This window comes from Dipodomys merriami, unplaced genomic scaffold (genome assembly GCF_024711535.1).
Source record: "Dipodomys merriami isolate MVZ:Mamm:240054 unplaced genomic scaffold, mDipMer1.0.p SCAF_40, whole genome shotgun sequence".
Classification (NCBI taxonomy): Eukaryota; Metazoa; Chordata; class Mammalia; order Rodentia; family Heteromyidae; genus Dipodomys; species Dipodomys merriami.
Window position 1 is genome coordinate 1,469,055 of NW_027205604.1, and position 71,750 is coordinate 1,540,804.

The following is a 71,750-nucleotide window of genomic DNA, read 5'->3' on the forward strand; positions in this document are numbered from 1 at the left end:
ATCCAGTCCGCTGGCCGTGTCTTCCGTGGACAAGACTATCTGGCTGCCACGCCTGAATGTTTGCAACCGCGGCAGAGCTAGGCAGGCGCAATTGTGCAGCAATGCAAACTGCATAACCTGGCCAAATTTCACGGGTGTACAAGAAACCTCGGGGGATTTACAAGGAGATGTTCTCCCGGAACCGCCGGAGGCCTGTCGGCAGCAAGATTCCGGAATTTTTCCTAAGAAGCCTTGAAAGCAATGAAACGCTCCCATGTTGCAATAACTCAGAACCTCTTTCTGAGTGTTCCCGGCAGAGGTCATTCAGCTGAACACAACTGTGTACTAATTAGAGGGAGATGTAGGCAGTGCCGTCCATAGTACTGGATGGACAGTGGTGGCGTGCCCAACAACTGAGCTCTAGTTCTCAACACTTTCACAAAGTGCCATAAGTTGAGGTTCAGCTTACTGCTCCGGTTGAGTAGAGTGTAGCTGTCAAAGCTGGAATCAGTAGCACTCAGGTGAGAAGAACGAGAAGCAGATATACCCAGTCCGCTGTCCGTGTCTTCAGGGACCAGTCTATCTGGCTGCCACGCCTGAATGTTTGCAACCGCGGCAGAGCTAGGCAGGCGGAATTGTGCAGCAATGCAAACTGCATAACCTGGCCAAATTTCACGGGTGTACAAGAAACCTCGGGGGATTTACAAGGAGATGTTCACCCGGAACCGCCGGAGGCCTGTCGGCAGCAAGATTCCGGAATTCTTCCTAAGAAGCCTTGAAAGCAATGAAACGCTCCCATGTTGCAATAACTCAGAACCTCTTTCTGAGTGTTCCCGGCAGAGGTCATTCGGCTGAACACAACCGTGGACTAATTAGAGCCAGATGTAGGCAGTGCCGTCCATAGTACTGGATGGACAGTGGTGGCTTGCCCAACAACTGAGCTCTAGTTCTCAACACTTTCACAAAGTGCCATAAGTTGAGGTTCAGCTTACTGCTCCGGTTGAGTAGAGTGTAGCTGTCAAACCTGGAATCAGTAGCACTCAGGTGAGAAGAACGAGAAGCAGATATACCCAGTCCGCTGGCCGTGTCTTCAGGGACCAGCCTATCTGGCTGCCACGCCTGAATGTTTGCAACCGCGGCATAGCTAGGTAGGAGCAATTGTGCAGCAATGCAAACTGCATAACCTGGCCAAATTTCACGGGTGTAAAAAAAAGCACGGGGGATTTACAAGCAGATGTTCACCCGGAACCGCCGGAGGCCTGCCGGCAGCAAGATTCCGGAATTCTTCCTAAGAAGCCTTGAAAGCAGTGAAACGCTCCTATGTTGCAATAACTCAGAACCTCATTCTGACTGTTCCCGGCAGGGGTCATTCAGCTGAACACAACCGTGGACTAATTAGAGCCAGATGTAGGCAGTGCCGTCCATAGTGCTGGATGGACAGTGGTGGCGTGCCCAACAACTCAGCTCTAGTTCTCAACACTTTCACAAAGTGCCATAAGTTGAGGTTCAGCTTACTGCTCCGGTTGAGTAGAGTGTAGCTGTCAAAGCTGGAATCAGTAGCACTCAGGTGAGAAGAACGAGACGCAGATATACCCAGTCCGCTGGCCGTGTCTTCAGGGACCAGCCTATCTGGCTGCCACGCCTGAATGTTTGCAACCGCGGCAGAGCTAGGTAGGAGCAATTGTGCAGCAATGCAAACTGCATAACCTGGCCAAATTTCACGGGTGTACAAGAAACCACGGGGGATTTACAAGCTGATGTTCTCCCGGAACAGCCGGAGGTTTTTCCGCAACAAGATTCCGGAATTCTTCCTAAGAAGCCTTGAAAGCAGTGAAACGCTCCTATGTTGCAATAACTCAGAAAGTCATTCTGACTGTTCCCGGCATAGGTCATTCGGCTGAACACAACCGTGGACTAATTAGAGTCAGATGTAGGCAGTGCCGTCCATAGTGCTGGATGGACAGTGGTGGCGTGCCCAACAACTGAGCTCTAGTTCTCAACACTTTCACAAAGTGCGATAAGTTGAGGTTCAGCTTACTGCTCCGGTTGAGTAGAGTGTAGCTGTCAAAGCTGGAATCAGTAGCACTCAGGTGAGAAGAACGAGAAGCAGATATATCCAGTCCGCTGGCCGTGTCTTCCGTGGACCAGCCTATCTGGCTGCCACGCCTGAATGTTTGCAACCGCGGCAGAGCTAGGCAGGCGCAATTGTGCAGCAATGCAAACTGCATAACCTGGCCAAATTTCACGGGTGTACAAGAAACCTCGGGGGATTTACAAGGAGATGTTCACCCGGAAAAGGCGGAGGCCTGCCGGCAGCAAGATTCCGGAATTCTTCCTAAGAAGCCTTGAAAGCAGTGAAACCCTCCTATGTTGCAATAACTCAGAACCTCATTCTGAGTGTTCCTGGCAGAGGTCATTCAGCTGAACACAATCGTGGACTAATTAGAGCCAGATGTAGGCATTGCCGTCCATAGTGCTGGATGGACAGTGGTGGCGTGCCCAACAACTGAGCTCTAGTTCTCAACACTTTCACAAAGTGCCATAAGTTGAGGTTCAGCTTACTGCTCCGGTTGAGTAGAGTGTAGCTGTCAAAGCTGGAATCAGTAGCACTCAGGTGAGAAGAACGAGAAGCAGATATACCCAGTCCGCTGGCCGTGTCTTCCGGGGACCAGCCTATCTGGCTGCCACGCCTGAATGTTTCCAACCGCGGAAGAGCTAGGCAGGCGCAATTGTGCAGCAATGCAAACTGCATAACCTGTCCAAATTTCACGGGTGTACAAGAAACCTCGGGGGATTTACAAGGAGATGTTCACCCGGAAGCGCCGGATGCCTGTCGGCAGCAAGATTCCGGAATTCTTCCTAAGCCTTGAAAGCAATGAAACGCTCCCATGTTGCAATAACTCAGAACCTCTTTCTGAGTTTTCCGGGCAGAAGTCATTCAGCTGAACACAATCGTGGACTACTTAGATCAAGATATAGGCAGTATCGTCCATAGTGCTGGATGTACAGTGGTGTCGTGCGCAACAACTGAGCTCTAGTTCTCAACACTTTCACAAAGTGTCATAAGTTGAGGTTCAGCTTACTGCTCCGGTTGAGTAGAGTGTAGCTGTCAAAGCTGGAATCAGTAGCACTCAGGTGAGAAGAACGAGAAGCAGATATACCCAGTCCGCTGGCCGTGTCTTCCGTGGACCAGCCTATCTGGCTGCCACGCCTGAATGTTTGCAACCGCGGTAGAGCTAGGCAGGCGCAATTGTGCAGCAATGCAAACTGCATAACCTGGCCAAATTTCACGGGTGTACAAGAAACCACGGGGGATTTACAAGGAGATGTTCACCCGGAAACGCCGGAGGCCGGTCGGCAGCAAATTTCCGGAATTCTTCCTAAGAAGCCTAGAAAGCAGTGAAACGCTCCCATGTTGCAATAACTCAGAACCTCTTTCTGAGTTTTCCCGGCAGAGGTCATTTGGCTGAACACAACCGTGGACTAATTAGATCTAGATATAGGCAGTGTCGTCCATATTGCTTGATGGACATGTTGGCGTGCCCAACAACTGAGCTCTAGTTCTCAACACTTTCACAAAGTGCCATAAGTTGAGGTTCAGCTTACTGCTCCGGTTGAGTAGAGTGTAGCTGTCAAAGCTGGAATCAGTAGCACTCAGGTGAGAAGAACGAGAAGCAGATATACCCAGTCCGCTGGCCGGGTCTACGGGGACCAGCCTATCTGGCTGCCACGCCTGAATGTTTGCAACCGCGGCAGAGCTAGGCAGGCGCAATTGTGCAGCAATGCAAACTGCATAACCTGGCCAAATTTCACGGGTGTACATGAAAACACGGGGGATTTACATGGAGATGTTCACCCGGAACAGCCGGAGGCCTGTCGAAAGCAAGATTCCGGAATTCTTCCTAAGAAGCCTGGAAAGCAGTGAAACGCTCCTATGTTGCAATAACTCAGAACCTCATTCTGACTTTTCCCCGCAGAGGTCATTCAGCTGAACACAACCGTGGACTAATTAGAGCCAGATGTAGGCAGTGCCGTCCATAGTGCTGGATGGACAGTGGTGGCTTGCCCAACAACTGAGCTCTAGTTCTCAACACTTTAACAAATTGCCATGAGTTGAGGTTCAGCTTAGTGCTCCGGTTGAGTAGAGTGTAGCTGTCAAAGCTGGAATCAATAGCACTCAGGTGAGAAGAACGAGAATCAGATATACCCAGTCCGCTGGCCGTGTCCTACCGGGACCAGCCTATCTGGCTGCCACGCCTGAATGTTTGCAATCGCGGCAGAGCTAGGCAGGCGAAATTGTGCAGCAATGCAAACTGCATAACCTGGCCAAATTTCACGGGTGTACAAGAAACCTCAGGGGATTTACAAGGAGATGTTCTCCCGGAACCGCCGGAGGCCTGTCGGCAGCAAGATTCCGGAATTTTTCCTAAGAAGCCTTGAAAGCAATGAAACGCTCCCATGTTGCAATAACTCAGAACCTCTTTCTGAGTGTTCCCGGCAGAGGTCATTCAGCTGAACACAACTGTGTACTAATTAGAGGGAGATGTAGGCAGTGCCGTGCATAGTACTGGATGGACAGTGGTGGCGTGCCCAACAACTGAGCTCTAGTTCTCAACACTTTCACAAAGTGCCATAAGTTGATGTTCAGCTTACTGCTCCGGTTGAGTAGAGTGTAGCTGTCAAAGCTGGAATCAGTAGCACTCAGGTGAGAAGAACGAGAAGCAGATATACCCAGTCCGCTGGCCGTGTCTTCCGTGGACCAGCCAATCTGGCTGCCACGCCTGAATGTTTGCAAAGGCGGTAGAGCTAGGCAGGCGCAATTGTGCAGCAATGCAAACTGCATAACCTGGCCAAATTTCACGGGTGTACAAGAAACCACGGGGGATTTACAAGGAGATGTTCACCTGGAACAGCCGGAGGCCTGCCGGCAGCAAGATTCCGGAATTCTTCCTAAGAAGCCTTGAAAGCAGTGAAACGCTCCTATGTTGCAATAACTCAGAAAGTCATTCTGACTGTTCCCGGCAGAGGTCATTCGGATGAACACAACTGTGGACTAATTAGAGCCAGATGTAGGCAGTGCCGTCCATAGTGCTGGATGGACAGTTGTGGCGTGCCCAACAACTGAGCTCTAGTTCTCAACACTTTCACAAAGTGCCATAAGTTGAGGTTCAGCTTACTGCTCCGGTTGAGTAGAGTGTAGCTGTCAAAGCTGGAATCAGTAGCACTCAGGTGAGATGAACGAAAGGAGATATATCCAGTCCGCTGGCCGTGTCTTCCGTGGACCAGCCTATCTGGCTGCCACGCCTGAATGTTTGCAACCGCGGCAGAGCTAGGCAGGCGCAATTGTGCAGCAATGCAAACTGCATAAGCTGGCCAAATTTCACGGGTGTACAAGAAACCACGGGGGATTTAAAAGGAGATGTTCACCCCCAACCGCCGGAGGCCTGCCGGCAGCAAGATTCCGGAATTCTTCCTAAGAAGCCTTGAAAGCAGTGAAACGCTCCTATGTTGCAGTAACTAAGAACCTCATTCTGAATGTTCCCGGTAGAGGTCATTCAGCTGAACACAACCGTGGACTAATTAGAGCCAGATGTAGGCAGTGCCGTCCATAGTGCTGGATGGACAGTGGTGGCGTGCCGAACAACTGAGCTCTAGTTCTCAACACTTTCACAAAGTGCCATAAGTTGAGGTTCAGCTTACTGCTCCGGTTGAGTAGAGTGTAGCTGTCAAAGCTGGAATCAGTAGCACTCAGGTGAGAAGAACGAGAAGCAGATATACCCAGGCTGCTGGCCGTGTCTTCCGTGCACCAGGCTATCTGGCTGCCACGCCTGAATGTTTGCAACCGCGGCAGAGCTAGGCAGGCGCAATTGTGCAGCAATGCAAACTGCATAACCTGGCCAAATTTCACGGGTGTACAAGAAACGATGGGGGATTTACAAGCAGATGTTCACCCGGAACAGTCGGAGGCTTGCCGGAAGCAAGATTCCAGTATTCTTCCTAAGAAGCCTTGAAAGCAGTGAAATGCTCCTATGTTGCAATACCAAAGAAACTCATTCTTACTGTTCCCAGCAGAGGTCATTCGGCTGAAGACAACCGTGGACTAATTAGAGCTAGATGTAGGCAGTGCCATCCATAGTGCTGGATGGACAGTGGTGGCATGCCCAACAACTGAGCTCTATTTCTCAACACTTTCACAAAGTGCCATAAGTTGAGGTTCAGCTTACTGCTCCGGTTGAGTAGAGGGTAGCTGTCAAAGCTGGAATCAGTAGCACTCAGGTGAGAAGAACGAGAAGCAGATATACCCAGTCCGCTGGCCGTGTCTTCCGGGGACCAGCCTATCTGGCTGCCACGCCTGAATGTTTGCAACCGCGGCATAGCTATGCAGGCACAATTGTGCAGCAATGCAAACTGCATAACCTGGCCAAATTTCACGGGTGTACAAGAAACCTCGGGGGATTTACAAGGAGATGTTCACCCGGAAGCGCCGGATGCCTGTCGGCAGCAAGATTCCGGAATTCTTCCTAAGCCTTGAAAGCAATGAAACGCTCCCATGTTGCAATAACTCAGAACCTCTTTCTGAGTGTTCCCGGCAGAAGTCATTCAGGTGAACACAATCGTGGACTAATTAGATCAAGATATAGGCAGTATCGTCCATAGTGCTGGATGTACAGTGGTGTCGTGCGCAACAACTGAGCTCTAGTTCTCAACACTTTCACAAAGTGTCATAAGTTGAGGTTCAGCTTACTGCTCCGGTTGAGTAGAGTGTAGCTGTCAAAGCTGGAATCAGTAGCACTCAGGTGAGAAGAACGAGAAGCAGATATACCCAGTCCGCTGGCCGTGTCTTCCGGGGACCAGGCTATCTGGCTGCCACGCCTGAATGTTTGCAACCGCGGTAGAGCTAGGCAGGCGCAATTGTGCAGCAATGCAAACTGCATAACCTGGCCAAATTTCACGGGTGTACAAGAAACCACAGGGGATTTACAAGCAGATGTTCACCCGGAACCGCCGGAGGCCTGTCGTCAGCAAGATTCCGGAATTCTTCCTAAGAAGCCTTGAAAGCAGTGAAACGCTCCTATGTTGCAATAACTCAGAAAGTCATTCTGACTGTTCCCGGCAGAGGTCATTCGGATGAACACAACTGTGGACTAATTAGAGCCAGATGTAGGCAGTGCCGTCCATAGTGCTGGATGGACAGTTGTGGCGTGCCCAACAACTGAGCTCGAGTTTTCAACACTTTCACAAAGTGCCATAAGTTGAGGTTCAGCTTACTGCTCCGGTTGAGTAGAGTGTAGCTGTCAAAGCTGGAATCAGTAGCACTCAGGTGAGAAGAACGAGAAGCAGATATACCCAGTCCGCTGGCCGTGTCTTCCGGGGACCAGCCTATCTGGCTGCCATGCCTGAATGTTTGCAACCGCGGTAGAGCTAGGCAGGCGCAATTGTGCAGCAATGCAAACTGCATAAGCTGGCCAAATTTCACGGGTGTACAAGAAACCACGGGGGATTTAAAAGGAGATGTTCACCCCCAACCGCCGGAGGCCTGCCGGCAGCAAGATTCCGGAATTCTTCCTAAGAAGCCTTGAAAGCAGTGAAACGCTCCTATGTTGCAGTAACTAAGAACCTCATTCTGAATGTTCCCGGTAGAGGTCATTCAGCTGAACACAACCGTGGACTAATGAGAGCCAGATGTAGGCAGTGCCGTCCATAGTGCTGGATGGACAGTGGTGGCGTGCCGAACAACTGAGCTCTAGTTCTCAACACTTTCACAAAGTGCCATAAGTTGAGGTTCAGCTTACTGCTCCGGTTGAGTAGAGTGTAGCTGTCAAAGCTGGAATCAGTAGCACTCAGGTGAGAAGAACGAGAAGCAGATATACCCAGGCTGCTGGCCGTGTCTTCCGTGCACCAGGCTATCTGGCTGCCACGCCTGAATGTTTGCAACCGCGGCACAGCTAGGCAGGCGCAATTGTGCAGCAATGCAAACTGCATAACCTGGCCAAATTTCACGGGTGTACAAGAAACGATGGGGGATTTACAAGGAGATGTTCACCCGGAACCGCCGTAGGCCTGCCGGCAGCAAGATTCCGAAATTTTTCCTGAAAAGCCTTGAAAGCAGTGAAACGCTCCTATGTTGCAATACCTCAGAACCTCATTCTGAGTGTTCCCGGCAGAGGTCATTCAGCTGAACACAACCGAGGAGTAATTAGAGCCAGATGTAGGCAGTGCTGTCCATAGTTCTGGATGGGCAGTGGTGGCGTGCCCAACAACTGAGCTCTAATTCTCAACACTTTCACAAAGTGCCATAAGTTGAGGTTCAGCTTACTGCTCCGGTTGAGTAGAGTGTAGCTGTCAAAGTTGGAATCAGTAGCATTCAGGTGAGAATAACGAGAAGCAGATATACCCAGTCCACTGGCCGTGTCCTACGGGGACCAGCCTATCTGGCTGCCAAGCCTGAATGTTTGCAACCGCGGCAGAGCTAGGCAGGCGCAATCGTGGAGCAATGCAAACTGCATAACCTGGCCAAATTTCACGGGTGTACAAGAAACTACGGGGGATTTACAAGCAGATGTTCACCCGGAACAGTCGGAGGCTTGCCGGCAGCAAGATTCCAGTATTCTTCCTAAGAAGCCTTGAAAGCAGTGAAACGCTCCTATGTTGCAATACCAAAGAAACTCATTCTTACTGTTCCCAGCAGAGGTCATTCGGCTGAAGACAACCGTGGACTAATTAGAGCTAGATGTAGGCAGTGCCATCCATAGTGCTGGATGGACAGTGGTGGCATGCCCAACAACTGAGCTCTATTTCTCAACACTTTCACAAAGTGCCATAAGTTGAGGTTCAGCTTACTGCTCCGGTTGAGTAGAGTGTAGCTGTCAAAGCTGGAATCAGTAGCACTCAGGTGAGAAGAACGAGAAGCAGATATACCCAGTCCGCTGGCCGTGTCTTCCGGGGACCAGCCTATCTGGCTGCCACGCCTGAATGTTTGCAATCGCGGCATAGCTATGCAGGCACAATTGTGCAGCAATGCAAACTGCATAACCTGGCCAAATTTCACGGGTGTACAAGAAACCTCGGGGGATTTACAAGGAGATGTTCACCCGGAAGCGCCGGATGCCTGTCGGCAGCAAGATTCCGGAATTCTTCCTAAGCCTTGAAAGCAATGAAACGCTCCCATGTTGCAATAACTCAGAACCTCTTTCTGAGTGTTCCCGGCAGAAGTCATTCAGGTGAACACAATCGTGGACTAATTAGATCAAGATATAGGCAGTATCGTCCATAGTGCTGGATGTACAGTGGTGTCGTGCGCAACAACTGAGCTCTAGTTCTCAACACTTTCACAAAGTTTCATAAGTTGAGGTTCAGCTTACTGCTCCGGTTGAGTAGAGTGTAGCTGTCAAAGCTGGAATCAGTAGCACTCAGGTGAGAAGAACGAGAAGCAGATATACCCAGTCCGCTGGCCGTGTCTTCCGGGGACCAGCCTATCTGGCTGCCACGCCTGAATGTTTGCAACCGCGGTAGAGCTAGGCAGGCGCAATTGTGCAGCAATGCAAACTGCATAACCTGGCCAAATTTCACGGGTGTACAAGAAACCACAGGGGATTTACAAGCAGATGTTCACACGGAACCGCCGGAGGCCTGTCGTCAGCAAGATTCCGGAATTCTTCCTAAGAAGCCTTGAAAGCAGTGAAACGCTCCTTTGTTGCAGTAACTCAGAACCTCATTCTGAATGTTCCCGGTAGAGGTCATTCAGCTGAACACAACCGTGGACTAATTAGAGCCAGATGTAGGCAGTGCCGTCCATAGTGCTGGATGGACAGTGGTGGCGTGCCCAACAACTGAGCTCTAGTTCTCAACACTTTCACAAAGTGCCATAAGTTGAGGTTCAGCTTACTGCTCCGGTTGAGTAGAGTGTAGCTGTCAAAGCTGGAATCAGTAGCACTCAGGTGAGAAGAACGAGAAGCAGATATACCCAGTCCGCTGGCCGTGTCTTCCGGGGACCAGCCTATCTGGCTGCCACGCCTGAATGTTTGCAACCGCGGCAGATCTAGGCAGGCGCAATTGTGCAGCAATGCAAACTGCATAACCTGGCCAAATTTCACGGGTGTACAAGAAACCACGGGGGATTTACAAGGAGATGTTCACCCGGAACAGCCGGAGGCCTGCCGGCAGCAAGATTCCGGAATTCTTCCTAAGAAGCCTTGAAAGCAGTGAAACGCTCCTATGTTGCAATAACTCAGAAAGTCATTCTGACTGTTCCCGGCAGAGGTCATTCGGATGAACACAACCGTGGACTAATTAGAGCCAGATGTAGGCAGTGCCGTCCATAGTGCTGGATGGACAGTTGTGGCGTGCCCAACAACTGAGCTCGAGTTTTCAACACTTTCACAAAGTGCCATAAGTTGAGGTTCAGCTTACTGCTCCGGTTGAGTAGAGTGTAGCTGTCAAAGCTAGAATCAGTAGCACTCAGGTGAGAAGAACGAGAAGCAGATATACCCAGTCCGCTGGCCGTGTCTTCCGTGCACCTGGCTATCTGGCTGCCACGCCTGAATGTTTGCAACCGCGGCAGAGCTAGGCAGGCGCAATTGTGCAGCAATGCAAACTGCATAACCTGGCCAAATTTCACGGGTGTACAAGAAACGATGTGGGATTTACAAGGAGATGTTCACCCGGAACCGCCGTAGGCCTGCCGGCAGCAAGATTCCGAAATTTTTCCTGAAAAGCCTTGAAAGCAGTGAAACGCTCCTATGTTGCAATACCTCAGAACCTCATTCTGAGTGTTCCCGGCAGAGGTCATTCAGCTGAACACAACCGAGGAGTAATTAGAGCCAGATGTAGGCAGTGCCGTCCATAGTTCTGGATGGGCAGTGGTGGCGTGCCCAACAACTGAGCTCTAATTCTCAACACTTTCACAAAGTGCCATAAGTTGAGGTTCAGCTGACTCCTCCGGTTGAGTAGAGTGTAGCTGTCAAAGTTGGAATCAGTAGCATTCAGGTGAGAAGAACGAGAAGCAGATATACCCAGTCCACTGGCCGTGTCCTACGGGGACCAGCCTATCTGGCTGCCAAGCCTGAATGTTTGCAACCGCGGCAGAGCTAGGCAGGCGCAATCGTGCAGCAATGCAAACTGCATAACCTGGCCAAATTTCACGGGTGTACAAGAAACTACGGGGGATTTACAAGCAGATGTTCACCCGGAACAGTCGGAGGCTTGCCGGCAGCAAGATTCCAGTATTCTTCCTAAGAAGCCTTGAAAGCAGTGAAACGCTCCTATGTTGCAATAACAAAGAAACTCATTCTTACTGTTCCCAGCAGAGGTCATTCGGCTGAAGACAACCGTGGACTAATTAGAGCTAGATGTAGGCAGTGCCGTCCATAGTGCTGGATGGACAGTGGTGGCATGCCCAACAACTGAGCTCTATTTCTCAACACTTTCACAAAGTGCCATAAGTTGAGGTTCAGCTTACTGCTCCGGTTGAGTAGAGTGTAGCTGTCAAAGCTGGAATCAGTAGCACTCAGGTGAGAAGAACGAGAAGCAGATATACCCAGTCCGCTGTCCGTGTCCTTCGGGGACCAGCCTATCTGGCTGCCACGCCTGAATGTTTGCAACCGCGGCAGAGCTAGGCAGAGACAATTGTGCAGCAATGCAAACTGCATAAACTGGCCAAATTTCACGGGTGTACAAGTAACCTCGGGGGATTTACAAGGAGATGTTTACCTGGAACCGCCGGAGGCCTGTCAGCAGCAAGATTCCGGAATTCTTCCTAAGAAGCCTTGAAAGCAATGAAACGCTCCCATGTTGCAATAACTCAGAACCTCATTCTGAGTTTTCCGGGGAAAGGTCTTTCAGCTGAACACAACCGTGGACTAATTAGAGCCAGATGTAAGCAATGCCGTCCATAGTGCTGGATGGACAATTGTGGCGTGTCCAACAACTGAGCTCTAGTTCTCAACACTTTCACAAAGTGCCATAAGTTGAGGTTCAGCTTACTGCTCCAGTTGAGTAGAGTGTAGCTGTCAAAGCTGGAATCAGTAGCACTCAGGTGAGAAGAACGAGAAGCAGATATACCCAGTCCGCTGGCAGAGTCCTACGGGGACCAGCCTATCTGGCTGCCCCGCCTGAATGTTGGCAACCGCGGCAGAGCTAGGCAGGGGCAATTGTGCAGCAATGCAAACTGCATAACCTGGCCAAATTTCACGGGTGTGCAAGAAACCACGGGGGATTTACAAGGAGATGTTCACCAGGAACAGCCGGAGGCCTGCCGGCAGCAAGATTCCGGAATTCTTCCAAAGAAGCCTTGAAAGCAGTGAAAAGCTCCTTTGTTGCAATAACTCAGAACCTTATTCTGAGTGTTCCCGGCAGAGGTCATTCAGCTGAACACAACCGTGGACTAATTAGAGCCAGGTGTAGGCAGTGCCATCCATAGTGCTGGATTTACAGGGGTGGGGTGCCCAACAACTGAGCTCTAGTTCTCAACACTTTCACACAGTGCCATAAGTTGAGGTTCAGCTTACTGCTCCGGTTGAGTAGAGTGTAGCTGTCAAAGCTGGAATCAGTAGCACTCAGGTGAGAAGAACGAGAAGCAGATATACCCAGTCCGCTGGCAGAGACCTACGGGGACCAGCCTATCTGGCTGCCACGCCTGAATGTTTGCAACCACGGCAGAGCTAGGCAGGCGCAATTGTGCAGCAATGCAAACTGCATAACCTGGCCAAATTTCACGGGTATACAAGAAACCACGGGGGATTTACAAGCAGATGTTCACCCGGAACCGCCGGAGGCCTGCCGGCAGCAAGATTCCGGAATTCTTACTAAGAAGCCTTGAAAGCAGTGAAACGCTCCTATGTTGCAATAACTCAGAACCTCATTCTGAGTGTTCCCGGCAGAGGTCATTTGGCTGAACACAACCGTGGACTAATTAGAGCCAGATGTATGCAGTGCCGTCCATAGTGCTGGATGGACAGTCTTGGCGTGCCCAACAACTGAGCTCTAGTTCTCAACACTTTCACAAAGTGCCATAAGTTGAGGTTCAGCTTACTGCTCCAGTTGAGTAGAGTGAAGCTGTCAAAGCTGGAATAAGTAGCACTCAGGTGAGAAGAACGAGAAGGAGATATACCCAGTCCGCTGGCAGTGTCCTACGGGGACCAGCCTATCTGGCTCCTCCGCCTGAATGTTTGCAATCGCGGCAGAGCTAGGCTGGCGCAATTGTGCAGCAATGCAAACTGCATAACCTGGCCAAATTTCACGGGTGTACAAGAAAGCACGGGGGATTTACAAAGAGACGTTCACCCGGAACAGCTGGAGGCCTGCCGGCAGCAAATTCCGGAATTCTTCCTAAGAAGCCTTGAAAGCAGTGAAACGATCCTATGTTGCAATAACTCAGAACATCTTTCTGAGTGTTCCCGGCAGAGGTCATTCAGCTGAACACAACCGTGGACTAATTAGAGCCAGATGTAGGCAGTGCCATCCATAGTGCTGGATGGACAGTGGTGGGGTGCCCAACAACTGAGCTCTAGTTCTCAACACTTTCACACAGTGCCATAAGTTGAGGTTCAGCTTACTGCTCCGGTTGAGTAGAGTGTAGCTGTCAAAGCTGGAATCAGTAGCACTCAGGTGAGAAGAACGAGAAGCAGATATACCCAGTCTGCTGGCCGTGTCTTCAGGGGACCAGCCTATCTGGCTGCCACGCCTGAATGTTTGCAACCGCGGCAGAGCTAGGCAGGCGCAATTGTGCAGCAATGCAAACTGCATAACCTGGCCAAATTTCACGGGTGTACAAGAAACCACGGGGGATTTACAAGGAGATGTTCACCCGGAACCGCCGGAGGCCGGTCGGCAGCAAGATTCCGGAATTCTTCCTAAGAAGCCTTGAAAGCAATGAAACGCTCCCATGTTGCAATAACTCAGAACCTCTTTCTGAGTGTTCCCGGCAGAGGTCATTCAGCTGAACACAACCGTGGACTAATTAGATCAAGATGTATGCAGTTCGGTCCATAGTGCTGGATATACAGTTGTGGAGTGCCCAACAACTGAGCTCTAGTTCTCAACACTTTCACAAAGTGTCATAAGTTGAGGTTCAGCTTATTGCTCCGGTTGAGTAGAGTTTAGCTGTCAAAGTTGGAATCAGTAGCACTTAGGTGAGAAGAACGAGAAGCAGATATACCCAGTCCACTGGCCGTGTCCTACGAAGACCAGCCTATCTGGCTGTCATGCCTGAATGTTTGCAACCGCGGCAGAGCTAGGCAGGCGCAATTGTGCAGCAATGCAAACTGCATAACCTGGCCAAATTTCACGGGTGTACAAGAAACCACGGGGGATTTACAAGCAGATGTTCACCCGGAAAAGCCGGAGGACTGCCGGCAGCATGATTCCGGGAATTCTTCCTAAGAAGTCTTGAAAGCAGTGAAACCCTCCTATGTTGCAATAACTCAGAACCTCATTCTGAGTGTTCCCGGCAGAGGTCATTCAGCTGAACACAACCGGGGACTAATTAGAGCCAGATGTAGGCAGTATCGTCCATAGTGCTGGATGGACAGTGGTGGCGTGCCCAACAACTGAGCTCTAGTTCTCAACACTTTCACAATGTGCCATAAGTTGAAGTTCAGTTTACTGCTCCGGTTGAGTAGAGTGTAGCTGTCAAAGCTGGAATCAGTAGCACTCAGGTGAGAAGAACGAGAAGCAGATATACCCAGTCCGCTGGCCGTGTCCTACGGGGACCAGCCTATCTGGCTGCCATGCCTGAATGTTTGCAACCGCGGCAGAGCTAGGCAGGCGCCATTGTGCAGCAATGCAAACTGCATAACCTGGCCAAATTTCACGGGTGTACAAGAAACCACCGGGGATTTACAAGCAGATGTTCACCCGGAAAAGCGGGAGGACTGCCGGCAGCAAGATTCCGGAATTCTTCCTAAGAAGCCTTGAAAGCAGTGAAACCCTCCTATGTTGCAATAACTCAGAACCTCATTCTGAGTGTTCCCGGCAGAGGTCATTCAGCTGAACACAACCGTGGACTAATTAGAGCCAGATGTAGGCAGTGCCATCCATAGTGCTGGATGGACAGTGGTGGCATGCCCCACAACTGAGCTCTAGTTCTCAACACTTTCACAAAGTGCCATAAGTTGAGGTTCCGCTTACTGCTCCAGTTGAGTAGATTGTAGCTGTCAAAGCTGGAATCAGTAGCACTCAGGTCAGAAGAAAGAGAAGCAGATATACCCAGTCCACTGGCCGTGTCTTCCGGGGACCAGCCTATCTGGCTGCCACGCTTGAATGTTTGCAATCGCGGCAGAGCAGGGCAGGCGCAATTGTGCAACAATGCAAACTGCATAACCTGGCCAAATTTCACGGGTGTACAAGAAACCACGGGGGATTTACAAGGAGATGTTCACCCGCAACCGCCGGAGGGGGGTCGGCAGCAAGATTCCGGAATTCTTCCTAAGAAGCCTTGAAAGCAATGAAACGCTCCGATGTTGCAATAACTCAGAACCTCTTTCTGAGTGTTCCCGGCAGAGGTCATTCAGCTGAACACAACCGTGGACTAATTAGAGCTAGATGTAGGCAGTGCTGTCTATAGTGCTGGATGGACAGTGGTGGCATGCCCAACAACTGAGCTCTAGTTCTCAACACTTAAACAAAGTGCCATAAGTTGAGGTTCAGCTTACTGCTCCGGTTGAGTAGAGTGTAGCTGTCAAAGCTGGAATCAGTAGCACTCAGGTGAGAAGAAAGGGAAGCAGATATACCCAGTCCGCTGGCCGTGTCTTCCGTGGACCAGCCTATCTGGCTGCCACGCCTGAATGTTTGCAACCGCCGCAGAGCTAGCCAGGCGCAATTGTGCAGCAATGCAAACTGCATAACCTGGCCAAATTTCACGGGTGTATAAGAAACCACGGGGGATTTACAAGCAGATGTTCACCCTGAACCGCCTGAGGCGTGTCAGCAGCAAGATTCCGGAATTCTTCCTAAGAAGCCTTGAAAGCAATGAAACGCTCCCATGTTGCAATAACTCAGAACCTCATTCTGAGTGTTCCCGGCAGAGGTCATTCGGCTGAACACAACCATGGATTAATTAGAGCCAGATGTAGGCAATGCCGTCCATAGTGCTGGATGGACACTGGTGGCGTGCAGAGCAACGGAGCTCTAGTTCTCAACACTTACACAAAGTGTCATAAGTTGAGGTTCAGCTTACTGCCCCGATTGAGTAGAATGTAGCTGTCAAAGCTGGAATCAGTAGCACTCAGGTGAGAAGAACGAGAAGCAGATATACCCAGTCCGCTGGCCGTGTCTTCCGTGGACCAGCCTATCTGGCTGCCACGAATGAATGTTTGCAACCGCGGCAGAGCTAGCCAGGCGCAATTGTGCAGCAATGCAAACTGCATAACCTGGCCAAATTTCACGGGTGTATAAGAAACCACGGGGGATTTACAAGCAGATGTTCACCCTGAACCGCCTGAGGCCTGCCGGCAGCAAGATTCCGGGAATTCTTCCTAAGAAGCCTTGAAAGTAGTGAAACCCTCCTATGTTGCAATACCTCAGAACCTCATATTGATTGTTCCCGGCAGAGGTCATTCAGCTGAACACAACCGTGGACTAATTAGAGCCAGATGTAGGCAGTGCCGTCCATAGTGCTGGATGGACAGTGGTGGCGTGCCCAACAACTGTGCTATAGTTCTCAACACTTTCACAAAGTGCCATAAGTTGAGGTTCAGTTTACTGCTCCGGTTGAGTAGAGTGTAGCCCTCAGAGCTGGAATCAGTAGCACTCAGGTGAGAAGAAGGGGAAGGAGATATACTCAGTCAGCTGGCCCTGTCCTAAGGGGACCAGCCTATCTGGCTGCCACGCCTGAATGTTTGCAACCGCGGCAGATCTAGGCAGGCGCAATTGTGCAGCAATGCAAACTGCATAAACTGGCCAAATTTCACGGGTGTACAAGAAACCACGGGGGATTTACAAGCAGATGTTCACCCGGAACCGCCGGAGGCCTGTCAGCAGCAAGATTCCGGAATTCTTCCTAAGAAGCATTGAAAGCAATGAAACGCTCCCATGTTGCAATTACTCAGAACCTCCTTCTGAGTGTTCCCGGCAGAGGTCATTCAGCTGAACACAACCGTGGACTAATTAGATCAAGATATAGGCAGTATCGTCCATAGTGCTGGATGGACAGTGGTGGCGTGCCCAACAACTGAGCTCTAGTTCTCAACACTTTCACAAAGTGCCATAAGTTGAGGTTCAGCTTACTGCTCCGGTTGAGTAGAGTGTAGCTGTCAAAGCTGGAATCAGTAGCACTCAGGTGAGAAGAACGAGAAGCAGATATACCCAGTCCGCTGGCCGTGTCCTACGGGGACCAGCCTATCTGGATGCCATGCCTGAATATTTGCAACCGCGGCAGAGCTAGGCAGGCGCAATTGTGCAGCAATGCAAACTGCATAACCTGGCCAAATTTCACGGGTGTAGAAGAAACCAAGGGGGATTTACAAGCAGATGTTCACCCGGAACCGCCGGAGGCCTGCCGGCAGCAAGATTCCGGAATTCTTCCTAAGAAGCCTTGAAAGCAGTGAAACGCTCCTATGTTGCAATAACTCAGAACCTCTTTCTGAGTGTTCCCGGCAGAGGTCATTCAGCTGAACACAAACGTGGACTAATTAGAGCCAGATGTAGGCAGTGCCGTCCATAGTGCTGGATGGACAGTGGTGGCGTGCCCAACAACTGAGCTCTAGTTCTCAACACTTTCACAAAGTGCCATAAGTTGAGGTTCAGCTTACTGCTCCGGTTGAGTAGAGTGTAGCTGTCAAAGCTGGAATCAGTAGCACTCAGGTGAGAAGAACGAGAAGCAGATATACCCAGTCCGCTGGCCGTGTCTTCCGTGGACCAGCCTATCTGGCTGCCACGCCTGAATGTTTGCAACCGCGGCAGAGCTAGGCAGAGGCAATTGTGCAGCAATGCAAACTGCATAAACTGGCCAAATTTCACGGGTGTACAAGTAACCTCGGGGGATTTACAAGGAGATTTTCACCCGGAACCGCCGGAGGCCTGTCAGCAGCAAGATTCCGGAATTCTTCCTAAGAAGCCTTGAAAGCAATGAAACGCTCCAATGTTGCAATAACTCAGAACCTCATTCTGAGTGTTCCCGGCAGAGGTCATTCGGCTGAACACAACCGTGGACTAATTAGAGCCAGATGTAGGCAGTGCCGTCCATAGTGCTGGATGGACACTGGTGGCGTGCACAACAACGGAGCTCTAGTTCTCAACACTTTCACAAAGTGCCATAAGTTGAGGTTCAGCTTACTGCTCCGGTTGAGTAGAGTGTAGCTGTCAAAGCTGGAATCAGTAGCACTCAGGTGAGAAGAACGAGAAGCAGATATACCCAGTCCACTGGCCGTGTCCTACGGGGACCAGCCTATCTGGCTGCCAAGCCTGAATGTTTGCAACCGCGGCAGAGCTAGGCAGGCGCAATCGTGCAGCAATGCAAACTGCATAACCTGGCCAAATTTCACGGGTGCACAAGAAACCACGGGGGATTTACAAGGAGATGTTCACCCGGAACTGCCGGAGGCCTGCCGGCAGCAAGATGCCGGAATTCTTCCTAAGAAGCCTTGAAAGCAGTGAAACGCTCCTATGTTGCAATACCTCAGAACCTCATTCTGACTCTTCCCGGCAGAGGTCATTCAGCTGAACACAACCGTGGACTAATTAGAGCCAGATGTAGGCAGTGCCGTCCATAGTGCTGGATGGACAGTGGTGGCTTGCCCAACAACTGAGCTCTAGTTCTCAACACTTTCACAAAGTGCCATAAGTTGAGGTTCAGCTTACTGCTCCGGTTGAGTAGAGTGTAGCTGTCAAAGCTGGAATCAGTAGCACTCAGGTGAGAAGAACGAGAAGCAGATATACCCAGTCCGCTGGCCGTGTCTTCCGTGGACCAGCCTATCTGGCTGCCACGCCTGAATGTTTGCAACCGCGGCAGAGCTAGGCAGAGGCAATTGTGCAGCAATACAAACTGCATAAACTGGCCAAATTTCACGGGTGTACAAGTAACCTCGGGGGATTTACAAGGAGATGTTCACCCGGAACCGCCGGAGGCCTGTCAGCAGCAAGATTCCGGAATTCTTCTTAAGAAGCCTTGAAAGCAATGAAACGCTCCAATGTTGCAATAACTCAGAACCTCATTTTGAGTGTTCCCGGCAGAGGTCATTCGGCTGAACACAACCGTGGACTAATTAGAGCCAGATGTAGGCAGTGCCGTCCATAGTGCTGGATGGACACTGGTGGCGTGCACAACAACGGAGCTCTAGTTCTCAACACTTTCACAAAGTGCCATAAGTTGAGGTTCAGCTTACTGCTCCGGTTGAGTAGAGTGTAGCTGTCAAAGCTGGAATCAGTAGCACTCAGGTGAGAAGAACGAGAAGCAGATATACCCAGTCCACTGGCCGTGTCCTACGGGGACCAGCCTATCTGGCTGCCAAGCCTGAATGTTTGCAACCGCAGCAGAGCTAGGCAGGCGCAATCGTGCAGCAATGCAAACTGCATAACCTGGCCAAATTTCACGGGTGCACAAGAAACCACGGGGGATTTACAAGGAGATGTTCACCCGGAACTGCCGGAGGCCTGCCGGCAGCAAGATGCCGGAATTCTTCCTAAGAAGCCTTGAAAGCAGTGAAACGCTCCTATGTTACAATACCTCAGAACCTCATTCTGACTCTTCCCGGCAGAGGTCATTCGGCTGAACACAACCGTGGACTAATTAGAGCCAGATGTAGGCAGTGCCGTCCATAGTGCTGGATGGACAGTGGTGGCGTGCCCAACAACTGAGCTCTAGTTCTCAACACTTTCACAAAGTGCCATAAGTTGAGGTTCAGCTTACTGCTCCGGTTGAGTAGAGTGTAGCTGTCAAAGCTGGAATCAGTAGCACTCAGGTGAGAAGAACGAGAAGCAGATATACCCAGTCCGCTGGCCGTGTCCTACGGGGACCAGCCTATCTGGCTGCCACGCCTGAATGTTTGCAACCGCGGCAGAGCTAGGCAGGCGCAATTGTGCAACAATGCAAACTGCATAACCTGGCCAAATTTCACGGGTGTACAAGAAACCACGGGGGATTTACAAGGAGATGTTCAACCGGAACAGCCGGAGGCCTTCCGGCAGAAAGATTCCGGAATTGTTCCAAAGAAGCCTTGAAAGCAGTGAAAAGCTCCTATGTTGCAGTAACTCAGAAACTTATTCTGAGTGTTCCCGGCAGAGGTCATTCAGCTGAACACAACCGTGGACTAATTAGAGCCAGATGTAGGCAGTGCCGTCCATAGTGCTGGATGGACAGTGGTGGCATGCCCAACAACTGAGCTCTAGTTCTCAACACTTTCACAAAGTGCCATAAGTTGAGGTTCAGTTTACTGCTCCGGTTTTGTAGAGTGTAGCCTTCAGAGCTGGAATCAGTAGCACTCAGGTGAGAAGAAGGGGAAGGAGATATACCCAGTCCGCTGGCCGTGTCCTAAGGGGACCAGCCTATCTGGCTGCCACGCCTGAATGTTTGCAACCGCGGCAGAGCTAGGCAGGCGCAATTGTGCAGCAATGCAAACTGCATAACCTGGCCAAATTTCACGGGTGTACAAGAAACCACGGGGGATTTACAAGGAGATGTTCACCCGGAACAGCCGGAGGCCTGCCGGCAGCAAGATTTCGGAATTCTTCCTAAGAAGCCTTGAAAGCAGTGAAACGCTCCTATGTTGCAATAACTCAGAACCTCTTTCTGAGTGTTCCCGGCAGAGGTCATTCAGCTGAACACAACCGTGGACTAATTAGAGCCAGATGTAGGCAGTGCCGTCCATAGTGCTGGATGGAGAGTGGTGGCGTGCCCAACAACTGAGCTCTAGTTCTCAACACTTTCACAAAGTGCCATAAGTTGAGATTCAGTTTACTGCTCCGGTTGAGTAGAGTGTAGCCGTCAGAGCTGGAATCAGTAGCACTCAGGTGAGAAGAAGGGGAAGGAGATATACCCAGTCCGCTGGCCCTGTCCTAAGTGGACCAGCCTATCTGGCTGCCACGCCTGAATGTTTGCAACCGCGGCAGAGCTAGGCAGGCGCAATAGTGCAGCAATACAAACTGCATAAACTGGCCAAATTTCACGGGTGTACAAGAAACCACGGGGGATTTACAAGCAGATGTTCACCCGGAACCGCCGGAGGCCTGTCAGCAGCAAGATTCCGGAATTCTTCCAAAAAAGCCTTGAAAGCAATGAAACGCTCCCATGTTGCAATAACTCAGAACCTCCTTCTGAGTGTTCCCGGCAGAGGTCATTCAGCTGAACACAACCGTGGACTAATTAGATCAAGATATAGGCCGTATCGTCCATAGGGCTGGATGGACAGTGGTGGCGTGCCCAACAACTGAGCTCTAGTTCTCAACACTTTCACAAAGTGCCATAAGTTGAGGTTCAGCTTACTGCTCCGGTTGAGTAGAGTGTAGCTGTCAAAGCTGGAATCAGTAGCACTCAGGTGAGAAGAACGAGAAGCAGATATACCCAGTCCGCTGGCCGTGTCCTACGGGGAACAGCCTATCTGGATGCCATGCCTGAATATTTGCAACCGCGGAAAAGCTAGGCAGGCGCCATTGTGCAGCAATGCAAACTGCATAACCTGGCCAAATTTCACGGGTGTAGAAGAAACCACGGGGGATTTACAAGCAGATGTTCACCCGGAACCGCCAGAGGCCTGCCGGCAGCAAGATTCTGGAATTCTTCCCAAGAAGCCTTGAAAGCAGTGAAACGCTCCTATGTTGCAATAACTCAGAACCTCTTTCTGAGTGTTCCCGGCAGAGGTCATTCAGCTGAACACAACCGTGGACTAATTAGAGCCAGATGTAGGCAGTGCCGTCCATAGTGCTGGATGGACAGTGGTGGCGTGCCCATCAACTGAGCTCTAGTTCTCAACACTTTCACAAAGTGCCATAAGTTGAGGTTCAGCTTACTGCTCCGGTTGAGTAGAGTGTAGCTGTCAAAGCTGGAATCAGTAGCACTCAGGTGAGAAGAACGAGAAGCAGATATACCCAGTCCGCTGGCAGTGTCTTCCGTGGACCAGCCTATCTGGCTGCCACGCCTGAATGTTTGCAACCGCGGCAGAGCTAGGCAGAGGCAATTGTGCAGCAATACAAACTGCATAAACTGGCCAAATTTCACGGGTGTACAAGTAACCTCGGGGGATTTACAAGGAGATGTTCACCCGGAACCGCCGGAGGCCTGTCAGCAGCAAGATTCCGGAATTCTTCCTAAGAAGCCTTGAAAGCAATGAAACGCTCCAATGTTGCAATAACTCAGAACCTCATTCTGAGTGTTCCCGGCAGAGGTCATTCGGCTGAACACAACCGTGGACTAATTAGAGCCAGATGTAGGCAGTGCCGTCCACAGTGCTGGATGGACACTGGTGGCGTGCACAACAACGGAGCTCTAGTTCTCAACACTTTCACAAAGTGCCATAAGTTGAGGTTCAGCTTACTGCTCCGGTTGAGTAGAGTGTAGCTGTCAAAGCTGGAATCAGTAGCACTCAGGTGAGAAGAACGAGAAGCAGATATACCCAGTCCACTGGCCGTGTCCTACGGGGACCAGCCTATCTGGCTGCCAAGCCTGAATGTTTGCAACCGCAGCAGAGCTAGGCAGGCGCAATCGTGCAGCAATGCAAACTGCATAACCTGGCCAAATTTCACGGGTGCACAAGAAACCACGGGGGATTTACAAGGAGATGTTCACCCGGAACTGCCGGAGGCCTGCCGGCAGCAAGATGCCGGAATTCTTCCTAAGAAGCCTTGAAAGCAGTGAAACGCTCCTATGTTGCAATACCTCAGAACCTCATTCTGACTCTTCCCGGCAGAGGTCATTCGGCTGAACACAACCGTGGACTAATTAGAGCCAGATGTAGGCAGTGCCGTCCATAGTGCTGGATGGACAGTGGTGGCGTGCCCAACAACTGAGCTCTAGTTCTCAACACTTTCACAAAGTGCCATAAGTTGAGGTTCAGCTTACTGCTCCGGTTGAGTAGAGTGTAGCTGTCAAAGCTGGAATCAGTAGCACTCAGGTGAGAAGAACGAGAAGCAGATATACCCAGTCCGCTGGCCGTGTCCTACGGGGACCAGCCTATCTGGCTGCCACGCCTGAATGTTTGCAACCGCGGCAGAGCTAGGCAGGCGCAATTGTGCAGCAATGCAAACTGCATAACCTGGCCAAATTTCACGGGTGTACAAGAAACCAAGGGGGATTTACAAGGAGATGTTCAACCGGAACAGCCGGAGGCCTTCCGGCAGAAAGATTCCGGAATTGTTCCAAAGAAGCCTTGAAAGCAGTGAAAAGCTCCTATGTTGCAGTAACTCAGAAACTTATTCTGAGTGTTCTCGGCAGAGGTCATTCAGCTGAACACAACCGTGGACTAATTAGAGCCAGATGTAGGCAGTGCCGTCCATAGTGCTGGATGGACAGTGGTGGCATGCCCAACAACTGAGCTCTAGTTCTCAACACTTTCACAAAGTGCCATAAGTTGAGGTTCAGTTTACTGCTCCGGTTTTGTAGAGTGTAGCCTTCAGAGCTGGAATCAGTAGCACTCAGGTGAGAAGAAGGGGAAGGAGATATACCCAGTCCGCAGGCCGTGTCCTAAGGGGACCAGCCTATCTGGCTGCCACGCCTGAATTTTTGCAACCGCGGCAGAGCTAGGCAGGCGCAATTGTGCAGCAATGCAAACTGCATAACCTGGCCAAATTTCACGGGTGTACAAGAAACCACGGGGGATTTACAAGGAGATGTTCACCCGGAACAGCCGGAGGCCTGCCGGCAGCAAGATTTCGGAATTCTTCCTAAGAAGCCTTGAAAGCAGTGAAACGCTCCTATGTTGCAGTAACTCAGAAACTTATTCTGAGTGTTCTCGGCAGAGGTCATTCAGCTGAACACAACCGTGGACTAATTAGAGCCAGATGTAGGCAGTGCCGTCCATAGTGCTGGATGGACAGTGGTGGCATGCCCAACAACTGAGCTCTAGTTCTCAACACTTTCACAAAGTGCCATAAGCTGAGGTTCAGTTTACTGCTCCGGTTGAGTAGAGTGTAGCCGTCAGAGCTGGAATCAGTAGCACTCAGGTGAGAAGAAGGGGAAGGAGATATACCCAGTCCGCTGGCCCTGTCCTAAGGGGACCAGCCTATCTGGCTGCCACGCCTGAATGTTTGCAACCGCGGCAGAGCTAGGCAGGCGCAATTGTGCAGCAATGCAAACTGCATAACCTGGCCAAATTTCACGGGTGTACAAGAAACCACGGGGGATTTACAAGCAGATGTTCACCCGGAACCGCCGGAGGCCTGTCAGCAGCAAGATTCCGGAATTCTTCCTAAGAAGCCTTGAAAGCAATGAAACGCTCCCATGTTGCAATAACTCAGAACCTCCTTCTGAGTGTTCCCGGCAGAGGTCATTCAGCTGAACACAACCGTGGACTAATTAGATCAAGATATAGGCCGTATCGTCCATAGGGCTGGATGGACAGTGGTGGCGTGCCCAACAACTGAGCTCTAGTTCTCAACACTTTCACAAAGTGCCATAAGTTGAGGTTCAGCTTACTGCTCCGGTTGAGTAGAGTGTAGCTGTCAAAGCTGGAATCAGTAGCACTCAGGTGAGAAGAACGAGAAGCAGATATACCCAGTCCGCTGGCCGTGTCCTACGGGGACCAGCCTATCTGGATGCCATGCCTGAATATTTGCAACCGCGGAAAAGCTAGGCAGGCGCCATTGTGCAGCAATGCAAACTGCATAACCTGGCCAAATTTCACGGGTGTAGAAGAAACCACGGGGGATTTACAAGCAGATGTTCACCCGGAACCGCCGGAGGCCTGCCGGCAGCAAGATTCCGGAATTCTTCCCAAGAAGCCTTGAAAGCAGTGAAACGCTCCTATGTTGCAATAACTCAGATCCTCTTTCTGAGTGTTCCCGGCAGAGGTCATTCAGCTGAACACAACCGTGGACTAATTAGAGCCCGATGTAGGCAGTGCCGTCCATAGTGCTGGATGGACAGTGGTGGCGTGCCCAACAACTGAGCTCTAGTTCTCAACACTTTCACAAAGTGCCATAAGTTGAGGTTCAGCTTACTGCTCCGGTTGAGTAGAGTGTAGCTGTCAAATCTGGAATCAGTAGCACTCAGGTGAGAAGAACGAGAAGCAGATATACCCAGTCCGCTGGCCGTGTCTTCCGTGGACCAGCCTATCTGGCTGCCACGCCTGAATGTTTGCAACCGCGGCAGAGCTAGGCAGAGGCAATTGTGGAGCAATACAAACTGCATAAACTGGCCAAATTTCACGGGTGTACAAGTAACCTCGGGGGATTTACAAGGAGATGTTCACCCGGAACCGCCGGAGGCCTGTCAGCAGCAAGATTCCGGAATTCTTCCTAAGAAGCCTTGAAAGCAATGAAACGCTCCAATGTTGCAATAACTCAGAACCTCTTTCTGAGTGTTCCCGGCAGAGATCATTCATCTGAACACAACCCTGGACTAATTAGAGCCAGATGTAGGCAGTGCCGTCCATAGTGCTGGATGGACACTGGTGGCGTGCACAACAACGGAGCTCTAGTTCTCAACACTTTCACAAAGTGCCATAAGTTGAGGTTCACCTTACTGCTCCGGTTGAGTAGAGTGTAGCTGTCAAAGCTGGAATCAGTAGCACTCGGGTGAGAAGAACGAGAAGCAGATATACCCAGTCCACTGGCCGTGTCCTAATGTACCAGCCTATCTGGCTGCCACGCCTGAATGTTTGCAACCGCGGCAGAGCTAGGCAGGCGCAATTGTGCAGCAATGCAAACTGCATAACCTGGACAAATTTCACGGGTGTACAAGAAACCACGGGGGATTTACAAGGAGATGTTCACCCGGAACAGCTGGAGGCCTGCCGGCAGCAAGATTCCGTAATTCTTCCAAAGAAACCTTGAAAGCAGTGAAACGCTCCTATGTTGCAATAACTCAGAACCTCTTTCTGAGTGTTCCCGGCAGAGATCATTCATCTGAACACAACCGTGGACTAATTAGAGCCAGATGTAGGCAGTGCCGTCCATAGTGCTGGATGGACAGTGGTGGCGTGCCCAACAACTGAGCTCTAGTTCTCAAAACTTTAACAAAGTGCCATAAGTTGAGGTTCAGCTTACTGCTCCGGTTGAGTAGAGTGTAGCTGTCAAAGCTGGAATCAGTAGAGCTCACGTGAGAAGAACAAGAAGCAGATATACCCAGTCCGCTGGCCGTGTCTTCCGTGGACCAGACTATCTGGCTGCCACGCCTGAATGTTTGCCACCGCGGCAGAGCTAGGCAGAGGCAATTTTGCAGCAATGCGAACTGCATAAACTCGCCAAATTTCACGCGTGTACAAGAAACCTCGGGGTATTTACAAGAAGATGTTCACCCGGAACCGCTGGAGGCCTGTCTGCAGCAAGATTCCGGAATTCTTCCTAAGAAGCCTTGAAAGCAATGAAACGCTCCCATGTTGCAATAACTCAGAACCTCTTTCTCAGTGTTCCGGGCAGAGGTCATTCAGCTGAACACAACCGTGGACTAATTAGAGCCAGATGTAGGCAGTGCCGTCCATAGTGTTGGATGGACAGTGGTGGCGTGCCCAACAACTGAGCTCTAGTTCTCAACACTTTCACAAAGTGCCATAAGTTGAGGTTCAGCTTACTGCTCCGGTTGAGTAGAGTGTAGCTGTCAAAGCTGGAATCAGTAGCACTCAGGTCAGAAGAACGAGAAGCAGATATACCCAGTCCATTGGCCGTGTCTTCCGTGGACCAGCCTATCTGGCTGCCACGCCTGAATGTTTGCACTCGTGGCAGAGCTAGGCAGGCGCAATCGTGCAGCAATGCAAACTGCATAACCTGGCCAAATTTCACGGGTGTACAAGAAACCACGGGGGATTTACAAGGAGATGTTCACCCGGACCCGCCGGAGGCCTGCCGGCAGCAAGATTCCGGAATTCTTCCTAAGATGCCTTGAAAGCAGTGAAAAGCTCCTATGTTGAAGTAACTCAGAACCTCATTCTGAGTGTTCCCGGCAGAGGTCATTCGGCTGAACACAACCGTGGACTAATTAGAGCCAGATGTAGGCAGTGCCGTCCATAGTGCTGGATGGACACTGGTGGCGTGCACAACAACGGAGCTCTAGTTCTCAACACTTTCACAAAGTGCCATAAGTTGAGGTTCAGCTTACTGCTCCGGTTGAGTAGAGTGTAGCTGTCAAAGCTGGAATCAGTAGCACTCAGGTGAGAATAACGAGAAGCAGATATACCCAGTCCGCTGGCCGTGTCTTCCGTGGACCAGCCTATCTGGCTGCCACGCCTGAATGTTTGCAACCGCGGCAGAGCTAGGCAGGCGCAATTGTGCAGCAATGTAAACTGCATAACCTGGCCAAATTTCACGGGTGTACAAGAAACCACGGGGGATTTACAAGCAGATGTTCATGCGGAACCGCCGGAGGCCTGCCGGCAGCAAGATTCCGGGAATTCTTCCTAAGAAGCCTTGAAAGCAGTGAAATGCTCCTATGTTGCAATACCTCATGACCTCATTCTGAGTGTTCCCGGCAGAGGTCATTCGGCTGATCACAACCGTGGACTAATTAGAGCCAGATGTAGGCAGTGCCGTCCATAGTGCTGGATGGACAGTGGTGGCGTGCCCAACAACTGAGCTCTAGTTCTCAACACTTTCACAAAGTGCCATAAGTTGAGGTTCAGTTTACTGCTCCTGTTTTGTAGAGTGTAGCCTTCAGAGCTGGAATCAGTAGCACTCAGGTGAGAAGAATGGGAAGGAGATACACCCAGTCCGCTGGCCGTGTCCTAAGGGGACCAGCCTATCTGGCTGCCACGCCTGAATGTTTGCAACCGCGGCAGAGCTAGGCAGGCGCAATTGTGCAGCAATGCAAACTGCATAACCTGGCCAAATTTCACGGGTGTACAAGAAACCACGGGGGATTTACAACGAGATGTTCACCCGGAACAGCCGGAGGCCTGCCGGCAGCAAGATTCCGGAATTCTTCCTAAGAAGCCTTGAAAGCAGTGAAACGCTCCTATGTTGCAATAACTCAGAACCTCTTTCTGAGTGTTCCCGGCAGAGGTCATTCAGCTGAACACAACCGCGGACTAATTAGAGCCAGATGTAGGCAGTGCCGTCCATAGTGCTGGATGGACAGTGGTGGCGTGCCCAACAACTGAGCTCTAGTTCTCAACATTTTCACAAAGTGCCATAAGTTGAGGTTACGCTTACTGCTCCGGTTGAGTAGAGTGTAGCTGTCAAAGCTGGAATCAGTAGCACTCAGGTGAGAAGAACGAGAAGCAGATATACCCAGTCCGCCGGCCGTGTCTTCCGTGGACCAGCCTATCTGGCTGCCACGCCTGAATGTTTGCAACCGCGGCAGAGCTAGGCAGGCGCAATTGTGCAGCAATGCAAACTGCATAACCTGGCCAAATTTCACGGGTGTACAAGAAACCACGGGGGATTTACAAGCAGATGTTCACCCTTAACCGCCGGAGGCCTCCCGGCAGCAAGATTCCGGAATTCTTCCTAAGAAGCCTTGAAAGCAGTGAAACGCTCCTATGTTGCAATAACTCAGAACCTCTTTCTGAGTGTTCCCGGCAGAGGTCATTCAGCTGAACACAACCGTGGACTAATTAGAGCCAGATGTAGGCAGTGCCGTCCATAGTTCTGGATGGACAGTGGTGGCGTGCCCAACAACTGAGCTCTAGTTCTCAACACTTTCACAAAGTGCCATAAGTTGAGGTTCAGCTTACTGCTCCGGTTGAGTAGAGTGTAGCTGTCAAAGCTGGAATCAGTAGCACTCAGGTGAGAAGAACGAGAAGCAGATATACCCAGTCCGCTGGCTGTGTCTTCCGTGGACCAGCCTATCTGGCTGCCACGCCTGAATGTTTGCAACCGCGGCAGAGCTAGGCAGAGGCAATTGTGCAGCAATGCAAACTGCATAAACTGGCCAAATTTCACGGGTGTACAAGTAACCTCGGGGGATTTACAAGGAGATGTTCACCCGGAACCGCCGGAGGCCTGTCAGCAGCAAGATTCCGGAATTCTTCCTAAAAAGCCTTGAAAGCAATGAAACGCTCCCATGTTGCAATAACTCAGAACCTCATTCTGAGTGTTCCCGGCAGAGGTCATTCGGCTGAACACAACCGTGGACTAATTAGAGCCAGATGTAGGCAGTGCCGTCCATAGTGCTGGATGGACAGTGGTGGCGTGCACAACAACGGAGCTCTAGTTCTCAACACTTTCACAAAGTGCCATAAGTTGAGGTTCAGCTTACTGCTCCGGTTGAGTAGAGTGTAGCTGTCAAAGCTGGAATCAGTAGCACTCAGGTGAGAAGAACGAGAAGCAGATATACCCAGTCCGTTGGCCGTGTCTTCCGTGGACCAGCCTATCTGGCTGCCACGCCTGAATGTTTGCAACCGCGGCAGAGCTAGGCAGGCGCAATTGTGCAGTAATGTAAACTGCATAACCTGGCCAAATTTCACGTGTGTACAAGAAACCAAGGGGGATTTACAAGCAGATGTTCATGCGGAACCGCCGGAGGCCTGCCGGCAGCAAGATTCCGGGAATTCTTCCTAAGAAGCCTTGAAAGCAGTGAAATGCTCCTATGTTGCAATACCTCATGACCTCATTCTGAGTGTTCCCGGCAGAGGTCATTCGGCTGATCACAACCGTGGACTAATTAGAGCCAGATGTAGGCAGTGCCGTCCATAGTGCTGGATGGACAGTGGTGGCGTGCACAACATTGAGCTCTAGTTCTCAACACTTTCACAAAGTGCCATAAGTTGAGGTTCAGCTTACTGCTCCGGTTGAGTAGAGTGTAGCTGTCAAAACTGGAATCAGTAGCACTCAGGTGAGAAGAAGAGAAGCAGATATACCCAGTCCACTGGCCGTGTCCTATGGGGACGAGCCTATCTGGCTGCCACGCCTGAATGTTTGCAACCGCGGTAGAGCTAGGCAGGCGCAATTGTGCAGCAATGCAAACTGCATAACCTGGCCTAATTTCACGGGTGTACAAGGAACCACGGGGGATTTACAAGGAGATGTTCACCCGGAACCGCCGGAGGCCTTTGGGCAGCAAGATTCCGGAATTCTTCCTAAGAACCCTTGAAAGCAGTGAAACGCTCCTATGTTGCAATAACTCAGAACCTCATTGTGACTCTTCCCGGCAGAGGTCATTCGGCTGAACACAACCGAGGACTAATTAGAGCCAGATGTAGGCAGTGCCGTCCATAGTGCTGGATGGACAGTGGTGGCGTGCCAAACAACTGAGCTCTAGTTCTCAACACTTTCACAAAGTGCCATAAGTTGAGGTTCAGTTTACTGCTCCGGTTGAGTAGAGTGTAGCCGTCAGAGCTGGAATCAGTAGCACTCAGGGGAGAAGAAGGGGAAGGAGATATACCCAGTCTGCTGGCCGTGTCCTATGGGGACCAGCCTATCTGGCTACCACGCCTGAATGTTTGCAACCGCGGCAGAGCTAGGCAGGCGCAATTGTGCAGCAATGCAAACTGCATAACCTGGCCAAATTTCACGGGTGTACAAGAAACCACGGGGGATTTACAAGCAGATGTTCACCCGGAACAGCCGGAGGCCTGCCGGCAGCAAGATTCCGGAATTCTTCCTAAGAAGCCTTGAAAGCAGTGAAACGCTCCTATGTTGCAATAACTCAGAACCTCATTCTGAGTGTTCCCGACAAAGTTCATTCGGATGAACACAACCGTGGACTAATTAGAGCCAGATGTAGGCAGTTCCGTCCATACTGCTGGATGGACAGTGGTGGCGTGCCCAACAACTGAGCTCTAGTTCTCAACACTTTCACAAAGTGCCATAAGTTGAGGTTCAGCTTACTGCTACGGTTGAGTAGAGTGTAGCTGTCAAAGCTGGAATCAGTAGCACTCAGGTGAGAAGAACGAGAAGCAGATATACCCAGTCCGCTGTCCGTGTCCTACGGGTACCAGCCTATCTGGCTGCCAAGCCTGAATGTTTGCAACCGCGGCGGAGTTAGGCAGGCGCAATCATGCAGCAATGCAAACTGCATAACCTGGCCAAATTTCACGGGTGTAGAAGAAACCACGGGGGATTTACAAGCAGATGTTCACCCGGAACAGACGGAGGAGTGCTGGCAACAAGATTCCTGAATTCTTCCTCCGAACCTTGAAAGCCGTGAAACGCTCCTATGTTGCAATAACTCAGAACCTCATTCTGACTGTTCCCGGCAGAGGTCATTCGGCTGAACACAACCGTGGACTAATTAGAGCCAGATGTAGGCAGTGCCGTCCATATTGCTGGATGGACAGTGGTGGCGTGCCCAACAACTGAGCTCTAGTTCTCAACACTTTCACAAAGTGCCATAAGTTGAGGTTCAGTTTACTGCTCCGGTTGAGTAGAGTGTAGCCGTCAGAGCTGGAATCAGTAGCACTCAGGTGAGAAGAAGGGGAAGGAGATATACCCAGTTCGCTGGCCCTGTCCTAAGGGGACCAGCCTATCTGGCTGCCACGCCTGAATGTTTGCAACCGCGGCAGAGCTAGGCAGGCGCAATTGTGCAGCAATGCAAACTGCATAAACTGGCCAAATTTCACGGGTGTACAAGAAACCCCGGGGGATTTACAAGCAGATGTTCACCCGGAACCGCCGGAAGCCTGTCAGCAGCAAGATTCCGGAATTCTTCCTAAGAAACCTTGAAAGCAATGAAACGCTCCCATGTTGCAATAACTCAGAACCTCTTTCTGAGTGTTCCCGGCAGAGGTCATTCAGCTGAACACAACCGTGGACTAATTAGATCAAGATATAGGCAGTAACGTCCATAAGGCTGGATGGACAGTGGTGGCGTGCCCAACAACTGAGCTCTATTTCTCAACACTTTCACAAAGTGCATTAAGTTGAGGTTCAGCTTACTGCTCCGGTTGAGTAGAGTGTAGCTATCAAAGCTGGAATCAGTAGCACTCAGGTGAGAAGAACGAGAAGCAGATATACCCAGTCCGCTGGCCGTGTCTTCCGTGGACCAGCCTATCTGGCTGCCACGCCTGAATGTTTGCAACCGCGGCAGAGCTAGGCAGAGGCAATTGTGCAGCAATGCAAACTGCATAACCTGGCCAAATTTCACGGGTGTACAAGAAACCACCGGGGATTAACAAGGAGATGTTCTCGCGGAACCGCCGGAGGCCTGCCGGCAGCAAGATTCCGGAATTCTTCCTAAAAAGCCTTGAAAGCAGTGAAACGCTCCTATGTTGCAATACCTCAGAACCTCATTCTGAGTGTTCCCGGCAGAGGTCATTCGGCTGATCACAACCGTGGACTAATTAGAGCCAGATGTAGGCAGTGCCGTCCATAGTGCTGGATGGACAGTGGTGGCGTGCACAACATTGAGCTCTAGTTCTCAACACTTTCACAAAGTGCCATAAGTTGAGGTTCAGCTTACTGCTCCGGTTGAGTAGAGTGTAGCTGTCAAAGCTGGAATCAGTAGAACTCAGGTGAGAAGAACGAGAAGCAGATATACCCAGTCCGCTGGCCGTGTCCTACGGGGACCAGCCTATCTGGCTGCCACGCCTGAATGTTTGCAACCGCGGCAGAGCTAGGCAGGCGCAATTGTGCAGCAATGCAAACTGCATAACCTGGCCAAATTTCACGGGTGTACAAGAAACCACGGGGGATTTACAAGGAGATGTTCACCCGGAACAGCCGGAGGCCTTCCGGCAGCAAGATTCCGGAATTGTTCCAAAGAAGCCTTGAAAGCAGTGAAAAGCTCCTATGTTGCAGTAACTCAGAACCTTATTCTGAGTGTTCCCGGCAGAGGTCATTCAGCTGAACACAACCATGGACTAATTAGAGCTAGATGTAAGCAGTGCCGTCCATAGTGCTGGATGGACAGTGGTGGCGTGCCCAAAAACTGAGCTCTAGTTCTCAACACTTTCACAAAGTGCCATAAGTTGAGGTTCAGTTTACTGCTCCGGTTTTGTAGATTGTAGCCTTCAGAGCTGGAATCAGTAGCACTCAGGTGAGAAGAAGGGGAAGGAGATATACCCAGTCCGCTGGCCGTGTCTTCCGGGGACCAGCCTATCTGGCTACCACGCCTGAATGTTTGCAACCGCGGCAGAGGTAGGCAGGCGCAATTGTGCAGCAATGCAAACTGCATAACCTGGCCAAATTTCACGGGTGTACAAGAAACCACGGGGGATTTACAAGGAGATGTTCACCCGGAACAGCCGGAGGCCTGCCGGCAGCAAGATTCCGGAATTCTTCCTAAGAAGCCTTGAAAGCAGTGAAACGCTCCTATGTTGCAATAACTGAGAACCTCATTCTGAGTGTTCCCGGCAGAGGTCATTCGGCTGAACACAACCGTGGACTAATTAGAGCCAGATGTAGGCAGTGCCGTCCATAGTGCTGGATGGACAGTGGTGGCGTGCCCAACAACTGAGCTCTAGTTCTCAACACTTTCACAAAGTGCCATAAGTTGAGGTTCAGCTTACTGCTCCGGTTGAGTAGAGTGTAGCTGTCAAAGCTGGAATCAGTAGCACTCAGGTGAGAAGAACAAGAAGCAGATACATCCAGTCCGCTGGCCGTGTCTTCCGTGGACCAGCCTATCTGGCTGCCTCGCCTGAATGTTTGCAACCGCGGAAGAGCTAGGCAGAGGCAATTGTGCAGCAATGCAAACTGCATAAACTGGCCAAATTTCACGGGTGTACAAGAAACCTCGGGGGATTTACAAGGAGATGTTCACCCGGAACCGCCGGAGGCCTTTGGGCAGCAAGATTCCGGAATTCTTCCTAAGAACCCTTGAAAGCAGTGAAACGCTCCTATGTTGCAATAACTCAGAACCTCATTGTGACTCTTCCCGGCAGAGGTCATTCGGCTGAACACAACCGAGGACTAATTAGAGCCAGATGTAGGCAGTGCCGTCCATAGTGCTGGATGGACAGTGGTGGCGTGCCAAACAACTGAGCTCTAGTTCTCAACACTTTCACAAAGTGCCATAAGTTGAGGTTCAGTTTACTGCTCCGGTTGAGTAGAGTGTAGCCGTCAGAGCTGGAATCAGTAGCACTCAGGGGAGAAGAAGGGGAAGGAGATATACCTAGTCCGCTGGCCGTGTCCTATGGGGACCAGCCTATCTGGCTACCACGCCTGAATGTTTGCAACCGCGGCAGAGCTAGGCAGGCGCAATTGTGCAGCAATGCAAACTGCATAACCTGGCCAAATTTCACGGGTGTACAAGAAACCACGGGGGATTTACAAGCAGATGTTCACCCGGAACAGCCGGAGGCCTGCCGGCAGCAAGATTCCGGAATTCTTCCTAAGAAGCCTTGAAAGCAGTGAAACGCTCCTATGTTGCAATAACTCAGAACCTCATTCTGAGTGTTCCCGACAAAGTTCATTCGGATGAACACACCCGTGGACTAATTAGAGCCAGATGTAGGCAGTTCCGTCCATACTGCTGGATGGACAGTGGTGGCGTGCCCAACAACTGAGCTCTAGTTCTCAACACTTTCACAAAGTGCCATAAGTTGAGGTTCAGCTTACTGCTACGGTTGAGTAGAGTGTAGCTGTCAAAGCTGGAATCAGTAGCACTCAGGTGAGAAGAACGAGAAGCAGATATACCCAGTCCGCTGTCCGTGTCCTACGGGTACCAGCCTATCTGGCTGCCAAGCCTGAATGTTTGCAACCGCGGCCGAGTTAGGCAGGCGCAATCATGCAGCAATGCAAACTGCATAACCTGGCCAAATTTCACGGGTGTAGAAGAAACCACGGGGGATTTACAAGCAGATGTTCACCCGGAACAGACGGAGGCCTGCTGGCAACAAGATTCCTGAATTCTTCCTCAGAACCTTGAAAGCCGTGAAACGCTCCTATGTTGCAATAACTCAGAACCTCATTCTGACTCTTCCCGGCAGAGGTCATTCGGCTGAACACAACCGTGGACTAATTAGAGCCAGATGTAGGCAGTGCCGTCCATATTGCTGGATGGACAGTGGTGGCGTGCCCAACAACTGAGCTCTAGTTCTCAACACTTTCACAAAGTGCCATAAGTTGAGGTTCACTTTACTGCTCCGGTTGAGTAGAGTGTAGCCGTCAGAGCTGGAATCAGTAGCACTCAGGTGAGAAGAAGGGGAAGGAGATATACCCAGTTCGCTGGCCCTGTCCTAAGGGGACCAGCCTATCTGGCTGCCACGCCTGAATGTTTGCAACCGCGGCAGAGCTAGGCAGGCGCAATTGTGCAGCAATGCAAACTGCATAAACTGGCCAAATTTCACGGGTGTACAAGAAACCCCGGGGGATTTACAAGCAGATGTTCACCCGGAACCGCCGGAAGCCTGTCAGCAGCAAGATTCCGGAATTCTTCCTAAGAAGCCTTGAAAGCAATGAAACGCTCCCATGTTGCAATAACTCAGAACCTCTTTCTGAGTGTTCCCGGCAGAGGTCATTCAGCTGAACACAACCGTGGACTAATTAGATCAAGATATAGGCAGTAACGTCCATAAGGCTGGATGGACAGTGGTGGCGTGCCCAACAACTGAGCTCTATTTCTCAACACTTTCACAAAGTGCATTAAGTTGAGGTTCAGCTTACTGCTCCGGTTGAGTAGAGTGTAGCTTTCAAAGCTGGAATCAGTAGCACTCAGGTGAGAAGAACGAGAAGCAGATATACCCAGTCCGCTGGCCGTGTCTTCCGTGGACCAGCCTATCTGGCTGCCACGCCTGAATGTTTGCAACCGCGGCAGAGCTAGGCAGAGGCAATTGTGCAGCAATGCAAACTGCATAAACTGGCCAAATTTCACGGGTGTACAAGTAACCTCGGGGGATTTACAAGGAGATGTTCACCCGGAACCGCCGGAGGCCTGTCAGCAGCAAGATTCCGGAATTCTTCCTAAGAAGCCTTGAAAGCAATGAAACGCTCCCATGTTGCAATAACTCAGAACCTCATTCTGAGTGTTCCCGACAGAGGTCATTCGGCTGAACACAACCGTGGACTATTTAGAGCCAGATGTAGGCAGTGCCGTCCATAGTGCTGGATGGACAGTGGTGGCGTGCACAACAACGGAGCTCTAGTTCTCAACACTTTCACAAAGTGCCATAAGTTGAGGTTCAGCTTACTGCTCCGGTTGAGTAGAGTGTAGCTGTCAAAGCTGGAATCAGTAGCACTCAGGTGAGAAGAACGAGAAGCAGATATACCCAGTCCACTGGCCGTGTCCTACGGGGACCAGCCTATCTGGCTGCCAAGCCTGAATGTTTGCAACCGCAGCAGAGCTAGGCAGAGGCAATTGTGCAGCAATGCAAACTGCATAACCTGGCCAAATTTCACGGGTGTACAAGAAACCACCGGGGATTAACAAGGAGATGTTCTCGCGGAACCGCCGGAGGCCTTCCGGCAGCAAGATTCCGGAATTCTTCCTAAAAAGCCTTGAAAGCAGTGAAACGCTCCTATGTTGCAATACCTCAGAACCTCATTCTGAGTGTTCCCGGCAGAGGTCATTCGGCTGATCACAACCGTGGACTAATTAGAGCCAGATGTAGGCAGTGCCGTCCATAGTGCTGGATGGACAGTGGTGGCGTGCACAACATTGAGCTCTAGTTCGCAACACTTTCAAAAAGTGCCATAAGTTGAGGTTCAGCTTACTGCTCCGGTTGAGTAGAGTGTAGCTGTCAAAGCTGGAATCAGTAGAACTCAGGTGAGAAGAACGAGAAGCAGATATACCCAGTCCGCTTGCCGTGTCCTACGGGGACCAGCCTATCTGGCTGCCACGCCTGAATGTTTGCAACCGCGGCAGAGCTAGGCAGGCGCAATTGTGCAGCAATGCAAACTGCATAACCTGGTCAAATTTCACGGGTGTACAAGAAACCACGGGGGATTTACAAGGAGATGTTCACCCGGAACAGCCGGAGGCCTGCCGGCAGCAAGATGCCGGAATTCTTCCTAAGAAGCCTTGAAAGCAGTGAAACGCTCCTATATTGCAATACCTCAGAACCTCATTCTGAGTGTTCCCGGCAGAGGTCATTCGGCTGAACACAACCGTGGACTAATTAGAGCCAGATGTAGGCAGTGCCGTCCATAGTGCTGGATGGACAGTGGTGGCGTGCCCAACAACTGTGCTCTAGTTCTCAACACTTTCACAAATTGCCATAAGTTGAGGTTCAGCTTACTGCTCCGGTTGAGTAGAGTGTAGCTGTCAAAGCTGGAATCAGTAGCACTCAGGTGAGAAGAACGAGAAGCAGATATACCCAGTCTTCTGGCCGTGTCCTACGGGGTCCAGCCTATCTGGCTGCCACGCCTGAATGTTTGCAACCGCGGCAGAGCTAGGCAGGCGCAATTGTGCAGCAATGCAAACTGCATAACCTGGCCAAATTTCACGGGTGTACAAGAAACCACGGGGGATTTACAAGGAGATGTTCACCCGGAACAGCCGGAGGCCTTCCGGCAGCAAGATTCCGGAATTGTTCCAAAGAAGCCTTGAAAGCAGTGAAAAGCTCCTATGTTGCAGTAACTCAGAACCTTATTCTGAGTGTTCCCGGCAGAGGTCATTCTGCTGAACACAACCATGGACTAATTAGAGCTAGATGTAAGCAGTGCCGTCCATAGTGCTGGATGGACAGTGGTGGCGTGCCCAAAAACTGTGCTCTAGTTCTCAACACTTTCACAAAGTGCCATAAGTTGAGGTTCAGTTTACTGCTCCGGTTTTGTAGATTGTAGCCTTCAGAGCTGGAATCAGTAGCACTCAGGTGAGAAGAACGAGAAGCAGATATAGCCAGTCCGCTGGCCGTGTCCTAAGGGGACCAGCCTATCTGGCTGCCACGCCTGAATGTTTGCAACCGCGGCAGAGCTAGGCAGGCGCAATTGTGCAGCAATGCAAACTGCATAACCTGGCCAAATTTCACGGGTGTACAAGAAACCACGGGGGATTTACAAGGAGATGTTCACCCGGAACAGCCGGAGGCCTGCCGGCAGCAAGATTCCGGAATTCTTCCTAAGAAGCCTTGAAAGCAGTGAAACGCTCCTATGTTGCAATAACTCAGAACCTCTTTCTGAGTGTTCCCGGCAGAGGTCATTCGGCTGAACACAACCGTGGACTAATTAGAGCCAGATGTAGGCAGTGCCGTCCATAGTGCTGGATGGACAGTGGTGGCGTGCCCAACAACTGAGCTCTAGTTCTCAACACTTTCACAAAGTGCCATAAGTTGAGGTTCAGCTTACTGCTCCGGTTGAGTAGAGTGTAGCTGTCAAAGCTGGAATCAGTAGCACTCAGGTGAGAAGAACAAGAAGCAGATACACCCAGTCCGCTGGCCGTGTCTTCCGTGGACCAGCTTATCTGGCTGCCTCGCCTGAATGTTTGCAACCGCGGCAGAGCTAGGCAGAGGCAATTGTGCAGCAATGCAAACTGCATAAACTGGCCAAATTTCACGGGTGTACAAGAAACCTCGGGGGATTTACAAGGAGATGTTCACCCGGAACCGCCGGAGGCCTGTCAACAGCAAGATTCCGGAATTCTTCCTAAGAAGCCTTGAAAGCAATGAAACGCTCCCATGTTGAAATAACTCAGAACCTCTTTCTGAGTGTTCCCGGCAGAGGTCATTCAGCTGAACACAACCGTGGACTAATTAGATCAAGATATAGGCAGTATCGTCCATAGGGCTGGATGGACAGTGGTGGCGTGCCCAAAAACTGAGCTCTAGTTCTCAACACTTTCACAAAGTGCCATAAGTTGAGGTTCAGCTTACTGCTCCGGTTGAGTAGAGTGTAGCTGTCAAAGCTGGAATCAGTAGCACTCAGGTGAGAAGAACGAGAAGCAGATATACCCAGTCCGCTGGCCGTGTCCTACGGGGACCAGCCTATCTGGATGCCATGCCTGAATGTTTGCAACCGCGGCAGAGCTAGGCAGGCGCAATTGTGCAGCAATGCAAACTGCATAACCTGGCCAAATTTCACGGGTGTACAAGAAACCACGGGGAATTTACAAGGAGATGTTCACCCGGGACCGCCGGACGCCTGCCGGCAGCAAGATTCCGGGAATTCTTCCTAAGAAGCCTTGAAAGCAGTTAAACCCTCCTATGTTGCAATAACTCAGAACCTCATATTGAGTGTTCCCGGCAGAGGTCATTCAGCTGAACACAACCGTGGACTAATTAGAGCCAGATGTAGGCAGTGCCGTCCATAGTGCTGGATTTACAGTGGTAGCGTGCCCAACAACTGAGCTCTAGTTCTCAACACTTTCACAAAGTGCCATAAGTTGAGGTTCAGCTTACTGCTCCGGTTGAGTAGAGTGTAGCTGTCAAAGCTGGAATCAGTAGCACTCAGGTGAGAAGAACGAGAAGCAGATATACCCAGTCCACTGTCCGTGTCCTACGGGGACCAGCCTATCTGGCTGCCACGCCTGAATGTTTGCAACCGCGGCAGAGCTAGGCAGGCGCAATTGTGCAGCAATGCAAACTGCATAACCTGGCCAAATTTCACCGGTGTACAAGAAACCTCGGGGGATTTACAAGGAGATGTTCACCCGGAACCGCCGGAGGCCGGTCGGCAGCAAGATTCCCAATTCTTCCTAAGAAGTTTTGAAAGCAAAGAAACGCTCCAATGTTGCAATAACTCAGAACCTCATTCTGAGTATTCCCGGCAGAGGTCATTCAGGTGAACACAACCGTGGACTAATTAGATCAAGATATAGGCAGTGCCGTCCATAGTGCTGGATGGACAGTGGTGGCGTGCCCAACAACTGAGCTCTAGTTCTCAACACTTTCACAAAATGCCATAAGTTGAGGTTCAGCTTACTGCTCCGGTTGAGTAGAGTGTAGCTGTCAAAGCTGGAATCAGTAGCACTCAGGTGAGAAGAACGAGAAGCAGATATACCCAGTCCGCTGGCCGTGTCTTCCGTGGACCAGCCTATCTGGCTGCCACGCCTGAATGTTTGCAACCGCGGCAGAGCTAGTCAGGCGCAATTGTGCAGCAATGCAAACTGCATAACCTGGCCAAATTTCACGGGTGTACAAGAAACCACGGGGGATTTACAAGCAGATGTTCATGCGGAACAGCCGGAGGCCTGCCGGCAGCAAGATTCTGGAATTCTTCCTAAGAACCCTTGAAAGCAGTGAAACGCTCCTATGTTGCAATAACTCAGAACCTCATTCTGACTCTTCCCGGCAGAGGTCATTCGGCTGAACACAACCGAGGACTAATTAGAGCCAGATGTAGGCAGTGCCGTCCATAGTGCTGGATGGACAGTGGTGGCGTGCCAAACAACTGAGCTCTAGTTCTCAACACTTTCACAAAGTGCCATAAGTTGAGGTTCAGTTTACTGCTCCGGTTGAGTAGAGTGTAGCCGTCAGAGCTGGAATCAGTAGCACTCAGGGGAGAAGAAGGGGAAGGAGATATACCCAGTCTGCTGGCCGTGTCCTATGGGGACCAGCCTATCTGGCTACCACGCCTGAATGTTTGCAACCACGGCAGAGCTAGGCAGGCGCAATTGTGCAGCAATGCAAACTGCATAACCTGGCCAAATTTCACGGGTGTACAAGAAACCACGGGGGATTTACAAGCAGATGTTCACCCGGAACAGCCGGAGGCCTGCCGGCAGCAAGATTCCGGAATTCTTCCTAAGAAGCCTTGAAAGCAGTGAAACGCTCCTATGTTGCAATAACTCAGAACCTCATTCTGAGTGTTCCCGACAAAGTTCATTCGGATAAACACAACCGTGGACTAATTAGAGCCAGATGTAGGCAGTTCCGTCCATACTGCTGGATGGACAGTGGTGGCGTGCCCAACAACTGAGCTCTAGTTCTCAACACTTTCACAAAGTGCCATAAGTTGAGGTTCAGTTTACTGCTCCGGTTGAGTAGAGTGTAGCCGTCAGAGCTGGAATCAGTAGCACTCAGGTGAGAAGAAGGGGAAGGAGATATACCCAGTTCGCTGGCCCTGTCCTAAGGGGACCAGCCTATCTGGCTGCCACGACTGAATGTTTGCAACCGCGGCAGAGCTAGGCAGGCGCAATTGTGCAGCAATGCAAACTGCATAAACTGGCCAAATTTCACTGGTGTACAAGAAACCTCTGGGGATTTACAAGCAGATGTTCACCCGGAACCGCCGGAAGCCTGTCAGCAGCAAGATTCCGGAATTCTTCCTAAGAAGCCTTGAAAGCAATGAAACGCTCCCATGTTGCAATAACTCAGAACCTCTTTCTGAGTGTTCCCGGCAGAGGTCATTCAGCTGAACACAACCGTGGACTAATTAGATCAAGATATAGGCAGTAACGTCCATAAGGCTGGATGGACAGTGGTGGCTTGCCGAACAACTGAGCTCTAGTTATCAACACTTTCACAAAGTGCATTAAGTTGAGGTTCAGCTTACTGCTCCGGTTGAGTAGAGTGTAGCTATCCAACCTTGGAATCAGTAGCACTCAGGTGAGAAGAACGAGAAGCAGATATACCCAGTCCGCTGGCCGTGTCTTCCGTGGACCAGCCTATCTGGCTGCCACGCCTGAATGTTTGCAACCGCGGCAGAGCTAGGTAGAGGCAATTGTGCAGCAATGCAAACTGCATAAACTGGCCAAATTTCACGGGTGTACAAGTAACCTCGGGGGATTTACAAGGAGATGTTCACCCGGAACCACCGGAGGCCTGTCAGCAGCAAGATTCCGGAATTCTTCCTAAGAAGCCTTGAAAGCAATGAAACGCTCCCATGTTGCAATAACTCAGAACCTCATTCTGAGTGTTCCCGGCAGAGGTCATTCAGCTGAACACAACCGTGGACTAATTAGAGCCAGATGTAGGCAGTGCCGTCCATAGTGCTGGATGGACAGTGGTGGCGTGCCCAACAACTGAGCTCTAGTTCTCAACACTTTCACAAAGTGCCATAAGTTGAGGTTCAGCTTACTGCTCCGGTTGAGTAGAGTGTAGCTGTCAAAGCTGGAATCAGTAGCACTCAGGTGAGAAGAACGAGAAGCAGATATACCCAGTCCGCTGGCCGTGTCTTCCGTGGACCAGCCTATCTGGCTGCCACGCCTGAATGTTTGCAACCGCGGCAGAGCTAGGCAGAGGCAATTGTGCAGCAATGCAAACTGCATAACCTGGCCAAATTTCACGGGTGTACAAGAAACCACCGGGGATTAACAAGGAGATGTTCACGCGGAACCGCCGGAGGCCTGCCGGCAGCAAGATTCCGGAATTCTTCCTAAAAAGCCTTGAAAGCAGTGAAACGCTCCTATGTTGCAATACCTCAGAACCTCATTCTGAGTGTTCCCGGCAGAGGTCATTCGGCTGAACACAACCGTGGACTAATTAGAGCCAGATGTAGGCAGTGCCGTCCATAGTGCTGGATGGACAGTGGTGGCGTGCACAACATTGAGCTCTAGTTCTCAACACTTTCACAAAGTGCCATAAGTTGAGGTTCAGCTTACTGCTCCGGTTGAGTAGAGTGTAGCTGTCAAAGCTGGAATCAGTAGCACTCAGGTGAGAAGAACGAGAAGCAGATATACCCAGTCCGCTGGCCGTGTCCTACGGGGACCAGCCTATCTGGCTGCCACGCCTGAATGTTTGCAACCGCGGCAGAGCTAGGCAGGCGCAATTGTGCAGCAATGCAAACTGCATAACCTGGCCAAATTTCACGGGTGTACAAGAAACCACGGGGGATTTACAAGGAGATGTTCACCCGGAACAGCCGGAGGCCTGCCGGCAGCAAGATTCCGGAATTCTTCCTAAGAAGCCTTGAAAGCAGTGAAACGCTCCTATGTTGCAATAACTCAGAACCTCATTCTGAGTGTTCCCGACAAAGTTCATTCGGATAAACACAACCGTGGACTAATTAGAGCCAGATGTAGGCAGTTCCGTCCATACTGCTGGATGGACAGTGGTGGCGTGCCCAACAACTGAGCTCTAGTTCTCAACACTTTCACAAAGTGCCATAAGTTGAGGTTCAGTTTACTGCTCCGGTTGAGTAGAGTGTAGCCGTCAGAGCTGGAATCAGTAGCACTCAGGTGAGAAGAAGGGGAAGGAGATATACCCAGTTCGCTGGCCCTGTCCTAAGGGGACCAGCCTATCTGGCTGCCACGCCTGAATGTTTGCAACCGCGGCAGAGCTAGGCAGGCGTAATTGTGCAGCAATGCAAACTGCATAAACTGGCCAAATTTCACTGGTGTACAAGAAACCTCTGGGGATTTACAAGCAGATGTTCACCCGGAACCGCCGGAAGCCTGTCAGCAGCAAGATTCCGGAATTCTTCCTAAGAAGCCTTGAAAGCAATGAAACGCTCCCATGTTGCAATAACTCAGAACCTCTTTCTGAGTGTTCCCGGCAGAGGTCATTCAGCTGAACACAACCGTGGACTAATTAGATCAAGATATAGGCAGTAACGTCCATAAGGCTGGATGGACAGTGGTGGCTTGCCGAACAACTGAGCTCTAGTTATCAACACTTTCACAAAGTGCATTAAGTTGAGGTTCAGCTTACTGCTCCGGTTGAGTAGAGTGTAGCTATCAAACCTGGAATCAGTAGCACTCAGGTGAGAAGAACGAGAAGCAGATATACCCAGTCCGCTGGCCGAGTCTTCCGTGGACCAGCCTATCTGGCTGCCACGCCTGAATGTTTGCAACCGCGGCAGAGCTAGGCAGAGGCAATTGTGCAGCAATGCAAACTGCATAAACTGGCCAAATTTCACGGGTGTACAAGTAACCTCGGGGGATTTACAAGGAGATGTTCACCCGGAACCGCCGGAGGCCTGTCAGCAGCAAGATTCCGGAATTCTTCCTAAGAAGCCTTGAAAGCAATGAAACGCTCCCATGTTGCAATAACTCAGAACCTCATTCTGAGTGTTCCCGGCAGAGGTCATTCAGCTGAACACAACCGTGGACTAATTAGAGCCAGATGTAGGCAGTGCCGTCCATAGTGCTGGATGGACAGTGGTGGCGTGCCCAACAACTGAGCTCTAGTTCTCAACACTTTCACAAAGTGCCATAAGTTGAGGTTCAGCTTACTGCTCCGGTTGAGTAGAGTGTAGCTGTCAAAGCTGGAATCAGTAGCACTCAGGTGAGAAGAACGAGAAGCAGATATACCCAGTCCTCTGGCCGTGTCCTACGGGGTCCAGCCTATCTGGCTGCCACGCCTGAATGTTTGCAACCGCGGCAGAGCTAGGCAGGCGCAATTGTGCAGCAATGCAAACTGCATAACCTGGCCAAATTTCACGGGTGTACAAGAAACCACGGGGGATTTACAAGGAGATGTTCACCCGGAACAGCCGGAGGCCTTCCGGCACCAAGATTCCGGAATTGTTCCAAAGAAGCCTTGAAAGCAGTGAAAAGCTCCTATGTTGCAGTAACTCAGAACCTTATTCTGAGTGTTCCCGGCAGAGGTCATTCAGCTGAACACAACCATGGACTAATTAGAGCTAGATGTAAGCAGTGCCGTCCATAATGCTGGATGGACAGTGGTGGCGTGCCCAAAAACTGAGCTCTAGTTCTCAACACTTTCACAAAGTGCCATAAGTTGAGGTTCAGTTTACTGCTCCGGTTTTGTAGATTGTAGCCTTCAGAGCTGGAATCAGTAGCACTCAGGTGAGAAGAACGAGAAGCAGATATACCCAGTCCTCTGTCCGTGTCCTACGGGGTCCAGCCTATCTGGCTGCCACGCCTGAATGTTTGCAACCGCGGCAGAGCTAGGCAGGCGCAATTGTGCAGCAATGCAAACTGCATAACCTGGCCAAATTTCACGGGTGTACAAGAAACCACGGGGGATTTACAAGGAGATGTTCACCCGGAACAGCCGGAGGCCTGTCGGCAGCAAGATTCCGGAATTCTTCCTAAGAAGCCTTGAAAGCAGTGAAACGCTCCTATGTTGCAATAACTCAGAACCTCTTTCTGAGTGTTCCCGGCAGAGGTCATTCAGCTGAACACAACCGTGGACTAATTAGAGCCAGATGTAGGCAGTGCCGTCCATAGTGCTGGATGGACAGTGGTGGCGTGCCCAACAACTGAGCTCTAGTTCTCAACACTTTCACAAAGTGCCATAAGTTGAGGTTCAGCTTACTGCTCCGGTTGAGTAGAGTGTAGCTGTCAAAGCTGGAATCAGTAGCACTCAGGTGAGAAGAACAAGAAGCAGATAAACCCAGTCCGCTGGCCGTGTCTTCCGTGGACCAGCCTATGTGGCTGCCTCGCCTGAATGTTTGCAACCGCGGCAGAGCTAGGCAGAGGCAATTGTGCAGCAATGCAAACTGCATAAACTGGCCAAATTTCACGGGTGTACAAGAAACCACGGGGTATTTACAAGGAGATGTTCACCCGGAACCGCCGGAGGCCTGTCAGCAGCAAGATTCCGGAATTCTTCCTAAGAAGCCTTGAAAGCAATGAAACGCTCCCATGTTGCAATAACTCAGAACCTCTTTCTGAGTGTTCCCGGCAGAGGTCATTCAGCTGAACACAACCGTGGACTAATTAGATCAAGATATAGGCAGTATCGTCCATAGGGCTGGATGGACAGTCGTGGCGTGCCCAAAAACTGAGCTCTAGTTCTCAACACTTTCACAAAGTGCCATAAGTTGAGGTTCAGCTTACTGCTCCGGTTGAGTAGAGTGTAGCTGTCAAAGCTGGAATCAGTAGCACTCAGGTGAGAAGAACGAGAAGCAGATATACCCAGTCAGCGGGCCGTGTCCTACGGGGACCAGCCTATCTGGATGCCATGCCTGAATGTTTGCAACCGCGGCAGAGCTAGGCAGGCGCAATTGTGCAGCAATGCAAACTGCATAACCTGGCCAAATTTCACGGGTGTACAAGAAACGATGGGGGATTTACAAGGAGATGTTCACCCGGGACCGCCGGAGGCCTGCCGGCAGCAAGATTGCGGGAATTCTTCCTAAGAAGCCTTGAAAGCAGTGAAACCCTCCTATGTTGCAATAACTCAGAACCTCATATTGAGTGTTCCCGGCAGAGGTCATTCAGCTGAACACAACCGTGGACTAATTAGAGCCAGATGTAGGCAGTGCCGTCCATAGTGCTGGATTTACAGTGGTAGCGTGCCCAACAACTGAGCTCTAGTTCTCAACACTTTCACAAAGTGCCATAAGTTGAGGTTCAGCTTACTGCTCCGGTTGAGTAGAGTGTAGCTGTCAAAGCTGGAATCAGTAGCACTCAGGTGAGAAGAACGAGAAGCAGATATACCCAGTCCACTGTCCGTGTCCTACGGGGACCAGCCTATCTGGCTGCCACGCCTGAATGTTTGCAACCGCGGCAGAGCTAGGCAGGCGCAATTGTGCAGCAATGCAAACTGCATTACCTGGCCAAATTTCACGGGTGTAAAAGAAACCTCGGGGGATTTACAAGGAGATGTTCACCAGGAAAAGCCGGAGGACTGTCAGCAGCAAGATTCCGGAATTCTTCCTAAAAAGCCTTGAAAGCAGTGAAACGCTCCTGTGTTGCAATACCTCAGAACCTCATTCTGACTGTTCCCGGCAGAGGTCATTCGGTTGATCACAACCGTGGACTAATTAGAGCCAGATGTAGGCAGTGCCGTCCATAGTGCTGGATGGACAGTGGTGGCGTGCACAACATTGAGCTCTAGTTCTCAACATTTTCACAAAGTGCCATAAGTTGAGGTTCAGCTTACTGCTCCGGTTGAGTAGAGTGTAGCTGTCAAAGCTGGAATCAGTAGCACTCAGGTGAGAAGAACGAGAAGCAGATACACCCAGTCCACTGGCCGTGTCCTACGGGGACCAGCCTATCTGGCTGCCAAGCCTGAATGTTTGCAACCGCGGCAGAGCTAGGCAGGCGCAATCGTGCAGCAATGCAAACTGCATAACCTGGCCCAATTTCACGGGTGTACAAGAAACCACGGGGGATTTACAAGGAGATGTTCACCCGGAACAGCCGGAGGCCTGCCGGCAGCAAGATTCCGGAATTCTTCCTAAGAAGCCTTGAAAGCAGTGAAACGCTCCTATGTTGCAATACCTCAGAACCTCATTCTGACTCTTCCCGGCAGAGGTCATTCGGCTGAACCCAACCGTGGACTAATTAGAGCCAGATGTAGGCAGTGCCGTCCATAGTGCTGGATGGACAGTTGTGGCGTGCCCAACAACTGAGCTCTAGTTCTCAACACTTTCACAAAGTGCCATAAGTTGAGGTTCAGTTTACTGCTCCGGTTTTGTAGAGTGTAGCCTTCAGAGCTGGAATCAGTAGCACTCAGGTCAGAAGAACGAGAAGCAGATATACCCAGTCCGCTGGCCGTGTCCTAAGGGGACCAGCCTATCTGGCTGCCACGCCTGAATGTTTGCAACCGCGGCAGAGCTAGCCAGGCGCAATTGTGCAGCAATGCGAACTGCATAAACTGGCCAAATTTCACGGGTGTACAAGAAACCTCGCGGGATTTACAAGGAGATGCTCACCCGGAACCGCCGGAGGCCTGTCAGCAGCAAGATTCCGGAATTCTTCCTAAGAAGCCTTGAAAGCAATGAAACGCTCCCATGTTGCAATAACTCAGAACCTCTTTCTGAGTGTTCCCGGCAGAGGTCATTCAGCTGAACACAACCTTGGACTAATTAGATCAAGATATAGGCAGTATCGTCCATAGGGCTGGATGGACAGTGGTGGCGTGCCCAAAAACTGAGCTCTAGTTCTCAACACTTTCACAAAGTGCCATAAGTTGAGGTTCAGTTTACTGCTCCGGTTGAGTAGAGTGTAGCTGTCAAAGCTGGAATCAGTAGCACTCAGGTGAGAAGAACGAGAAGCAGATATACACAGTCCGCTGGCTGTATCTTCCGTGGACCAGCCTATCTGGCTGCCACGCCTGAATGTTTGCAACCGCGGCAGAGCTAGGCAGAGGCAATTGTGCAGCAATGCAAACTGCATGAACTGGCCAAATTTCACGGGTGTACAAGTAACCTCGGGGGATTTACAAGGAGATGTTCACCCGGAACCGCCGGAGGCCTGTCAGCAGCAAGATTCCGGAATTCTTCCTAAGAAGCCTTGAAAGCAATGAAACGCTCCCATGTTGCAATAACTCAGAACCTCATTCTGAGTGTTCCCGGCAAAGGTCATTCGGCTGAACACAACCGTGGACTAATTAGAGCCAGATGTAGGCAGTGCCGTCCATAGTGCTGGACGGACAGTGGTGGCGTGCCCAACAACTGAGCTCCAATTCTCAACACTTTCACAAAGTGCCATAAGTTGAGGTTCAGCTTACTGCTCCGGTTGAGTAGAGTGTAGCTGTCAAAGCTGGAATCAGTAGCACTCAGGTGAGAAGAACGAGAAGCAGATATACCCAGTCCGCTGGCCGTGTCTTCCGTGGACTAGCCTATCTGGCTGCCACGCCTGAATGTTTGCAACCGCGGCAGAGCTAGGCAGGCGCAATTGTGCAGCAATGCAAACTGCATAACCTGGCCAAATTTCACGGGTGTATAGAAACCACGGGGGATTTACAAGCAGATGTTCACCCTGAACCGCCTGAGGCCTGCCGGCAGCAAGATTCCGGGAATTCTTCCTAAGAAGCCTTGAAAGCAGTGAAACCCTCCTATGTTGCAATAACTCAGAACCTCATATTGAGTGTTCCCGGCAGAGGTCATTCAGCTGAACACAACCGTGGACTAATTAGAGCCAGATGTAGGCAGTGCCGTCCATAGTGCTGGATGTACAGTGGTGGGGTGCCCAAAAACTGAGCTCTAGTTCTCAACACTTTCACAAAGTGCCATAAGTTGAGGTTCAGCTTACTGCTCCGGTTGAGTAGAGTGTAGCTGTCAAAGCTGGAATCAGTAGCACTCAGGTGAGAAGAACGAGAAGCAGATATACCCAGTCCGCTGGCCGTGTCCTACGGGGACCAGCCTATCTGGCTGCCACGCCTGAATGTTTGCAACCGCGGCCGAGCTAGGCAGGCGCAATTGTGCAGCAATGCAAACTGCATAACCTGGCCAAATTTCACGGGTGTACAAGAAACCTCGGGGGATTTACAAGGAGATGATCACCCGGAACTGCCGGAGTCCGGTCGGCAGCAAGATTCTGGAACTCTTCCTAAGAAGCCTTGAAAGCAATGAAACGCCCCATTGTTGCAATAACTCAGAACCTCTTTCTGAGTGTTCCCGGCAGAGGTCATTCAGGTGAATACAACGGTGGACTAATTAGATAAAGGTATAGGCAGTGCCGTCCATAGTGCTGGATGGACAGTGGTGGCGTGCCCAACAACTGAGCTCTAGTTCTCAACACTTTCTCAAAGTGCCATTAGTTCAGGTTCAGCTTTCTGCTGCGGTTGAGTAGAGTGTAGCTGTCAAAGCTGGAATCAGTAGCACTCAGGTGAGAAGAACGAGAAGCAGATATACCCAGTTCGCTGGCCGTGTCCTTCGGGGACCAGCCTATCTGGATGCCATGCCTGAATGTTTGCAACCGCGGCAGAGCTAGGCAGGCGCAATTGTGCAGCAATGCAAACTGCATAAACTGGCCAAATTTCACGGGTGTACAAGAAACCACGGGGGATTTACAAGCAGATGTTCACCCGGAACCGCCGGAAGCCTGCCGGCAGCAAGATTCCGGAATTCTTCCTAAGAAACCTTGAAAGCAGTGAAACGCACCTATGTTGCAATAACTCAGAACCTCTTTCTGAGTGTTCCCGGCAGAGGTCATTCAGCTAAACATAACCGTGGACTAATTAGAGACAGATGTAGGCAGTGCCGTCCATAGTGCTGGATGGACAGTGGTGGCGTGCCCCACAACTGAGCTCTAGTTCTCAACACTTTCACAAAGTGCCATAAGTTGAGGTTCAGTTTACTGCTCGGGTTTTGTAGAGTGTAGCCTTCAGAGCTGGAATCAGTAGCACTCAGGTGAGAAGAAGGGGAAGGAGATATACCCAGTCCGCTGGCCGTGTCCTAAGGGGACCAGCCTATCTGGCTGCCACGCCTGAATGTTTGCAACCGCGGCAGAGCTACGCAGGATCAATTGTGCAGCAATGCAAACTGCATAACCTGGCCAAATTTCACGGGTGTACAAGAAACCACGGGGGATTTACAAGGAGATGTTCACCCGGAACAGCCGGAGGCCTGCCGGCAGCAAGATTCGGGAATTCTTCCTAAGAAGCCTTGAAAGCAGTGAAACGCTCCTATGTTGCAATAACTCAGAACCTCTTTCTGAGTGTTCCCGGCAGAAGTCATTCAGCTGAACACAACCGTGGACTAATTAGAGCCAGATGTAGGCAGTGCCGTCCATTGTGCTGGATGGACAGTGGTGGCGTGCCCAACAACCGAGCTCTAGTTCTCAACACTTTCACAAAGTGCCATAAGTTGAGGTTCAGCTTACTGCTCCGGTTGAATAGAGTGTAGCTGTCAAAGCTGGAATCAGTAGCACTCAGGTGAGAAGAACGAGAAGCAGATATACCCAGTCCGCTGGCCGTGTCTTCCGTGGACCAGCCTATCAGGCTGCCACGCCTGAATGTTTGCAAACGCGGCAGAGCTAGGCAGGCGCAATTGTGCAGCAATGCAAACTGCATAACCTGGCCAAATTTCACGGGTGTATAAGAAACCACGGGGGATTTACAAGCAGATGTTCACCCGGAACCGCCGGAGGCCTGCCGGCAGCAAGATTCCGGGAATTCTTCCTAAGAAGCCTTGAAAGCAGTGAAACCCTCCTATGTTGCAATAACTCAGAACCTCATATTGAGTGTTCCCGGCAGAGGTCATTCAGCTGAACACAACCGTGGACTAATTAGAGCCAAATGTACGCAGTGCCGTCCATAGTGCTGGATGGACAGTGGTGGGGTGCCCAACAACTGAGCTCTAGTTCTCAACACTTTCACAAAGTGCCATAAGTTGAGGTTCAGCTTACTGCTTCGGTTGAGTAGAGTGTAGCTGTCAAAGCTGGAATCAGTAGCACTCAGGTGAGAAGAACGAGAAGCAGATATACCCAGGCCGTTGTCCGTGTCCTACGGGGAGCAGCCTATCTGGCTGCCACACCTGAATGTTTGCAACCGCGGCAGAGCTAGGCAGGCGCAATTGTGCAGCAATGCAAACTGCATAACCTGGCCAAATTTCACGGGTGTACAAGAAACCTCCGGGGATTTACAAAGAGATGTTCACCCGGAATCGCCGGAGGCCGGTCGGCAGCAAGATTCCGGAATTCTTCCTAAGAAGCCTTGAAAGCAATGAAACGCTCCCATGTTGCAATAACTGAGAACCTCTTTCTGAGTGTTCCCGGCAGAGGTCATTCAGGTGAACACAACCGTGGACTAATTAGATCAAGATATAGGCAGTGCGGTCCATAGGGCTGGATGGACAGCGGTGGTGTGCCCAACAACTGAGCTCTAGTTCTCAACACTTTCACAAAGTGCCATAAGTTGAGGTTCAGCTTACTGCTCCGGTTGAGTAGAGTGTAGCTGTCAAAGCTGGAATCAGTAGCACTCAGGTGAGAAGAACGAGAAGCAGATATACCCAGTCCGCTGGCCGCGTCTTCGGTGGACCAGCCTATCTGGCTGCCACGCCTGAATGTTTGCAACCGCGGCAGAGCTAGGCAGGCGCAATTGTGCAGCAATGCAAACTGCATAACCTGGCCAAATTTCACGGGTGTACAAGAAACCACGGTGGATTTACAAGGAGATGTTCAGGCGGAACCGCCGGAGGCCTGCCGGCAGAAAGATTCCGGAATTCTTCCTAAAAAGCCTTGAAAGCAGTGAAACGCTCCTATGATGCAATACCTCAGAACCTCATTCTGAGTGTTCCCGGCAGAGGTCATTCGGCTGATCACAACCGTGGACTAATTAGAGCCAGATGTAGGCAGTGCCGTACATAGTGCTGGATGGACAGTGGTGGCGTGCACAACATTGAGCTCTAGTTCTCAACACTTTCACAAAGTGCCATAAGTTGAGGTTCAGCTTACTGCTCCGGTTGAGTAGAGTGTAGCTGTCAAAGCTGGAATCAGTAGCACTCAGGTGAGAAGAACGAGAAGCAGATATACCCAGTCCACTGGCCGTGTCCTACGGGGACCAGCCTATCTGGCTGCCAAGCCTGAATGTTTGCAACCGCGGCAGAGCTAGGGAGGCGCAATCGTGCAGCAATGCAAACTGCAAAACCTGGCCAAATTTCACGGGTGTACAAGAAACCACGGGGGATTTACAAGCAGATGTTCACCCGGAACAGCCGGAGGCCTACCGGCAGCAAGATGCCGGAATTCTTCCTAAGAAGCCTTGAAAGCAGTGAAACGCTCCTATGTTGCAATACCTCAGAACCTCATTCTGACTCTTCCCGGCAGAGGTCATTCGGCTGAACACAACCGTGGACTAATTAGAGCCAGATGTAGGCAGTGCCGTCCATAGTGCTGGATGGACAGTGGTGGCGTGCCCAACAACTGAGCTCTAGTTCTCAACACTTTCACAAAGTGCCATAAGTTGAGGTTCAGCTTACTGCTCCGGTTGAGTAGAGTGTAGCTGTCAAAGCTGGAATCAGTAGCACTCAGGTGAGAAGAACGAGAAGCAGATATACCCAGTCCACTGGCCGTGTCCTACGGGGACCAGCCTATCTGGCTGCCAAGCCTGAATGTTTGCAACCGCGGCAGAGCTAGGCAGGCGCAATCGTGCAGCAATGCAAACTGCATAACCTGGCCAAATTTCACGGGTGTACAAGAAACCACGGGGGATTTACAAGGAGATGTTCACACGGAACAGCCGGAGGCCTGCCGGCAGCAAGATTCCGGAATTCTTCCTAAGAAGCCTTGAAAGCAGTGAAACGCTCCTATGTTGCAATACCTCAGAACCTCATTGTGACTCTTCCCAGCAGAGATCATTCGGCTGAACACAACCGTGGACTAATTAGAGCCAGATGTAGGCAGTGCCGTCCATAGTGCTGGATGGACAATGGTGGCGTGCCCAACAACTGAGCTCTAGTTCTCAATACTTTCACAAAGTGCCATAAGTTGAGGTTCAGCTTACTGCTCCGGTTGAGTAGAGTGTAGCTGTCAAAGCTGGAATCAGTAACACTCAGGTGAGAAGAACGAGAAGCAGATAGACCCAGTCCGCTGGCCGTGTCCTACGGGGACCAGAATATCTGGCTGCCACGCCTGAATGTTTGCAACCGCGGCAGAGCTAGACAGGCGCAATTGTGCAGCAATGCAAACTGCATAACCTGGCCAAATTTCACGGGTGTACAAGAAACCACGGGGGATTTACAAGGAGATGTTCACCCGGAACAGCCGGAGGCCTTCCGGCAGCAAGATTCCGGAATTGTTCCAAAGAAGCCTTGAAAGCAGTGAAAAGCTCCTATGTTGCAGTAACTCAGAAACTTATTCTGAGTGTTCCCGGCAGAGGTCATTCAGCTGAACACAACCGTGGACTAATTAGAGCCAGATGTAGGCAGTGCCGTCCATAGTGCTGGATGGACAGTGGTGGCGTGCCCAACAACTGAGCACTAGTTCTCAACACTTTCACAAAGTGCCATAAGTTGAGGTTAAATTTACTGCTCCGGTTTTGTAGAGTGTAGCCTTCAGAGCTGGAATCAGTAGCACTCAGGTGAGAAGAAGGGGAAGGAGATATACCCAGTCCGCTGGTCGTGTCCTAAGGGGACCAGCCTATCTGGCTGCCACGCCTGAATGTTTGCAACCGCGGCAGAGCTAGGCAGGCGCAATTGTGCAGCAATGCAAACTGCATAACTTGGCCAAATTTCACGGGTGTACAAGAAACCACGGGGGATTTACAAACAGATGTTCACCCGGAACCGCCGGAGGACTGCCGGCAGCAAGATTCCGGAATTCTTACTAAGAAGCCTTGAAAGCAGTGAAACGATCCTATATTGCATTAACTCAGAACCTCATTCTGAGTGTTCCCGACAGAGGTCATTTGGCTGAACACAACCGTGGACTAATTAGAGTCAGATGTATGCAGTGCCGTCCATAGAGGTGGATGGACAGTGGTGGCGTGCCTAACAACTGAGCTCTAGTTCTCAACACTTTCACAAAGTGCCATAAGTTGAGGTTCATCTTACTGCTCCAGTTGAGTAGAGTGAAGCTGTCAAAGCTGGAATCAGTAGCACTCAGGTGAGAAGAAGGAGAAGCAGATATACCCAGTCCGCTGGCAGAGACCTACGGGGACCAGCCTATCTGGCTGCCACGCCTGAATGTTTGCAATCGCGGCAGAGCTAGGCAGGCGCAATTGTGCAGCAATGCAAACTGCATAACCTGGCCAAATTTCACGGGTGTACAAGAAACCACGGGGAATTAAAAGGAGATGTTCACCCGGACCCGCCGGAGGCCTGCCGGCAGCAAGATTCCGGAATTCTTCCTAAGAAGCCTTGAAAGCAGTGAAACGCTCCTATGTTGCAAAACCAAAGAAACTCATTCTTACTGTTCCCAGCAGAGGTCATTCGGCTGAACACAACCGTGGACTAATTAGAGCTAGATGTAGGCAGTGCCGTCCATAGAGCTGGATGGACAGTGGTGGAGTGCCCAACAACTGAGCTCTAGTTCTCAACACTTTCACAAAGTGCCATAAGTTGAGGTTCAGCTTACTGCTCCAGTTGAGTAGAGTGTAGCTGTCAAAGCTGGAATCAGTAGCACTCAGGTGAGAAGAACGAGAAGCAGATATACCCAGTCCGCTGTCCGTGTCCTACGGGGACCAGCCTATCTGGCTGCCACGCCTGAATGTTTGCAACCGCGGCAGAGCTAGGCAGAGGCAATTGTGCAGCAATGCAAACTGCATAAACTGGCCAAATTTCACGGGTATACAAGTAACCTCGGGGGATTTACCAGGAGATGTTCATCCGGAACCGCCGGAGGCCTGTCAGCAGCAAGATTCCGGAATTCTTCCTAAGAAGCCTTGAAAGCAATGAAACGCTCCCATGTTGCAATAACTCAGAACCTCATTATGAGTTTTCCCGGCAGAGGTCATTCAGCTGAACACAACCGTGGACTAATTAGAGGCAGATGTAGGCAGTGCCGTCCATAGTGCTGGATGGACAGTGGTGGCGTGCCCAACAACTGAGCTCTAGTTCTCAACACTTTCACAAAGTGCCGTAAGTTGAGGTTCAGCTTACTGCTCCGGTTGAGTAGAGTGTAGTTGTCAAAGCTGGAATCAGTAGCACTCAGGTGAGAAGAACAAGAAGCAGATATACTCAGTCCGCTGGCCGTGTCTTCCGTGGACCAGGCTATCTGGCTGCCACGCCTGAATGTTTGCAACCGCGGCAGAGCTAGGCAGAGGCAATTGTGCAGCAATGCAAACTGCATAAACTGGCCAAATTTCACGGGTGTACAAGAAACCTCGGGGGATTTACAAGGAGATGTTCACCCGGAACCGCCGGAGGCCTGTCAGCAGCAAGATTCCGGAATTCTTCCTAAGAAGTCTTGAAAGCAATGAAACGCTCCCATGTTGCAATAACTCAGAACCGCTTTCTGAGTGTTCCCGGCAGAGGTCATTCAGCTGAACACAACCGTGGACTAATTAGATCAAGATATATGCAGTATGGTCCATAGGGCTGGATGGACATTGGTGGCGTGCCCAACAACTGAGCTCTAATTCTCAACACTTTCACAAAGGGCCATAAGTTGAGGCTCAGTTTACTCCTCCGGGTGAGTAGAGTGTAGCCGTCAGAGCTGGAATCAGTAGCACTCAGGTGAGAAGAACGAGAAGCAGATATACCCAGTCCACTGGCTGTGTCTTCCGTGGACCAGCCTATCTGGCTGCCACGCCTGAATGTTTGCAACCGCGGCAGAGCTAGGCAGAGGCAATTGTGCAGCAATGCAAACTGCATAAACTGGCCAAATTTCACGGGTGTACAATTAACCTCGGGGGATTTACAAGGAGATGTTCACCCGGAACCGCCGGAGGCCTGTCAGGAGCAAGATTCCTGAATTCTTCCTAATAAGCCTTGAAAGCAATGAAACGCTCCCATGTTGCAATAACTCAGAACCTCATTCTGAGTGTTCCCGGCAGAGGTCATTCGGCTGAACACAACCGTGGACTAATTAGAGCCAGATGTAGGCAGTGCCGTCCATAGTGCTGGATGGACAGTGGTGGCGTGCCCAACAACTGAGCTCTAGTTCTCAACACTTTCACAAAGTGCCATAAGTTGAGGTTCAGCTTACTGCTTCGGTTGAGTAAAGTGTAGCTGTCAAAGCTGGAATCAGTAGCACTCAGGTGAGAAGAACGAGAAGCAGATATACCCAGTACACTGGCCGTGTCCTACGGGGACCAGCCTATCTGGCTGCCAAGCCTGAATGTTTGCAACCGCGGCAGAGCTAGGCAGGCGCAATCGTGCAGCAATGCAAACTGCATAACCTGGCCAAATTTCACGGGTGTACAAGAAACCACGGGGGATTTACAAGCAGATGTTCACCCGGAACCCCCGGAGGCCTCCCGGCAGCAAGATTCCGGAATTCTTCCTAAATAGCCTTGAAAGCAGTGAAAAGCTCCTATGTTGCAATACCTCAGAACCTCATTCTGAGTGTTCCCGGCAGAGGTCATTCGGCTGCACACAACCGTGGACTAATTAGAGCCAGATGTAGTCAGTGCCGTCCATAGTGCTGGATGGACAGTGGTGGCGTGCCCAACAACTGAGCTCTAGTTCTCAACACTTTCACAAAGTGCCATAAGTTGAGGTTCAGCTTACTGCTACGTTTGAGTAGAGTGTAGCTGTTAAAGCAGGAATCAGTAGCACTCAGGTGAGAAGAACGAGAAGCAGATATACCCAGTCCGCTGTCCGTGTCCTACGGGGACCAGCCTATCTGGCTGCCAAGCCTGAATGTTTGCAACCACGGCAGAGTTAGGCAGGAGCAATCGTGCAGCAATGCAAACTGCATAACCTGGCCAAATTTCACAGGTGTACAATAAACCACGGGGGATTTACAAGCAGATGTTCACCCGGAACCGCCGGAGGCCTGCCGGCAGCAAGATTCCGGAATTCTTCCTAAGAAGCCTTGAAAGCAGTGAAACGCTCCTATGTTGCAATAACTCAGAACCTCATTCTGAGTGTTCCCGACAAAGTTCATTCGGATGAACACAACCGTGGACTAATTAGAGCCAGATGTAGGCAGTTCCGTCCATACTGCTGGATGGACAGTGGTGGCGTGTCCAACAACTGAGCTCTAATTCTCAACACTTTCACAAAGTGCCATAAGCTGAGGTTCAGCTTACTGATACGGTTGAGTAGAGTGTAGCTGTCAAAGCTGGAATCAGTAGCACTCAGGTGAGAAGAACGAGAAGCAGATATACCCAGTCCGCTGTCCGTGTCCTACGGGGACCAGCCTATCTGGCTGCCAAGCCTGAATGTTTGCAACCGCGGCAGAGTTAGGCAGGTACAATCATGCAGCAATGCAAACTGCATAACCTGGCCAAATTTCACGGGTGTACAAGAAACCACGGGGGATTTACAAGCAGATGTTCACCGGAACAGCCGGAGGCCTGCCGGCAACAAGATTCCGGAATTCTTCCTTAGAACCTTGAAAGCCGTGAAACGCTCCTATGTTGCAATAACTCAGAACCTCATTCTGACTGTTCCCGGCAGAGGTCATTCGGCTGAACACAACCGTGGACTAATTAGAGCCAGATGTAGGCAGTGCCGTCCATAGTGCTGGATGGACAGTGGTGGCGTGCCCAACAACTGAGCTCTAGTTCTCAACACTTTCACAAAGTGCCATAAGTTGAGGTTCAGCTTACTGCTCCGGTTGAGTAGAGTGTAGCCGTCAGAGCTGGAATCAGTAGCACTCAGGGGAGAAGAAGGGGAAGGAGATATACCCAGTCCGCTGGCCGTGTCCTATGGGGACCAGCCTATCTGGCTGCCAAGCCTGAATGTTTGCAACCGCGGCAGAGCTAGGCAGGCGCAATTGTGCAGCAATGCAAACTGCATAACCTGGCCAAATTTCACGGGTGTAGAAGAAACCACGGGGGATTTACAAGCAGATGTTCACCCGGAACCGCCGGAGGCCTGCCGGCAGCAAGATTCCGGAATTCTTCCTAAGAAGCCTTGAAAGCAGTGAAACGCTCCTATGTTGCAATAACTCAGAACCTCTTTGTGAGTGTTCCCGGCAGAGGTCATTCAGCTGAACACAACCGTGGACTAATTAGAGCCAGATGTAGGCAGTGCCGTCCATAGTGCTGGATGGACAGTGGTGGCGTGCCCAAGAACTGAGCTCTAGTTCTCAACACTTTCACAAAGTGCCATAAGTTGAGGTTCAGCTTACTGCTCCGGTTGAGTAGAGTGTAGCTGTCAAAGCTGGAATCAGTAGCACTCAGGTGAGAAGAACGAGAAGCAGATATACCCAGTCCGCTGGCCGTGTCTTCCGTGGACCAGCCTATCTGGCTGCCACGCCTGAATGTTTGCAACCGCGGCAGAGCTAGGCAGAGGCAATTGTGCAGCAATGCAAACTGCATAAACTGGCCAAATTTCACGGGTGTACAAGTAACCTCGGGGGCTTTACAAGGATATGTTCACCCGGAACCGCGGAGGCCTGTCAGCAGCAAGATTACGGAATTCTTCCTAAGAAGCCTTGAAAGCAATGAAACGCTCCTATGTTGCCATAACTCAGAACCTCTTTCTGAGTGTTCCCGGCAGAGGTCATTCGGCTGAACACAACCGTGGACGAATTAGAGCCAGATGTAGGCAATGCCGTCCATAGTGCTGGATGGACAGTGGTGGCGTACACAACGGAGCTCTAGTTCTCAACACTTTCACAATGTGTCATAAGTTGAGGTTCAGCTTACTGCTCCGGTTGAGTAGAGTGTAGCTGTCAAAGCTGGAATCAGTAGCACTCAGGTGAGAAGAACGAGAAGCAGATAGACCCAGTCCACTGGCCGTGTCCTACGGGGACCAGCCTATCTGGCTGCCAAGCCTGAATGTTTGCAACCGCGGCAGAGCTAGGCAGGCGCAATCGTGAAGCAATGCAAACTGCATAACCTGGCCAAATTTCACGGGTGTACAAGAAACCACGGGGGATTTACAAGGAGATGTTCACCCGGAACCGCCGGAGGCCTGCCGGCAGTAAGATGCCGGAATTCTTCCTAAGAAGCCTTGAAAGCAGTGAAACGCTCCTATGTTGCAATACCTCAGAACCTCATTCTGACTGTTCCCGGCAGAGGTCATTCGGCTGAACACAACCGTGGACTAATTAGAGCCAGATGTAGGCAGTGCCGTCCATAGTGCTGGATGGACAGTGGTGGCGTGCACAACAACTGAGCTCTAGTTCTCAACACTTTCACAAAGTGCCATAAGTTGAGGTTCAGCTTACTGCTACGTTTGAGTAGAGTGTAGCTGTTAAAGCAGGAATCAGTAGCACTCAGGTGAGAAGAACGAGAAGCAGATATACCCAGTCCGCTGTCCGTGTCCTACGGGGACCAGCCTATCTGGCTGCCAAGCCTGAATGTTTGCAACCACGGCAGAGTTAGGCAGGAGCAATCGTGCAGCAATGCAAACTGCATAACCTGGCCAAATTTCACAGGTGTACAATAAACCACGGGGGATTTACAAGCAGATGTTCACCCGGAACCGCCGGAGGCCTGCCGGCAGCAAGATTCCGGAATTCTTCCTAAGAAGCCTTGAAAGCAGTGAAACGCTCCTATGTTGCAATAACTCAGAACCTCATTCTGAGTGTTCCCGACAAAGTTCATTCGGATGAACACAACCGTGGACTAATTAGAGCCAGATGTAGGCAGTTCCGTCCATACTGCTGGATGGACAGTGGTGGCGTGTCCAACAACTGAGCTCTAATTCTCAACACTTTCACAAAGTGCCATAAGCTGAGGTTCAGCTTACTGATACGGTTGAGTAGAGTGTAGCTGTCAAAGCTGGAATCAGTAGCACTCAGGTGAGAAGAACGAGAAGCAGATATACCCAGTCCGCTGTCCGTGTCCTACGGGGACCAGCCTATCTGGCTGCCAAGCCTGAATGTTTGCAACCGCGGCAGAGCTAGGCAGGCGCAATCGTGAAGCAATGCAAACTGCATAACCTGGCCAAATTTCACGGGTGTACAAGAAACCACGGGGGATTTACAAGGAGATGTTCACCCGGAACCGCCGGAGGCCTGCCGGCAGCAAGATGCCGGAATTCTTCCTAAGAAGCCTTGAAAGCAGTGAAACGCTCCTATGTTGCAATACCTCAGAACCTCATTCTGACTGTTCCCGGCAGAGGTCATTCGGCTGAACACAACCGTGGACTAATTAGAGCCAGATGTAGGCAGTGCCGTCCATAGTGCTGGATGGACAGTGGTGGCGTGCACAACAACTGAGCTCTAGTTCTCAACACTTTCACAAAGTGCCATAAGTTGAGGTTCAGCTTACTGCTCCGGTTGAGTAGAGTGTAGCTGTCAAAGCTGGAATCAGTAGCACTCAGGTGAGAAGAACGAGAAGCAGATATACCCAGTCCGCTGGCCGTGTCCTACGGGGACCAGCCTATCCGGCTGCCACGCCTGAATGTTTGCAACCGCGGCAGAGCTAGGCAGGCGCAATTGTGCAGCAATGCAAACTGCATAACCTGGCCAAATTTCACGGGTGTACAAGAAACCACGGGGGATTTACAAGGAGATGTTCAACCGGAACAGCCGGAGGCCTTCCGGCAGCAAGATTCCGGAATTGTTCCAAAGAATCCTTGAAAGCAGTGAAAAGCTCCTATGTTGCAGTAACTCAGAAACTTATTCTGAGTGTTCCCGGCAGAGGTCATTCAGCTGAACACAACCGTGGACTAATTAGAGCCAGATGTAGGCAGTGCCGTCCATAGTGCTGGATGGACAGTGGTGGCATGCCCAACAACTGAGCTCTAGTTCTCAACACTTTCACAAAATGTCATAAGTTGAGGTTCAGTTTACTGCTCCGGTTTTGTAGAGTGTAGCCTTCAGAGCTGGAATCAGTAGCACTCAGGTGAGAAGAAGTCGAAGGAGATATACCCAGTCCGCTGGCCGTGTCCTAAGCGGACCAGCCTATCTGGCTGCCACGCCTGAATGTTTGCAACCGCGGCAGAGCTAGGCAGGCGCAATTGTGCAGCAATGCAAACTGCATAACCTGGCCTAATTTCACGGGTGTACAAGAAACCACGGGGGATTTACAAGGAGATGTTCACCCGGAACAGCCGGAGGCCTGCCGGCAGCAAGATTCCGGAATTCTTCCTAAGAAACCTTGAAAGCAGTGAAACCCTCCTATGTTGAAATAACTCAGAACCTCTTTCTGAGTGTTCCCGGCAGAGGACATTCAGCTGAACACAACCGTGGACTAATTAGAGCCAGATGTAGGCAGTGCCGTCCATAGTGCTGGATGGACAGTGGTGGCGTGCCCAACAACTGAGCTCTAGTTCTCAACACTTTCACAAAGTGCCATAAGTTGAGATTCAGTTTACTCCTCCGGTTGAGTAGAGTGTAGCCGTCAGAGCTGGAATCAGTAGCACTCAGGTGAGAAGAAGGGGAAGGAGATATACCCAGTCCGCTGGCCCTGTCCTAAGGGGACCAGCCTATCTGGCTGCCAAGCCTGAATGTTTGCAACCGCGGCAGAGCTAGGCAGGCGCAATTGTGCAGCAATGCAAACTGCATAAACTGGCCAAATTTCACGGGTGTACAAGAAACCACGGGGGATTTACAAGCAGATGTTCACCCGGAACCGCCGGAGGCCTGTCAGCAGCAAGATTCCGGAATTCTTCCTAAGAAGCCTTGAAAGCAATGAAACGCTCCCATGTTGCAATAACTCAGAACCTCTTTCTGAGTGTTCCCGGCAGAGGTCATTCAGCTGAACACAACCATGGACTAATTAGAGTCAGATGTAGGCAGTTCCGTCCATAGTGCTGGATGGACAGTGGTGGCGTGCCAAGAACTGAGCTCTAGTTCTCAACACTTTCACAAAGTGCCATAAGTTGAGGTTCAGCTTACTGCTCCGGTTGAGTAGAGTGTAGCTGTCAAAGCTGGAATCAGTAGCACTCAGGTGAGAAGAACGAGAAGCAGATATACCCAGTCCGCTGGCCGTGTCTTCCGTGGACCAGCCTATCTGGCTGCCACGCCTGAATGTTTGCAACCGCGGCAGAGCTAGGCAGAGGCAATTGTGCAGCAATGCAAACTGCATAAACTGGCCAAATTTCACGGGTGTACAAGTAACCTCGGGGGATTTACAAGGATATGTTCACCCGAAACCGCGGAGGCCTGTCAGCAGCAAGATTCCGGAATTCTTCCTAAGAAGCCTTGAAAGCAATGAAACGCTCCCATGTTGCAATAACTCAGAACCTCATTCTGAGTTTTCGGCAGAGGTCATTCGGCTGAACACAACCGTGGACTAATTAGAGCCAGATGTAGGCAGTGCCGTCCATAGTGCTGGATGGACAGTGGTGGCGTGCACAACAACGGAGCTCTAGTTCTCAACACTTTCACAAAGTGCCATAAGTTGAGGTTCAGCTTACTGCTCCGGTTGAGTAGAGTGTAGCTGTCAAAGCTGGAATCAGTAGCACTCAGGTGAGAAGAACGAGAAGCAGATATACCCAGTCCACTGGCCGTGTCCTATGGGGACCAGCCTATCTGGCTGCCAAGCCTGAATGTTTGCAACCGCAGCAGAGCTAGGCAGGCGCAATCGTGCAGCAATGCAAACTGCATAACCTGGCCAAATTTCACGGGTGCACAAGAAACCACGGGGGATTTACAAGGAGATGTTCACCCGGAACCGCCGGAAGCCTGCCGGCAGCAAGATGCCGGAATTCTTCCTAAGAAGCCTTGAAAGCAGTGAAACGCTCCTATGTTGAAATACCTCAGAACCTCATTCTGACTCTTCCCGGCAGAGGTCATTCGGCTGAACACAACCGTGGACTAATTAGAGCCAGATGTAGGCAGTGCCGTCCATAGTGCTGGATGGACAGTGGTGGCGTGCCCAACAACTGAGCTCTAGTTCTCAACACTTTCACAAAGTGCCATAAGTTGAGGTTCAGTTTACTGCTCCGGTTTTGTAGAGTGTAGCCTTCAGAGCTGGAATCAGTACCACTCAGGTGAGAAGAAGGGGAAGGACAGATACCCAGTCCGCTGGCCGTGTCCTAATGGACCAGCCTATCTGGCTGCCACGCCTGAATGTTTGCAACCGCGGCAGAGCTAGGCAGGCGCAATTGTGCAGCAATGCAAACTGCATAACCTGGCCAAATTTCACGGGTGTACAAGAAACCACGGGGGATTTACAAGGAGATGTTCACCCGGAACAGCCGGAGGCCTGCCGGCAGCAAGATTCCGGAATTCTTCCTAAGAAGCCTTGAAAGCAGTGAAACGCTCCTATGTTGCAATACCTCAGAACCTCTTTCTGAGTGTTCCCGGCAGAGGTCATTCATCTGAACACAACCGTGGACTAATTAGAGCCAGATGTAGGCAGTGCCGTATAGTGCTGGATGGACAGTGGTGGCGTGCCCAACAACTGAGCTCTAGTTCTCAACACTTTCACACAGTGCCATAAGTTGAGGTTCAGCTTACTGCTCCGGTTGAGTAGAGTGTAGCTGTCAAAGCTGGAATCAGTAGCACTCAGGTGAGAAGAACAAGAAGCAGATATACCCAGTCTGCTGGCCGTGTCTTCCGTGGACCAGCCTATCTGGCTGCCACGCCTGAATGTTTGCAACCGCGGCAGAGCTAGGCAGGCGCAATTGTGCAGCAATGCAAACTGCATAAACTGGCCAAATTTCACGGGTGTACAAGAAACCTCGGGGGATTTACAAGGAGATGTTCACCCGGAACCGCTGGAGGCCTGTCAGCAGCAAGATTCCGGAATTCTTCCTAAGAAGCCTTGAAAGCAATGAAACGCTCCCATGTTGCAATAACTCAGAACCTCTTTCTGAGTGTTCCCGGCAGAGGTCATTCAGCTGAACACAACCGTGGACTAAATAGATCAAGATATAGGCAGTATCGTCCATAGGGTTGGATGGACAGTGGTGGCGTGCCCAACAACTGAGCTCTAGTTCTCAACACTTTCACAAAGTGCCATAAGTTGAGGTTCAGCTTCCTGCTCCGGTTGAGTAGAGTGTAGCTGTCAAAGCTGGAATCAGTAGCACTCAGGTGAGAAGAACGAGAAGCAGATATACCCAGTCCGCTGGCCGTGTCTTCCGTGGAGCAGCCTTTCTGGCTTCCACGCCAGAATGTTTGCAACCGCGGCAGAGCAAGGCAGGAGCAATTGTGCAGCAATGCAAACTGCATAACCTGGCCAAATTTCACGGGTGTACAAGAAACCACGGGGGATTTACAAGCAGATGTTCACACGGAACCGCCGGAGGCCTGCCGGCAGCAAGATTCCGGAATTCTTCCTTAGAAGCCTTGAAAGCAGTGAAACGCTCCTATGTTGCAATACCTCAGAACCTCATTCTGAGTGTTCCCGGCAGAGGTCATTCGGCTGATGACAACCGTGGACTAATTAGAGCCAGATGTAGGCAGTGCCGTCCATAGTGCTGGATGGACAGTGGTGGCGTGCACAACATTGAGCTCTAGTTCTCAACACTTTCACAAAGTGCCATAAGTTGAGGTTCAGCTTACTGCTCCGGTTGAGTAGAGTGTAGCTGTCAAAGCTGGAATCAGTAGCACTCAGGTCAGAAGAACGAGAAGCAGATATACCCAGTCCATTGGCCGTGTCCTACGGGGACCAGCCTATCTGGCTGCCACGCCAGAATGTTTGCAACCGCGGCAGAGCTAGGCAGGCGCAATCGTGCAGCAATGCAAACTGCATAACCTGGCCAAATTTCACGGGTGTACAAGAAACCAAGGGGGATTTACAAGGAGATGTTCACCCGGAACCGCCGGAGGCCTGCCGGCAGCAAGATTCCGGAATTCTTCCTAAGAAGCCTTGAAAGCAGTGAAACGCTCCTATGTTGCAATACCTCAGAACCTCTTTCTGAGTGTTCCCAGCAGAGGTCATTCAGCTGAACACAACCGTGGACTAATTAGAGCCAGATGTAGGCAGTGCCGTCCACAGTGCTGGATGGACAGTGGTGGCGTGCCCAACAACTGAGCTCTAGTTCTCAACACTTTCACAAAGTGCCATAAGTTGAGGTTCAGCTTACTGCTCCGGTTGAGTAGAGTGTAGCTGTCAAAGCTGGAATCAGTAGCACTCAGGTCAGAAGAACAAGAAGCAGATACACCCAGTCCGCTGGCCGTGTCTTCCGTGGACCAGCCTAGCTGGCTGCCTCGCCTGAATGTTTGCAACCGCGGCAGAGCTAGGCAGAGGCAATTGTGCAGCAATGCAAACTGCATAAACTGGCCAAATTTCACGGGTGTAGAAGAAACCACGGGGGATTTACAAGCAGATGTTCACCCGGAACAGACGGAGGCCTGCCGGCAACAAGATTCCGGAATTCTTCCTAAGAACCTTGAAAGCCGTGAAACGCTCCTATGTTGCAATAACTCAGAACCTCATTCTGACTCTTCCCGGCAGAGGTCATTCGGCTGAACACAACCGAGGAATAATTAGAGCCAGATGTAGGCAGTGCCGTCCATAGTGCTGGATGGACAGTGGTGGCGTACCTAACAACTGAGCTCTAGTTCTCAACACTTTCACAAAGTGCCATAAGTTGAGGTTCAGTTTACTGCTAGGGTTGAGTAGAGTGTAGCCGTCAGAGCTGGAATCAGTACCACTCAGGGGAGAAGAAGGGGAAGGAGATATACCCAGTCCGCTGGCCGTGTCCTATGGGGACCAGCCTATCTGGCTGCCAAGCCTGAATGTTTGCAACCGCGGCAGAGCTAGGCAGGCGCAATTGTGCAGCAATGCAAACTGCATAACCTGGCCAAATTTCACGGGTGTACAAGAAACCACGGGGGATTTACAAGCAGATGTTCACCCGGAACAGCCGGAGGCCTGCCTGCAGCAAGATGCCGGAATTCTTCCTAAGAAGCCTTGAAAGCAGTGAAACGCTCCTATGTTGCAATAACTCAAAACCTCATTCTGAGTGTTCCCGACAAAGTTCATTCGGATGAACACAACCGTGGACTAATTAGAGCCAGATGTAGGCAGTTCCGTCCATACTGCTGGATGGACAGTGGTGGCATGCCCTACAACTGAGCTCTAGTTCTCAACACTTTCACAAAATGCCATAAGTTGAGGTTCAGCTTACTGCTCCGGTTGAGTAGAGTGTAGCTGTCAAAGCTGGAATCAGTAGCACTCAGGGGAGAAGAAGGGGAAGGAGATATACCCAATCCGCTGGCCGTGTCCTATGGGGACCAGCCTATGTGGCTGCCACGCCTGAATGTTTGCAACCGCGGCAGAGCTAGGCAGGCGCAATTGTGCAGCAATGCAAACTGCATAACCTGGCCAAATTTCACGGGTGTAAAAGAAACCACGGGGAATTTACAAGCAGATGTTCACCCGGAACAGACAGAGGCCTGCCGGCATCAAGATTCCGGAATTCTTCCTAAGAAGCCTTGAAAGCAGTGAAACGCTCCTATGTTGCAATAACTCAGAACCTCTTTCTGAGTGTTCCCGGCAGAGGTCATTCAGCTGAACACAACCATGGACTAATTAGAGTCAGATGTAGGCAGTGCCGTCCATAGTGCTGGATGGACAGTGGTGGCGTGCCCAACAACTGAGCTCTAGTTCTCAACACTTTCACAAAGTGCCATAAGTTGAGGTTCAGTTTACTGCTCCGGTTGAGTAGAGTGTAGCCGTCAGAGCTGGAATCAGTAGCACTCAGGTGAGAAGAAGGGGAAGGAGATATACCCAGTCGGCTGGCCCTGTCCAAAGGGGACCAGCCTATTAGGCTGCCACGCCTGAATGTTTGCAACCGCGGCAGAGCTTGGCAGGCGCAATTGTGCAGCAATGAAAACTGCATAACCTGGCCAAATTTCACGGGTGTACAAGAAACCTCGGGGGATTTACAAGCAGATGTTCACCCGGAACCGCCGGAGGCCTGTCAGCAGCAAGATTCCGGAATTCTTCCTAAGAAGCCTTGAAAGCAATGAAACGCTCCCATGTTGCAATAACTCAGAACCTCATATTGAGTGTTCCCGGCAGAGGTCATTCAGCTGAACACAACCGTGGACTAATTAGAGCCAGATGTAGGCAGTGCCGTCCATAGTGCTGGATTTACAGTGGTAGCGTGCCCAACAACTGAGCTCTAGTTCTCAACACTTTCACAAAGTGCCATAAGTTGAGGTTCAGCTTACTGCTCCGGTTGAGTAGAGTGTAGCTGTCAAAGCTGGAATCAGTAGCACTCAGGTGAGAAGAACGAGAAGCAGATATACCCAGTCCGCTGTCCGTGTCCTACGGGAACCAGCCTATCTGGCTGCCACGCCTGAATGTTTGCAACCGCGGCAGAGCTAGGCAGGCGCAATTGTGCAGCAATGCAAACTGCATAACCTGGCCAAATTTCACGGGTGTACAAGAAACCTCGGGGGATTTACAAGCAGATGTTCACCCGGAACCGCCGGAGGCCTGTCAGCAGCAAGATTCCGGAATTCTTCCTAAGAAGCCTTGAAAGCAATGAAGCGCTCCCATGTTGCAATAACTCAGAACCTCATATTGAGTGTTCCCGGCAGAGGTCATTCAGCTGAACACAACCGTGGACTAATTAGAGCCAGATGTAGGCAGTGCCGTCCATAGTGCTGGATTTACAGTGGTAGCGTGCCCAACAACTGAGCTCTAGTTCTCAACACTTTCACAAAGTGACATAAGTTGAGGTTCAGCTTACTGCTCCAGTTGAGTAGAGTGTAGCTGTCAAAGCTGGAATCAGTAGCACTCAGGTGAGAAGAACGAGAAGCAGATATACCCAGTCCGCAGGCCGTGTCCTACGGGGACCAGCCTATCTGGCTGCCACGCCAGAATGTTTGCATCCGCGGCAGAGCTAGGGAGGCGCAATTGTGCAGCAATGCAAACTGCATAACCTGGCCAAATTTCACGGGTGTACAAGAAACCTCGGGGGATTTACAAGGAGATGTTCACCCGGAACCGCCGGAGGCCGGTCGGCAGCAAGATTCCGGAATTCTTCCTAAGAAGCCTTGAAAGCAATGAAACGCTCCTATGTTGCAATAACTCAGAACCTCTTTCTGAGTGTTCCCGGCAGAGGTCATTCAGCTGAACACAACCGTGGACTAATTAGAGCCAGATGTAGGCAATGCCGTCCATAGTGCTGGATGGACAGTGGTGGCGTGCCCAACAACTGAGCTCTAGTTCTCAACACTTTCACAAAGTGCCATAAGTTGAGGTTCAGCTTACTGCTCCGGTTGAGTAGAGTGTAGCTGTCAAAGCTGGAATCAGTAGCACTCAGGTGAGAAGAACGAGAAGCAGATATACCCAGTCCGCTGGCCGTGTCTTCCGTGGACCAGCCTATCTAGTTGCCACGCCTGAATGTTTGCAACCGCGGCAGAGCTAGGCAGGCACAATTGTGCAGCAATGCAAACTGCATAACCTGGCCAAATTTCACGGGTGTACAAGAAACCACGGGGGATTTACAAGCAGATGTTCACCCGGAACCGCCGGAGGACTGCCGGCAGCAAGATTCCGGAATTCTTACTAAGAAGCCTTGAAAGCAGTGAAACGATCCTATATTGCATTAACTCAGAACCTCATTCTGAGTGTTCCCGGCAGAGGTCATTTGGCTGAACACAACCGTGGACTAATTAGAGCCAGATGTATGCAGTGCCGTCCATAGAGGTGGATGGACAGTGGTGGCTTGCCTAACAACTGAGCTCTAGTTCTCAACACTTTCACAAAGTGCCATAAGTTGAGGTTCAGCTTACTGCTCCAGTTGAGTAGAGTGAAGCTGTCAAAGCTGGAATCAGTAGCACTCAGGTGAGAAGAACGAGAAGCAGATATACCCAGTCCGCTGGCAGAGACCTACGGGGACCAGCCTATCTGGCTGCCACGCCTGAATGTTTGCAACCGAGGCAGAGCTAGGCAGGCGCAATTGTGCAGCAATGCAAACTGCATAACCTGGCCAAATTTCACGGGTGTACAAGAAACCACGGGGGATTTACAAGCAGATGTTCACCTGGAACCGCCGGAGGCCTGCCTGCAGCAAGATTCCGGAATTCTTCCTAAGAAGCCTTGAAAGCAGTGAAACGCTCCTATGTTGCAATAACTCAGAACCTCTTTCTGAGTGTTCCCGGCAGAGGTCATTCAGCTGAACACAACCGTGGACTAATTAGAGCCAGATGTAGGCAGTGCCGTCCATAGTGCTGGATGGACAGTGGTGGCGTGCCCAACAACTGAGCTCTAGTTCTCAACACTTTCACAAAGTGCCATAAGTTGAGGTTCAGCTTACTGCTCCGGTTGAGTAGAGTGTAGCTGTCAAAGCTGGAATCAGTAGCACTCGGGTGAGAAGAACGAGAAGCAGATATACCCAGTCCGCTGGCCGTGTCTTCCGGGGACCAGCCTATCTGGCTGCCACGCCTGAATGTTTGCAACCGCGGCAGAGCTAGGCAGAGGCAATTGTGCAGCAATGCAAACTGCATGAACTGGCCAAATTTCACGGGTGTACAAGTAACCTCGGGGGATTTACAAGGAGATGTTCATCCGGAACCGCCGGAGGCCTGTCAGCAGTAAGATTCCGGAATTCTTCCTAAGAAGCCTTGAAAGCAATGAAACGCTCCCATGTTGCAATAACTCAGAACCTCATTCTGAGTGTTCCCGGCAGAGGTCATTCGGCTGAACACAACCGTGGACTAATTAGAGCCAGATGTAGGCAGTGCCGTCCATAGTGCTGGATGGACAGTGGTGGCGTGCACAACAACTGAGCTCTAGTTCTCAACACTTTCACAAAGTGCCATAAGTTGAGGTTCAATTTACTGCTCCGGTTTTGTAGAGTGTAGCCTTCAGAGCTGGAATCAGTAGCACTCAGGTGAGAAGAAGGGGAAGGAGATATACCCAGTCCGCTGGCCGTGTCTTCCGGGGACCAGCCTATCTGGCTGCCACGCCTGAATGTTTGCAACCGCGGCAGAGCTAGGCAGGCGCAATTGTGCAGCAATGCAAACTGCATAACCTGGCCAAATTTCACGGGTGTACAATAAACCACGGGGGATTTACAAGCAGATGTTCACGCGGAATCGCCGGAGGCCTGCCGGCAGCAAGATGCCGGAATTCTTCCTAAGAAGCCTTGAAAGCAGTGAAACGCTCCTATGTTGCAATACCTCAGAACCTCATTCTGAGTGTTCCCGGCAGAGGTCATTCGGCTGATCACAACTCTGGACTAATTAGAGCCAGATGTAGGCAGGGCCGTCCATAGTGCTGGATGGACAGTGGTGGCGTGCACAACATTGAGCTCTAGTTCTCAACACTTTCACAAAGTGCCATAAGTTGAGGTTCAGCTTACTGCTCCGGTTGAGCAGAGTGTAGCTGTCAAAGCTGGAATCAGTAGCACTCAGGTGAGAAGAACGAGAAGCAGATATACCCAGTCCACTGGCCGTGTCCTACGGGGACCAGCCTATCTGGCTGCCAAGCCTGAATGTTTGGAACCGCGGCAGAGCTAGGCAGGCGCAATCGTGCAGCAATGCAAACTGCATAACCTGGCCAAATATCACGGGTGTACGAGAAACCACGAGGGATTTACAAGGAGATGTTCACCCGGAACCGCCGGAGGCCTGCCGGCAGCAAGATTCCGGAATTCTTCCTAAGAAGCCTTGAAAGCAGTGAAACGCTCCTATGTTGCAATACCTCAGAACCTCTTTCTGAGTGTTCCCAGCAGAGGTCATTCAGCTGAACACAACCGTGGACTAATTAGAGCCAGATGTAGGCAGTGCCGTCCACAGTGCTGGATGGACAGTGGTGGCGTGCCCAACAACTGAGCTCTAGTTCTCAACACTTTCACAAAGTGCCATAAGTTGAGGTTCAGCTTACTGCTCCGGTTGAGTAGAGTGTAGCTGTCAAAGCTGGAATCAGTAGCACTCAGGTCAGAAGAACAAGAAGCAGATACACCCAGTCCGCTGGCCGTGTCTTCCGTGGACCAGCCTAGCTGGCTGCCTCGCCTGAATGTTTGCAACCGCGGCAGAGCTAGGCAGAGGCAATTGTGCAGCAATGCAAACTGCATAAACTGGCCAAATTTCACGGGTGTAGAAGAAACCACGGGGGATTTACAAGCAGATGTTCACCCGGAACAGACGGAGGCCTGCCGGCAACAAGATTCCGGAATTCTTCCTAAGAACCTTGAAAGCCGTGAAACGCTCCTATGTTGCAATAACTCAGAACCTCATTCTGACTCTTCCCGGCAGAGGTCATTCGGCTGAACACAACCGAGGAATAATTAGAGCCAGATGTAGGCAGTGCCGTCCATAGTGCTGGATGGACAGTGGTGGCGTACCTAACAACTGAGCTCTAGTTCTCAACACTTTCACAAAGTGCCATAAGTTGAGGTTCAGTTTACTGCTAGGGTTGAGTAGAGTGTAGCCGTCAGAGCTGGAATCAGTACCACTCAGGGGAGAAGAAGGGGAAGGAGATATACCCAGTCCGCTGGCCGTGTCCTATGGGGACCAGCCTATCTGGCTGCCAAGCCTGAATGTTTGCAACCGCGGCAGAGCTAGGCAGGCGCAATTGTGCAGCAATGCAAACTGCATAACCTGGCCAAATTTCACGGGTGTACAAGAAACCACGGGGGATTTACAAGCAGATGTTCACCCGGAACAGCCGGAGGCCTGCCTGCAGCAAGATGCCGGAATTCTTCCTAAGAAGCCTTGAAAGCAGTGAAACGCTCCTATGTTGCAATAACTCAAAACCTCATTCTGAGTGTTCCCGACAAAGTTCATTCGGATGAACACAACCGTGGACTAATTAGAGCCAGATGTAGGCAGTTCCGTCCATACTGCTGGATGGACAGTGGTGGCATGCCCTACAACTGAGCTCTAGTTCTCAACACTTTCACAAAATGCCATAAGTTGAGGTTCAGCTTACTGCTCCGGTTGAGTAGAGTGTAGCTGTCAAAGCTGGAATCAGTAGCACTCAGGGGAGAAGAAGGGGAAGGAGATA